Source organism: Leucoraja erinacea, chromosome 9 (assembly GCF_028641065.1).
Source record: "Leucoraja erinacea ecotype New England chromosome 9, Leri_hhj_1, whole genome shotgun sequence".
In the NCBI taxonomy this organism is placed as follows: Eukaryota; Metazoa; Chordata; class Chondrichthyes; order Rajiformes; family Rajidae; genus Leucoraja; species Leucoraja erinaceus.
In genome coordinates this window covers 35,427,740-35,480,507 of record NC_073385.1, presented here as the reverse complement: position 1 = coordinate 35,480,507, position 52,768 = coordinate 35,427,740, and the positions used below count along the sequence as shown (strand labels likewise).

Sequence of the window (52,768 nt, the reverse complement as noted above, 5' to 3'; positions counted from 1 at the left end):
CAAAGGCAAATAATTAAATAATGGGTCTTTGTCCCAAACATTATGGAGGGCACTGTATGTGCTCTTGGATAGATAGGGACTGATCAGGGATATTCAGCATGGTTTTGTACATGGGAGATAGTGTCATATAAATCTGACGAAGTAAGTAACCAAGAAAGATGACAATCGCAAAGCTGTAGACCTTGTCGATATGCACCTCAAAGCATTTGATACGGTTCCGCATGGTTGAGCTGTTGTTGGGCTCGAGGTAGGAGTCCCGGCGTTTGGAGCTCGAGGTCAGAACCAGGCATAGTGCATGGGTCTAGCTTAGATGGGAGCTAGGTGAGCATGGACAAGTTGGACTGAGGGACATATTTCTGTGTGGTATGACACTAACTCAAATTCTTTCCTGATCTGGAAAGGCTGCATTTGGAATATTGAGAGCAATGTTGGGCACCATATCTGAGGAAGGATGTGCTGGCTCTGGAGAGGGTCGAGAGGAGGTTTACAAGAATTATCCAGGTATGAGTGGGTTCAGCTCTGATGAGAATTTGTTGGCACTGAGCCTTTACTTAATGGAGTTTAGAAGAATGAGGGGGGACCTCATTGAAACATACAGAATAGTGAAAGGGCTGGATAAAGTGCATGTGGAGAGGATGTTTCCACGTGGGAGAATCTAGGACTATGTCAGCCTCAGAATGAAAGGACGTTATTTTAGGAAAGAGATGGAGAAATTTCATTAGTCAGAGGGTGGTGAATCTGTGGAATTCTTTGCCACAGAAGGCTGTGGAGACCATCAGTAGATATTTTTAAGGCAGAGATAGGTAGATTTTTGATTAGTACAGGTGTCAGAGGTTATGGGGAGAAGGCAGAAGAATGGGGTTAGGAGGGATATAGATCAGTCATGATTGAATGGCAGAGTAGATTAGATGGGCTGAATGACCTAATTCTGTTCTTATTCCTTATGACATTATAACCTTCCTTGACCATTTTAACTCGAGGGACGTTAGCGGCCAGCATCCGTTAAAACCCACAAGCATATAAAGAGCAAGCTTTTGTGAATCAAGGATTGGTTTGACATTTTTGCGGCAAACTTTAAAATAAAGACAAACAGTTCAACAACTTTAAAATTTACATTTATTTCTACATAAAGAAACTGTATAGTACATATTCAATGACAACCATCTTTACGCTAAGAACAATACTGGGAGGATATTTTACCCCCTGGAACTTCAAATGTACAGTGGGAGCATCAGTGGTTGAATACACCAAATTAAAAAAAAACACTGAAAAGGGGAGGAAAGACTAATTCTTCTAGTAAGATTGGTACAATATTTTCCATTAAACGCTGTCTTCAGAAATACACTTTAATTGTAATTGGAGAAACATGTGCATACAAAACATTGTAAAAGTTACAGGGACCAATGGTAATTTTGTCGCATGGTTTTCAAATAAAAGTACTATACAGCAAGCAAGACTTAAGGCGGCTTCATCACCAGCTGAAAGAAAACATCCCACCTATCAGGTACATTGTACACATAAAGCAGTACGCTGCCTTCCTAAAGTCATTTTATTCCCAGTCTGGTGAATTAGTGCTTTTTGTCTTTCCTGTCCAATTTGTGATCTCTGTCAGTCCGTGAAGACCTTTTGCCTGAACGATTTTCTGATATAGACCTCTTGCTATCTAACCTTGATCCCTTTTCCCTTGAACCTTTTAGATCTTTGCTACTAGTCTTTGATGACTTACGGTCCTTGTCTGCACTGGAAATACCCCTACGCTTTTGATCCGAGCTCCTCCTGCGCTTTCTATCTCTGCTGTGACCCCGGCTCCGACTCCTGCTCTCGCTACTGCTGCTGCTGCTGCTGCTGTCTCTGCTACTGCTGCCACTGCTGCTGCTGCTGCTGCTGGAGCTGCTCCTACTGCTGCTACTGCTTGAGCTGCTGCCACTGCTGGTGCTGCTGGAACTACTGCCCGAGCTGGAACTGCTGCTGCTACGACTCCTACTTTTACTCTTGGTTTTCTCATGACCTCTGCTTTTGCTCCTGCTTCTCTTCGGCGACACCCTGACTGGTTCTACTTGCGACTCCACCGGGTGAGCAGTGGCAAGACTTTCTTGTTCCAGCTCATGCCCAGCCGAACTTTCAAGTTCGGATTCAGGCCCTGGCTCAGATCCTGGTTTGGGCTCAAGTTCAGGTAACAGCTCAGGCTCTGGCTCTGGCTCTGGCTTAGGCTCAGGCTCAGGTTCTGGCTCCGGTTCCGGCTCCCTACAAACCTCTTCTACTCTCTCCTCCATGCACTCTTCTACTTCCTCCACCATATCCTGATCATTCTCCACGCTCTGGCTAGCTTCCTTACCGTCAACTGGCACACTCTCTGGCTGACTGTTGCTTTCCCCTTCCTCTACCTCTTCCTCAGCTTCCTCTTCCTGTTGCTTATTTTGCTGCTGCCCTGCATCACTCTTATCCGTAACTACTTCCACTTTCTCTTCTGCTGCCTCCATTTCTACATCATTGTTCTGGTTACCTAATTCCTCCATCTCCTCACGGTGAGCCACCTTACCCTCCTGTTCCTCGTTTGGTTGTTCTTCCTTCTGCATTTCTCGCTGTTCTTTTTCCTTGAATGATTGACGTCTAGGTCTAACCTCCATTCTGTTAATCTGATCTGCAAACTCCAGACGCCTGTGCTCGAAAATGCCTGCAGGATTTAAAAACAAATGAAGTTGCATGCAAAAAAACCCAAACTAAAATACTGGCTCAATAAAAGCAATAAAACTGCAACACAGCAAGGAGGCATACAAGAATGAGTTCACTTGATGGAAAAACAATAGTTTAAACCCCACATTTAGTTTATTTAGTTTAGTTTATTTATTTGTTCCGAACAAGTAAAGACATAAATAGGAATAAATAACAACAACAAAATCGAAACAGTCAAACAATTGGACATTGCAGGCAATATTTGCAAAGCAATGAAAAGCTTAAAGCAAAATTTAAATGTCCAACACTTTTTCTTTACAAGCTCGAAAAGGAGTGAGAAGAAGAAGAACTTATTTAATCTCACCCCTTCTCCCTAAACCCTTCTTCCATGTTTAATAATTAATTAATTAATAATAATTATACCCCAGACAATTTTAGAGATGCATACAGATATATATATATATACATACAACTGATATACCCATACAAGTAATGTGTATGAAGTAGCCAAAAAACACAAATAAATAATAAATAAACATTAACCCCTGTTTGTCAACCATCCCCTTCATCCCTGTACCTTGTGAAAAAAGTTTGTTGTATGTCATTTTGAACTGGTTCATATTTGGACATTGCTTTAACTCCACATTCAAACTGTTCCACAATCCTACTCCACAGACCGAAATACAAAAAGTTTTTCTGGTCGTGCGGACTCTTTGTACCTTAAAATTAAATATTCTTCTTAAATTATAACCCCCCACTCGCTCATTGAATAATTTTTGTATATTTCCAGGGAAGTTTTTATTTTTGGCCCTAACATTATCTGTGCTGTTTTAAATGCAACCAAATCTTCTAATTTTAATCATTTTGACTGTAAGAATAATGGATTAGTGTGACCCAGATACCTGACTTTGTGAATAATACATATTGCTCTTTTTTGCAGAATAGTTAATGAATGTAGCAAACTTTTATAGTTATTGCCCCAGACTTCTGCACAGTAATTTAAATAGGGTAAGATTAGTGAACAGTAGAGAATACGGAGTGATTTGTGATCCAGAACCTGCGTAATCCAGAACTTTGTGTAATACAGAAATGCTTTTTGACAGTTTGGATTGTACATGTTTAATGTGTGATTTCCAGCTGATTCTATCATCCATTATAACCCCAAGAAATTTATTTTCATGAACTCGTTCAATTTCAACCCCATTTATCTTTATATTTGCTTGTGTAATTGTTCTGCAATTACCAAATAACATTATTTTGGTTTTGCTCAAGTTTAATGATATTTTGTTCCTGTCAAACCATGTTTTCAGTTTGCCCATTTCTTTTGTTATTTTGTCCAGTAGTTGTTTTAAATTCTCCCCAGAACAAAAAATATTTGTGTCGTCTGCAAACAAGACCAGCCTCAAGGCATTGGACACATTACAAATGTCGTTTATATACATGATGAATAGTTTTGGACCCAACACTGACCCCTGGGGGACACCACAAGCAATGTCCAAACATGTAGAACTGTAGCTACCCAACTTCACAAACTGTTGCCCGTTACTTAAATAGCTTTTTATCCAATCCAGTACTAGACCTCTGATGCCATACCTTTCTAATTTTTTTAATAAAATATCATGATTGATCGTATCAAATGCTTTCTTTATATCAATAAATATCCCAGCTGCATATAGTTTATTGTCAATAGCGTTTGTGATATCTTCAATTGATTCTATTATTGCAAGTGATGTTGATCTGTTTGATCTGAATCCATATTGACTTTCAGTGATTAATTTATGCTTTTCTACAAATATGTCTAGTCTATTGTTGAACATTTTTTCTAGTATTTTGGAGAATTGAGGGAGTAAAGAAACAGGTCTATAGTTTGTGAAATGATGCTTGTTCCCAGTTTTGTATATTGGTATGACTTTTGCTATTTTCATTTTGATTGGAAAAGTACCGGTTTGGAAAGATAAATTACAGATGAATGTTAGAGGTTTGGAAATCCCCTCAATAACCATCTTAACTAACGACATGTCAATGTCGTTGAAATCAGTAGACATTTTGTTTTTATATGTTTTAACAATGTCCAACAGTTCTTTTTCATCTACTGCCATAAGAAACATAGAGCAGGGATTTCTCTCCAATAAATTCTCAGGAGATTCTCCAGATGTCCCTGGATCAGGGATTTGTTTAGCCAGGTCTGGTCCAACATTTACAAAAAAATTATTAAAGCTATTTGCTACATCCTCCATATTATAATTTTCATTGTCCTTATCATTGAAAATATTCAGAGTTTTAAATCGCAATATCTGCTCTCTATACAAACGAACCACCAACTTTTCTACCACTATTGTAATCCTTCAGCAATGGGATCTTCTTGAGTTACTCATTAGCCTGAAAAATGCAAACACTCACAGGGACAAATTAGAAATATCACACAAGATATCCAGGAGCCAGAGCAAAATTTCAAAAGAAAACATCCAATCTTTCACTTTGCAATTGGCCCATGCTAGTGGGTGGCTAACAAATGTTACTAAATCTAAAGCAAATTAGTTGTAGTGGTTTATTAGGTTGGTGAAGATTATCTCGACTCCAACCTGTTGTAACTATTCATGCAAGATGGTTGAATTAACACTTTTGTCGTTTTAAGTTAATATACAATTTGGAAGTAATTTTGAACCAAGACAGTCAGATCCTTCGATCACATCAGGTGGATGATCTCATTCAAATAGCCAACGCTTCTCAGGACCATAGTAGAATACCATGCCACCTCAAGTTAAATCCACATTACAATTGTTGCATGTTATGTACATAAATGGCTCAGAGTAATGCAAATTAACAAGGCTACACATAGAACAAAGCACTTACCCAAACAAGTAATTTTCCAATTTTAAGGTAACACCCTACCCAATTATTTTTCTTCTCCCCCCCAGCCCACCTCTTTCTTGACCCATTCTCCAACTACCGCACCCCTACCTCTACCCCCATTGTAATTGTAATTAATTTATTAGTCAAGTATGTAAAAACATACAAGGACATCTGTCCCCTACCACCCAAATATCTCCCTCTGGCTGTTTCACCTCTTCAACTCTTTATCAACACCATATACTTGCTTGTGCCCTTTGGTCTCCTCTTTATCTCTTGGGTTTGTTCACCCATTTGCCAATCACCCCCCCCCCTGTACGTAATCAGCATTTGCCAGACTTTGTCCCGCTCCCACCTTTTTTCCAGATTTCTCTCCCCCAGTACAATCAGTACAATACTGAGTTATTCCAGCACTGTGTTCCAGCATCTGTATTTTCCTGTGTCTCTGAACCATGCATTGGTGTCGAGATGACCAAGGTGATTCAAGTTGTTGCACAAAAGTAAAAGATCCAGTCTTTAAAGATTTATCCAGAAATTAGATTATGTTAATTAGAATGAGCAGATTAGGTGAGATCTAGAACTTGCTTTCAGAAAGACACCAGCACTTTGGTGGTACCACACACAAGAATAAAAAAAACCCCCCACAAAAACCTGTCCCAATTAGTAAGATTGTGGTCTATCCTTAACTTCATCCATTATTCCACCCAACTATTGAATCTCTTGACCCCTTTAGTGCCCACAAATTTAGCAAATTTCGGCCCATCAAGCCTACTCCGCCATTCAATCATGGCTGATCTATCCCTCCCTCCTAACCCTATTCTCCTGCCTTCTCCCCATAACATGACACCTGTACTAATCAAGAATCTATCTAGCTCTGCCTTAAAAATATCCACTGACAACCTCCTCAGCCTTCTGTGGCAAATAATTCCAGATTCACCACCTTCTGACTAAAGACATTTCTCCTCATCGACCTTCCTAAAAAAACATCTTTTAATTCTGAGGCTATGACCTCTAGTCCTAGACTCTCCTACTAGTGGAAACATCCTCTCCACATCCACTCTATCCAAGCCTTTCACTATTCTGTGTTTCAATGAGGTCCCCCTCCTTGAATTAAATCTTCACCTCCTTGGTAAGCCACAGATAAGCCTCTTCTCCCAAAAGAATTTACATTCACCGATGATACACTGGAGAACTTGGTGGATAGAATTCTTACAGATCATCACCCAGAAACCCAATAGAAAACAAATGCCAAAATAAATTTTCAATTCAACAGCTACATTATGAAACATAACTGTGCACATGAAATGTGCCATTGACCCTCTTTAATACTATGAAAATACATACCATTCATCTTCCTCTGGGAATCATCCAAAAGCTTTTGAGTAGCCGGGCAATGTTTGCCAGGAATATAGAACAGATGCGGCTTTGTCTTGGTTCTTATGTATTTGATTATTTTTAAATTATGTTCATTCCAAACATCTTGCTGTTTGAAAAAGGAAGACATGTTAAAGTTCAAGGTACCATAAAATGTATTAACTACCGATTCAGACAAAAATATATTCTTACCAACTGGGCTAGTTCCACTTTTTGTTCAAGAAGTCTTAGTTCAGATTGTTTAGCACGACGTTCCTCAAATAATTCTCTCCTTTCATTTTCTACCTGTTTACGTTCTTCTTCAGCTTGCACTTCAAGCTTCTGTTCTATTTCCTGCCGTCTTTTTTGCTGCAGATTGGAGAAAAATTGTATCAAATCATAAAGAAAATCCCTCACTTCTTTTCAGTCACACCACGATGGGGGTAAAACAAAATTCTTAACCCACCTGCACTTTGCCATCCACAATAACACTGAAAATTCATTATTTTCTCAATTCCTACTGATGCAATAAGTGGACTAAACATTGCAGTACACAACAGTTCTTAAAGTAGAAATTATTACGATAGCTACTGAAATTAACAGAACATGATCTGTTGTCATTGCTAAAATCTCAGCAATGTGTAAGGAGTTTGCAGACTGACACATTCAAACAGAAATTAAAATACAGAATTTCTTTACTGCAGAACAATACAAAAGCTGTCCATCAATACAACTTCAGGGGAATAGTGCAAAACCTGTGACGATAGCCAGTGGAATGAAGTTCTGAATTACATAGTTGTACAAATAATTTTAAGTGAACTTACATGTCGTCTTGGATAACGAGCTGAAAACTAAGAAACAATACACTAATTGAGGCGCTTAAAGTGAACTATTATACACCGTAGGGTTACCAGTGGATAAAGGAACAATTTATTATGACATTTAGTACAGTTTCAAATATTTCATTTAATTGAATGGATGAAAATACTTAAAAGTATCCACACATTTAATGCATGTTGAAGATATTCTGCATTAATGCATTCATCAGCATGGATAGCATGTTGTCTTTTCTTCTGTAATCTTGATGTCATAACCCATTGTTAGGTATCGCAATTAAACTTTTGGTTGCAGACTCGCTGTTATAGATCAAAAAAATTGTCAACGGATCTCTACCTGCAGGAGATGACCTGGGAAAGACCAGGTTACTGCTCATGTGAGATCATTTTAAAGTCGGTCAGATGGGACAGCTTAAAACTCCCATCATCTCTACTACTTTGCATTTTTTTTTAAAGCAAGTGCTAAACAATCAATTTGACTATGTGACAGCCATTTAAACTAATACACAATGGCACTGCAAACCGGTCAGATGTCTGGTTCAGGTTAAATAAAAGACACTGTAGTCCTCAACCAGTCACAGCAAACAGAACATTTCTGAGAGCTCAAAAGCTTGTTTTCCAGTTTCCCCAAGAGAGGAGATAAATGCTGGGAATGGAAAGCAGGAGATACTTTCTGAGTGTCAGTGTTTTAAGTTGGATAGAGAATGAGCATGCATGCAATGGAAACAACATGTAGAAAATGACACACAACACAAAAGTTGAAAACAAAAATAGTGCAATAATCAGGCCTCTTAACAAAAGACATCAGATAATAAAGAAAAAAAATACCCTCTCAGTTGCAACATTAGATTCCTGCTTGAACTTTTGTAGAGTACCCATCAGCAGGCCAAACATCCGCCGATTCCTATTTAAGAAACAAATGGAACAATCAAATACTTTGTAATCAGCTGTCTTGGCAATGAACTATCAAAAAGCTTAAGCACTATCAGAAGGGTTACAGCATATACACTATTAAATGTTCTTTCAGCAACAACATATGATTATTTATAACTCGGGCATTGTTACATTAATAGAATTGGTCATTTCGGACCTCACTGGGAGGGAGTGGATCAGCCATCATGACAGTGTGAGCTCGAAGGTTGAAATTAATTCCTCCTAACGTTATTGCTTATAGATTTGATCAACACTCTATAAGCCTTAAAGAATACAGAAGCCTTAAAAACATACATGCACAAAGCGAATAGAATTGTAAATTCACAGGCAATAGAACTGGAAAGAAACCAAAAAATCCTTCAAAGTCATCAGCGATTACCATTGTTTGCTCTTGGAACAGTACAGTATCATGCAATATACTTACAAAAATTAAGTTAAGTAACAGATTCTTGTGCTAAACCAAAGTAGTACTTGTTCCTTAAACAGAATTGACACAAATTAAGAAAAAAAACCCTGACCAATCAAAAAGCAATAAAGCCATAAAGACATGCCACACAGAACATTTTTCACAAAGAACCTTTAGCTTAAAACAGCTGAGGTGTGAATTCAACTTCTCAGACCACATCTTTTATTAATCTCAACCCTGAGCAATAAACAAAATGCAACGGTAGACACAAAATGCTGGAATAACTCAGCGGGTGAAGCAGCATCTATGGAGAGAAGGAATTGGCGGCATTTTAGGTCGAGACCCTTCTTCAGTCTGAAACGTCTCCAATAACTTCTCTCCATAGATGCTGCCTCACTCGCTAAGTTACTCCAGCATTTTGTGTCTACCTTTGATTTACCAGCATCTGCAGTTCTTTCTTATACAACATGACTTCAGCCGATACTTTTGTGCAATGATATTTTTCCCTCAACAGTTGCAAATGCTACTAAGCCTTCAAAAATCAAAATGGATACTGTATTAACACGTTCAAGATTGTTTCATTTTAAATAGCAAAGTGTACCTTTCTTTGCCCTTCTCGTCCATTGTTTGATCCTGAATAAGGTCTCGGCGTGTCCTTTCTTTGGAGGTAGCAACAACTGAAGACTGCAACGCTGGCTGCAAAGAATATAGCGGGAACCTTACTTTCATTTCAGTATAAACCTATTCCCACCTTTTAACAAGATGAAAATGCACAAAATCTCAAAGTGCTGGAATCTAGTCAGTATCTTATCGAAACACTAAACAAAGTCTGCCATCAGGCTAATTACAGAGGCATTAAAAAGAATTTCCATCTATTTCTCAGTGGATATCCACGATACTTAGTCAAAGTGTGTTCATTAGCCCATGACCATCCAGCTCATGTGCCATCCCAATTCCCACCTTTCAGCAGGAAAGCGAATTTAAAGCAGACTCCTGGATCATCAGAGACATGGGTTCCATTATCAATCTAGCATTGTAATTAACAATGAAACAGAAATGATTATGTTTATTATGGTCACGTGTACAGAGGCATAGTGGAAAGCTTTGTTTTGCATACTATCCAATCAAATAACATAATACTATGCACAAATACAATCAAGCCAAACTCAAGACCAATAGGCAGGGTATGAAAGATACCAAGTGCAGAATATAGTTATCAGCAGTGATGCTAGATTCACAGGTAGAAAATACATATATACTTTTAAAAGAGTAGACCGATTGTGATGGATGATAGTATATCATCCTCTGGGACGAGCATGCTCCTGCGCCACTTTTGTTCAGTTTATACGGTTTAATTCTGTAAATTTATAATACCTTTTTTGTATCTTCATCGTCCTCTGCGTCACTGTCTTGACGTGACTCTCTTCTTGAACGACGATCTCCCAGCCTATTTACAAATTTAATCAGTGTATTGGGTCAATTCCAAGTAGAGTTTAACAAAGCATTTAACTATTGTTCCCGCACAGATAAACATTTCATTCCTCGTAAAAAAATGTTTTAAACTGCATGAATTTAACAGCAAGATTCTCTTTCAACTCACACATTTGCTGGTTTCTCTGTACACTTCAATTATGGTCAGATTCTTATATAAAGAACAGCCAAATGTTCCCAGATATCTCAGTTGGCAGTGGGGAGCAATTCTTGGTTTGCAATTTCCCAGCTGAGAGCAATTCAGTTTACTTTTTTTTTAAAGTTTAGAGATACAGCATGGTAACAGGACTTTTGGCCCACCGAATTCATGCTGACCATCTATCACTCGTACACTAGTTCTATGCTATTCAACTTTCAGATCCTACACACGAGGGGTAATTTATAGAAGCTAATTAACCTACAAACCTGCACATCTTTGGAATGTGGGAGGAAACTGGAGCACCCAGAAAAAAACCCATGCGATCATAGGGAGAATTTACAAACTGTAAATGGCTCGATTGTAATCATGTATTGTCTTTCCGCGGACTGGTTAGCACGCAATCAAAGTTTCTCACTATACCTCGGTGCACGTGACAATAAACTAAACTGAACGCCGCAAAGACTGCACCCATAGTGAGGATCAAACCTGGGACCCTGGCACTGTGAGGCAGCAGCTTTACCGCTGTGCCACTTTGCTGCCCATGGTTATGGACAGATGCGATTAACCAAAATACAATCTAACAACTCTGCTTGCAGGAGCAGGTTTGCTCTGATCAGAAGTCTGACGTTGACTTAGGCCCTTCGGCTCAACTCGTCCACGCGAACATAGATGCCCCATTTTTATCCGCATTTGGCTCATAACCCTGTAAATATTTCTTATCCATGTACTTGTGCAAGTATCTTTTAAATGCTGTTATAGTATCTGTCACAATTACCTCCTCTTGCAGCTCGTTTCATATACCCATCACCCCTTCAGTGAAAAGGTTGCCTCTCAGGTTTGTATGGTAACTTGTCCCTCTCCCTGAAACAGATGTCCTCTTATTTTAATTCCCCCTACCTTGGGTAAAAGACTGTGCATGCACCCTATCGACCTCTCATGATTTGATACATCTATAAGATCACCATACAGCCTCCTGTAATCTAAGGAATAAAGTCCTAAGCTGCCCAACCTCTTCCTATACCTCAAGGCCTGGCAACATCCTCATAAATGTTCCCTGCATTATTTCTCGCTTAATGACATCTTTCCTATAGCAGGGTGACCAAAACTGAACACAATACTCCAAAGATAGACACCAAATGTTGGAGTAACTCAGAGGGACAGGCAGCATCTCCAGAGAGAAGGAATGGGTGACTTTTCGTGTCAAGACCCTTTTTTCAGACAAATGTCAGGGGAGAGGGAAATACATAGATAAGGAAGTGTAAGGAGTGAAATCAGGAATCTGTAGAATAGATCATTGTTAGCTGGGAGAAGGTAACAAAGCAAACAGAGATAAAATGTACTCGGAGACAATCAGACGTCGGAGAACTGGGAAGGGGGAGGGATTGAGAGAGAGGGAAAGCAAGGGTTACTTGAAGTTAGAGAACTCAATGTTCATACCACTAGGGTGTAAGCTGTCCAAGCAAAATATGAGGCGCTGTTACTACAATTTACGCTGGGCTTCACTCTCACAATGGAGGAAGCCCACGAGGACAGAGAGGTCAGTGTGGGAACGGGAGGGGGAGTTAAAGTGTTTAGCAACTGGCAATACTCCAAATGCTTTACCAACGTCTTGTACAACTGGACCATAACGTCCCAACTTCTATACCATGACTGATGAAGGCCAATGTACAAAAAGCCTTCTTTACCACTCTATCTAACTGTGACGCCAATTTCATGTAACAATGTACCTGTACTCCTTAACAAAGGTTCAGACTTGAGACGTTACCTATACATGTTCTCCAAGGATGCTGCTTGTCCCTCTGAGTTACTCCAGCACGTTGTGTATTTTATTTTGTAAACCGCATCGGCAGTTCCGTCTTTCTACATTCTCATCCAAATTGTTGACATAACCATGAACAACAATGGGCCCAGCACCGATTCCCGAGACACATTACTTATCACCAGCCTCCAGTCTGAAAAGCATGCTTTCACCTCCATCCTCAACTTACTTCTATAAGCCAATTCTGTGTCCAGTGTGCTAACATTCCTTAGATCCCATGCGATCTAACCTTCCAGAGCAGTCTACCATGTGGAACCTTATCAAAAGCCTTGCTTAAGTACATATGCACAACACCAACGGCCTTGCCCCCTTATTAGTTACCTCTTCAAAAAAAATTATATATACATATATATATCGTAAGACACGAACTCCCTTGTACAAACGCAGGCGGATTATCCCTAATCAGCCCGCCTATCCAATTGCCCATATAGCTTATCCCTCAGAATCGTCTCCAGTAACTTGCCCACCACAGATATAAGGCATACAAAAAAGCTGGATAAACTCAGCGAGTGCAGCAGCATCTATGGAGCGAAGGAAATAGGCAACGTTTCGGGCCGAAACCCTTCTTCAGACGTTTTTGTATACCTTGTATACCTTCGATTCTCCAGCATCTGCAGTTCCTTCTTAAACACAGATATAAGGCACACTGGTCTATTGTTCACAGGATTTTCCTTGCAGCCATTCTTAAACAGTGGTACAACATGAGCCACCCTCCATCACCTACCACCTCACCCAAGTTTAACGATGGTTGATAAATCTTAGCCAAGGCTCCTGCAATTTCTTCCCCTGTTCCCACAGATTCCTCAGATATATCTGGTCAGACTTGGGGGATTTATCTACCTTTATGTGCCCCAGGATGTCCAGTACCTCCTTAACCGTAATACGGACTGTCCTCAACAGTCTTCCATTAACTGTCCCAATGTCTCATGCCTTCATGATTTTTTCTATGATTCATTGAGTAACTTGCCCCTGTCTTGTAGCTCCATACACCGATGACCGCTTTGGTTTGTATGGAGCCCCACCTCCCTAAACTGACCCTCTTTCTCTTAATGTACTTATAAAATCTCCTTGGATTCTCCTTAATATTATCCATCTAAGCTATCTCCTGCCCTCTTTTTGCTCTCCTGGTTTCCTTCTTTAAGTATGCTCCTCAGTCATGAACCTGGTCCCAGATGCCAATACCAGCCCCATGCCTCCTTTTACCTGGCCAGAGCCCCAATTTCTCTTGTCATCCAAGGTTCCATGCCTTGCCCTTCACTTCAACAGAAACATGCATGCCTTGAACTCTCACACTCATTTAAAAGCATCCGACTTTCTGATCGACCCTTTGCCGACAAACATCCAATTTTAAAGTTCTGTCTAATACCATTGCATTTGACTTGCCCCAATTCAGAACATTAACTTTTGGGCTCACCCTGTTCTTATCAATACCCATTATAATTTATCAATAACTATTACAAATCTAATAGAACTGTGGTCACTGGTCCCAAAAGACTCGCCCACTGACACCTGCATCACTTGCCCTCTCCCTTATTGGGGTCTCGACATATTGCCTTAGGAAACGTTTGTGAACACATTTGACATGTTCCACCCCATCTAAGCCCTTGGCACTATGGCAGTCCCATGTATATCGGTGAAGTTAAAATCCCCTATTATGACAACCCTATTGGTCTCTCAGCTGCATGCAATCTCCCGGTATATGTATTCTGCTAATTCCCGTTGACTATTTGGGGGGGGCCTACAGTACACTGCCAACAAAGCGATCATCCGCTTTTTATTTCTCAGTTCCACCCATATAAATTCACTGGTCAAACCATCAGTAATGTCATCTCGGAATACTGCCGTAACAGTGTCCTTAATCAATAAAGTATCTACCCCTCCTTTTTTTACACCCCCCCCCCCCCCCCCACCTCTGTCCCATGGTGGAAGTTGCCTGAGAAACATGGATAGTATTGAGAATGCATGACAGATACTTCCACATTATACAACTGGCCTCCGGGAACCAAAGAAGGGATTCAACAGGTTCGATTCTCAAGCTCTTAGAAAGAGAAAGGGATTGATCTACAATATGGACCATATATCAATCAATGGCAGAAAATTTCAGTTGCATGAAAAAAAAAAATCATGGAAATCAAGCTCAAATTCCTCGTGAGAGAATTCAATTTCAAGTAACAAAAAAATAAAGTATTATCAATATAAATGAGATGCAATTTGTTGTAAAAACCTGATGTACTTCAGAGATGTCTATAGGATGATTTCACGAAAGGTCACTGGATCATAGATCCTCACCCACTTGGACGCAAAATTTAACTGGGGTACAAACGTCACTTCCGGTACATGTTATTGATGCTGGAAACGCGCACTTTCACACCTATTAAATACCGCGAAAACGGTCCATTTTTGAGCTGTAAATAACTGTGCCAGTCGGGGTGACCGTGAGGCACAGTTATCTTACTTTAGAGTCCAGAAGATAAAGAAAAACGAAGGTAAAGACAAGAGAGAGCTGAAGGGGCAACAACAGCGGAAGTGGTTAGTGGACATTCGCCGTGGAGATATAAAGATAGAAAATATCGGGAATTATCGCGTTTGCTCACTGCATTTCATCAAAAGGAAGGCATTATTGATGTTTTATCTTTATTAATTTGTTATATAAAATGTTTTAAACGTGAAAAATCCATCATTAAAATTGCAAAATCTTCCATGGTTCTCAGGTGGGTTTTAACATGCAAAAAGAAAATGCTTCTGAAGCTACATTTACCATTTAAATAATCGTAAACCATAAATGTGTTTTGAAATGAATTTTACTCAGATGCAAGCTAGGGAATTGGGATAATTGTCAGCTGTTAATTGGACAAAATCAGGACATTTTATTATTATTATTATTATTATCCAATTAACAGCTGACAATTATCCCATTCCTTAGCTTGCATCCGAGTAAAATTCATTTCAAAACGCAGTTATGGTTTATGATTATTTAAATGGTAAATGTAGCTTCAGAAGCATTTTCTTTTTGCATGGTAAAACCCACCTGAGAACCATGGAAGATTTTGCAATTTTAATGATGGATTTTTCACTTTTAAAACTTTTTATATAACAAATTAATAAAGATAAAGCATCAATAATGCCTTACATTTGATGAAATGCAGTGAGCAAACGCGATAATTCCCGATATTTTCTATCTTTATATCTCCACGACGAATGTCCGCTAACCACTTCCACTGTTGTTGCCCCTTCAGCTCCCTCTTGTCTTTACCTTTGTTTTTCTTTATCTTCTGGATTCTAAAGTAAGATAACTGTGCCTCGGTCACCCCGACTGGCACAGTTATTTACAGCTCAAAAACGGGCCGTTTTCGCGGTTTTTTTTAACGGGTGTGAAAGTGCGCGTTTCCAGCATCAATAACATGTACCGGAAGTGACGTTTGTACCCCAGTTAAATTTTGCGTCCACGTGGGTGAGGATCTATGATCCAGTGACCTTTCGTGGAATCACCCTATAGGTCTTTCAGTACCAGCTAGATAAAACTCCACTCCTACACCAGGTTTGATTCAAATACCACTGGCAAACAAGGGCACAAAATATCAGCATTGCTATCAATTCTTGACGGGGTTAAAAGAGACACAATAAAAGCAAAAGATGACTAAAATAAAAGCAACCCACAGAAAAATGTATATGGATACATCCCAATGGTTCAACCAGAGTTCTGCCATACGTGAAAATGTCCAATGGTTAACAATCACTGCTGCAATTGAATTAGGAATGTCAAGTCAAGATTTTGACAACTGAACATACAGAATGTCAAACAAAATCAAGACACCCGAAAACACTTTCCAATGATCTCGTGTAACATACATGAGACGTTGTATCAGATATCTGCCTCTGGCATGGTCAAAGGATATGAACAAGATTAAGATACACTACCACAAATGAAGAAACAGACATATCTAATTGTTGCACATCAGCCACTTAATCCAAGCGGTCACATTTACTATTATTTCCTTGCTCCGGGCACGTAAATATGCCTGCCAGCTGACATTTTTATTTTCAAAACTGATTTCATTGGATTATTTTCGTCAAGTAAGACTTGCTACAGTTTGTAAATTTAAAGATGGCACACGGATTGTTGTGGGATATAGAAAATTTAAACCCAAGACTCAGAATATTTGGTTTAACTAGGACACACTGCACAAAGAGAATTACTTACATTATAGCTAATTTGGTGGCACTTGCTAGCTGAATAAAATCAATTGCACTGTCAGTGCTGTATCTTAATCTCAGGGAGGAACAAGACTTGCTCAAATCAGAACCAGGTGTCACCTCATCACTGAACCAGAATCGTTATTTTAAACTCTTTCACATATCCATCTGCAGACAGGAGAAAAACTTCCAACATTAAGCTAAAGAAACAGTTAGGCAGATGTTCTTACCTGTTGATTGCCCCATCCAAATCCCTCTGTTTAGCTGGGGGTCCCACTCCGCTATCCGAGAGTCCACGTCTAAATAAATAAAATAGTCAAGTCAGCTAAAGGGACTGATATTTTCCATTTTACTTCTTTAAAATAAATGTTTTTTTCTGCTTCACTTTAAATGTATTAAGTGACAGCCCAAATGCAGTAAAGTATATAGCCAGAGAATATATAAAATATAAATTTAAAATTCTCTCCATGATCTGCTTATATAACATTTTCCCATTTTATTTTATACACCAACTAAATACACAAATTCCAATGAATGCTGAAAGTAGCACATCACTGGTGACGTGAAGTGATAAAGAATTTCAACCTTACCTAAGCAATCCAATCCCACGCCCCCTACCTCCACCAGGTCCTGTGATGGATAAACGTCTAGCTTGGCCGGGCCTGAAGTTAAGAATAAATTTGTATTAACTGATGAATAAATATCGACATCAAGTAGAGTGCTCTGTACAATAACAATAACACAGATGGTAGTGCTGCTGCCCCACAGTACCCGACCTTGGGTGCTGTCTGCATGGAATTTGCACGCTCTCTCTGTGACCTCATGGGTTTCCTCCAGGTGTTTCATCCTGCATCCCAAAGATGTGTGGATTTGTATGTTAATTGACCTCTGTAAAACTGCCCATGTGTAGGGAGTGGATTGTAAAGTGGGTTAACATAGAACTAATATGAACGGGTCGGTGTGAACTTGGTGGGCCGAAGGACCGGTTTCCAAGTTATATCTCTAAACTAAATAAGCATATTCTCCAAAGTTTCTTGCTTGTATTTGATTCCTGATCTGAGAAATTGTATCACTATTCTTTCCATTAAGAAAATGTTATTAAATACCGATGTACTCATACGTTCATTAGCTTATACAGAATGGAAACAGGCCCTTCAGCTCAGCTCATCCATGCCAAACAACATGTCTTTTTGCTCTAATTTAATTTGCTCAATTTTTATATCTAGTAATCACAATCTTCATATTATTCTTTGGCATAAACAATGAATGACTGTGATTTCAGCAGTGTACATACAAAGCAAATTTCTGCAATGCCTTTTCCCTCTTGACCTCTTTAGCATTTACTGCTTATCATCTATTTTCAAATCCATTCACTGCATAACCACATGTCAAAAATCTGCAATGAAATAACGATTGCAGTACATTCATGTTATTTTATATTTGAGGCCTGCATTGCAATAGAAACAATTTCCTATTTATTCACATTTCACCTCTATCCCTACCTTTACTAGAGATAAAAATGTAAATAGCATTTCTACAACCCTTGCTAGATGCAATTCTCATTTCTGCGATTTAAAAAAAAACCCATTTAGATCAATGTTCACATTAACACCCAAATGATGAATTGATCATGTGATCACTATTGCACAATGTGACTATATTGCTACCAATATCCTACCCAGTTAGCTTTTGATAAAGTGGCACATAGAATCTATGGCACTTGCACCTCATAATTTCACCACTGAAACTAAGGACACTAACTTAAGTGCTGTCTTGACACACTGTGCATTCTGTAAAATAAATCAATTATTATTGATCGCACCCAATTAAATTCAAAATGTTCTAATCTTAAATAGACTTCATCTTAAAATTTGACAGAAAATCTTGAACTGATTTCTATCATTCAACACCTTGGGGCAGCAATGATACAGTTGCTGCCTAACTGCGCTAAAACCTATGTTCAATTCTGACTACAGGTGCTGTCAGTACATTCTCCCTGTGACCGTGTGAGTTTTCTCCAGTTTCCTCCCAAATTTCACAGGTTTGTAGGTTAATTGGCTGCTGTAAAATTGTTCCTCATATGTGGGATATAACTAATGTACAGGTGATTACTGGCTGACACACTCATTGGGCCGAAGGTCCTGTTGTCATGCTGCATCTCTAAACAAAACTAATCCATATTCTGCACACCAATGGAAGTGAAAACGTTGAAATCTGTCTGTATGGACCAGAATTTCAAATCGGGAAATAGGGTTGGGGAAGAAAGAGAAAGATAATTTCCAGATATGCGAGAATGAAAACACAAGATGTTGAAATCTTGAGCAAACACAAATTGCTGGTAGATACCAGCAAGTCAGGCAGCATCTGGGCAGACTACAATCCTGGTCGGGACCGTTCTTCAGACTCAGAATGGAAGCAGCTTTAGAACGTAGAGCAAGCAGTACTACGTGGATCAGGCTATTCGGCCCCACAATGTTTGTGCAACATGATGCCGACCAACTCTTGTTTGCCAACATATGATCCATATCCCCTCCATTCCCTGTATATCCAAGGATCTCACAATCATTAGAGTATTGTAATGGGAAAGAATAACAAATACTTGCTTTATTCCTCTCCAAATAAAGGAATGCACGAACTGGGACAATGTTAATAGTTACCAGGGTGGGATGCTCAGGTACTATATATACACATTTGGGGAGGAGGTAGGGATTGATGAGGGTTGCGGGGTCAATGCGCTGGAGCTCCAGCGTCAAGGCCGAGCTCACACGTGAGGCGCTGTTGGCCGCCCATGGCGGGCAGCCGCATGGGGTATAGCCTGGGGTTCCCCTCACAGTGCGATCTCGGCGCCTCCCCCTTCTCCCGTGGCCCCATGAGGAGCGGGGAGCAGCGGCGGCGGGCTCTCACCAGGCCGCGGGATGATGTGGGGCGGTGGGCGCGGGCAAGCGTGGTTCCCGCTCGCACTCTTCCCCTTGCGCCGGAGAGACCACAGCGCCGTTACCTGAGGTCATTCGGGTCCCTGCCTGTTAGCTTGCGGATGTTTTCATCCACGTTCTTCAAACTTTCCTTGGCTTTCTCTAGCTGATCTTGCAAACTTCTCACCGCCACCGCCATCTTGCCCGTCGCTGCCCTGCGCGGAGCACTCTGGGAGTCGAAGGAGTCGCGTCCCCACGGCGGCACCTAGCCCCGCCCACACCTGCGGAGACAGCCAATCATAGGCGGATACTCACGTTATCGACGGCGGAGAAAGCCAATCACAGATGGAAAACAGCGTGGTCGACGGCGGACAAAGCCAATCAAATGCAGATATGCAACGTGGTGTGCGGCAGAGCGGACCAATCAGAGGCAGAGCTCGGAGACGCCAGCAGCAGGAACCAGCAACGACCGCTAAAGGATCTTTGGAAACCAGCAAAGATACTCGAGGAGCTCTTTGGGAACCAGTGCAATCCCGGCTCAGGCAGAGAACTCGGGGAGAAGGAGCAGGCAGGATGCTCGCTGCAGTCATACAGGTGGCGAAGATGGATACAACATGCTGGAGGAACTCACAGTCACAGGTGGTGGGCGGGATAACATATTCTAGATCGGTGCGGGAACAGGCAGTAACTGACATTTATTCGGACACGAGCTTGAAGATTCACGAACCCTTGAACGGGTAACATGAGTAGCAATTGGTGCTTTCTTTAAAGCTAGGTACGAACCTCTACCAAGTATAACACCATTGAATATATAGACATTTTGAATGTATGAAGTGTGCAGGAAGGAATTTCTGAAGCTGGTTTACACTGAAGATAGACACAGAATGCTGGACTAACTCAGCGGGACAGGCTGCATCTCTGGAGAGGAGGAATGGGTGACGAGACCCGAGTCTGAAGAAGCGTCTCGATCCGAAACGTCATCCATTCTTTCTATCCAGAGAAGCTGCCTGTCCCGCTCCAGCATTTTGTGTCTATCCTGAATGTATGAAGGTTTTGTGCCATGGTTTTTGCTTTTTAGAAAGAAACGTAGAAAAATAAATGCAGATGTAGGCCATTCGGCCCTGTGAGCCAGCACCGCCATTCAATGTGATCATGGCTGATCATCTAAAATCAATACCTTTTGCCCCATAAGCAGGAAAAATAAGATTTTTAATACTCAACACGTTTATTTGTGAAATACCAGTCATGGTCAAACCAGTGTCCTATAACGAGGTGGATAAGGAGAGATGAGTGGAATGCAAAGGGATATAGGTGGAAGGAGAAAATCGTATGGGGAAGAGAGAGTGACGAGATAGTGGAAGAAATGGGAACACAATATGATGGGTGGGGACAGGAAAGAATGAGGGGAAAGGAGGAGTGTAACTTAAAATTGGAGAATTCAATGTTCATACCATTGGGCTGTAAGCTGCATAAGTGAATATGTTCCTCCAGTTGTGTGCCCTCACTCTGGCAGTGGAAGAGGCACAGGACAGAAAGGTTGGTATGAGATTGGGAAGGAACGTTAACATGGTTAGTAACCAGGAGATACAACAGACATTGTTGAACATACTGCAAGTGTTTGGCAAAACAGTCCCCTTGTGTATAGAAAGGAACTGCAGATGCTGGTATATACTGAAGATAGACACTTTGTGTCTAAGTGCTGGAGTTACTTAAGTGGAATTGAGAAAATTTTGCTTTACCCAAAGGATGCCAAGAATCACAATCTCACTGCATGCATAAAAGGTGAAACTCCTACTGCATTTATGATGTACTTGGATGTGCACTTGAAGTTGCACAAACTACAAAAGTAAGAATGCTGCATCTTGCATGTATTCATTCTTTGTCTCAGCTGACATGGACACTGTTGGATGAATTGTATTCTTTTGGGGATGAAATTTCTATGACTCCATGATGTGTTTCATTATAAATTGAAAATCTTACCATGCAGAAAATTCTACAACCATGGAAGCAGTAACAAAATAGATTTAAAAAATAATATTGTGACACAAAGGACTGCATCTGCTGGTTTACAAAAAACGACACCCAATACTGATTCAACGGGTCAGACAGCATCTCAGGAGGACATTAATGTGAGGTTTTGGGTCGGGACCCTTTCTCAGACTGAAGAATAGAAGAAGATTCAGAATATTCTTTAGTGCTGGAAGTAATCACCATACAGCACTCAGATATGATGTTTAATTCCTATATTTTGTTAAAAATATACTTAAAATTTTCAAGTGAAACAATGCAACACAATAAATTGTAGTTTGGTTGATTTTCAACACCAAGTGGCGCCACCTTGAGGCGTAGTCTTTTAGTTTATTTTTTTAAGACAATCGTGAAATTAATACGAACGAAAAATACTCACTATTCATCTTACTTAGTATTTTTAGGGAGAACATTGTAGTTCATTTTATCATTTTGTATATTTTAGCAATAAATAAATAGAATGCTTTATACATATTAACTATTTATATATTTATATAAAACGATATGTAGGCAATATTTTTTCATTCCACAAACGAATAAGTATTTTCATGTTTCAAAATTATGAGTAAATATATCTGGTTATCTGAAACGCAATATCTATGATATAGGATCATGTATCTATACAAATATGTGTAAGAGTATATTATTTACTTAATAATTGTAAATATTTAATTCTCCACTAGAATGTACCAGATTGCAAATTCAATTAATTGTTTATATATGTACATATATAATATACATTTATAAATAAAAATGAACGTATGAAATGACATTTGTATGGCATTTGTAAGAAAAATATCTAAATTCTTTAGTTATTTGTAAATGTTTAATTTAATTGATGAAAAGAAACAGGCCCTTCAGCCCACCAAATCCACACTAACCATCGATCACCTGTTCAAACAAGTTCTGTTATCCCACTTTTTTTATCCACTCTCTACACACTATTTACAGAGGCCAATTAACCTACAAACCCACATGTCTGGTATGTGGGAGGAAACCAGAGCGGCCAGCAGAAACCCATGCGGTCAAAGGGAGAACATGCAAACTCCACAGACAGCACCTGGGACTCTGGTGTTATGTCAGTGGCTCTACCAGTCACACCTCTGTGTTGCCATTGCGAGTTAAATTTTACTAAGCTTTAGTGGCTACATGGACACAGAAATAATAAATCTCATGGTGATATCTGGAGAACAATTCAACGGTAAAAATGATGACAACTTGATTATTTAATATTGTTGATATTACAACATTATTAATATTGTACCATGCTGATATTGGACCCCTTTCAGAAAAAATACAAATCATTTTGGGAATGGACCATTGATTTTCTGTCCCAACCCACTGAGCTCCTTACATTCCCTCTAACATGCTCCTTTTCATCTCCAGCCTGTGTCCGCTGATCTGCCAAATACCCCCTCACCGGTATCTCCTTATCAGATCCCAGACTTTATCACGCCCATCTTTTTTCTAGCTTTCATGCCCTACTACAATTAGTATGAAGAAGGATTGCAACCCAAAATGTCACATCCATGTCCTCCAGGGATTCTGCATGCATTACCTCAGCATTTTGTGCTTTTCTTTGTAAGGCAGTATTTGCAGTTCCTTGTGTCTACAAAAAAATTAACAGTCCTTCTCTGTAAGTGGATAAATTGTCAAGAACAGTTGTAGAGAATAATCTTAAAAATTAAGATTTTTACAGATCATACAAATTAAGATCATGCAGAAGATTTCTTATTAGTCAGCCCCATAAAGTATGACTTTCTGCCACTGCAGTATTTTGCATATGTGATTATCAATGCCGAATTTTTTCATGTTCCTGTCTGTTGGGATTATTCATGGGGGTTTTGACAATCCATGTTCTGAATTTTTTAAATAAACTGGTTTTCTCTTTTTCCAACTTCTGATGAAAGGTCATAGACTGGCAATGTAGAGAGGAAATGCTGGGGTTACTTAAAGTTAGAGATATTTCGCTTGGTCAGCTTATAACCCCTTGGTATGAGTATTGATTTCCCTAACTTCAAATAACCTTGGCATTCCTCCCCCCCCCTCTACACCCCACACCCCCCACCTCCACCCCACCCAAATCGCACCAGCTTCTTGTTTTCACCCAACAAACAGCTAACAATGGTCTGTTTCCTTTATCATCGTAACTTTCTGGCATATCCTTCATTCATTGTTCTTTATCGCTCCACGTCACCGTCTATATCTCTCGTTTCCCATAGTCTGAAGAAGGGTCTCGACCAGAAACGTTACCCATTCTTTCTCTCCAGAGATGCTGTCTGTCCCGCTGAGTTACTCCAGCTTTTTGTGTCTATGTTCGGTTTAAACCAGCATCTGCCGTTCCTTCCTACACTGCAGTTCCTTCCCCATCTCACTGAGTTCCTTGCATCTCCTCCTGCACCGTGGTCCCGTTCGGCCGGCGGACGTGACGGCGATGGTGGGCCGGGCGTTGTGATGGTAACCGGCCAGGCGGGGCCTGCAGTGCCAGGGCTGTCAGTTGCTGCCGGCGGCTCGCCGTGTGGGCTCGGGGGCCTCACTCCCTGTCTAAGATTTTTGCTCCCTGCTGCTGCTGTTCCGGCCCGGTAACACTCCCTTGGCTTGGTCAGGCCTCACTCACCGCTCGGAAGAATGAACAAGCAAGAGATGGCGGACGAGGCTCTCTTCCAGCTATTGCACACCGAGATGGTTTCCTACGTGTACAAGTGGGCGGAACAGGGAGAGATGGTGAGGAAGTGGGGAGGGGAGTAGTGTGGGGTACGGGGAGAGGGGTTGCGGGGTACGGGGAGTGGGGCTGGTATATTGGGAGGGTTTGGGGGAAGTGGGGTAGCGAGGATGGTGTGTCGACGTTGTGATGGGTTGGTGTGGGGTATGGAGAGGGGGGTTGGGAGGGGGGGGGGGGGGAGAGATGGGAGAGGTTAGGTAGATTGGGAGGGGTCAGGGGACGTGGGGTGGCGGGGATGGTGTAAAGTGTGATGGGTGGGTGTGGGCTATGGGGCAAGGGGATGGGGAGGGGGAGAGATGGGAGAGGCTGGATGCATTGGGAGGTTTCTGGGGGCAATGGGGATGGCGTGGGTGTTCTGATGGGGTGAGGGAATGGAGGTGTGGAGAGGGGGAGGTGCAGCAGCATCAAAGCTCTGCCCTCACACGAGGAGTCTTCGTATTAGGCATCAAACATATTCCAAAGCTGTACTCCTTTGCTATGGTCTAAATTGCCGTGCAGAGTCCAGCCACAGTTAGGTTTAAAACATAGTGCTGGAGGAACTCAGCAGTTCAGGGGAGGGAAGGGACAGGCGTTCTGGTTCAGACTGAAGTCAAGGTTCTTGGCTTGAAACACCCTTTGTCCATTTCCTCCTCAGATGCTGCCTGACCCATTGAATTCCTCCAGCACTTTGTGTCTTGCTCAAGATTCCAGCATACACAGGTCCTTGTTTTTCAATGCAGGTTTACTTTCTCTTCTTGCATCCAGGATTGACAACTTGCAATTTTGATAACCAAATGGTAAATAAGTGCTAGATAATATTGGGCAAGTGTAGGCACCTACAACAAAAATTGCAGAGTGACTTTAAAAAATGCAGCAGGACTGCAAGCAAGATGAATATAACTGGCTTGTTGTCAAAGCTAGTAATTACAAAGTCAGCAGACCTATTTGTTTTGAGACAATGAGACAATGTTTTTGTTTGGAAAAAACAACAGAACTTTTATAATTGTGATTTATTGTGGCCCCTGATGTTGTTGTCATTCCTTAGTTGCCAGCTATCATATTAAAAGACGATTAGAGAGGAGTGTCCCTTGGTAAAGTTGGCTTGGGGAAAGACCCACTTTTGCACCCTGACTGGAGGAGGAGCATTAAAACTGGGAGTGGTTCTACTCCTCTGATGACTGTGTCTTGCCTGTCGGGTGGACAGATTCTCTGACATTTTCTTAATTTTGCTTGCTTTCTGAATATTGCTAACCAGGGCACGCGTATGCCAATTCTTCTGTGTGAACCTCCCTTCCATTGCTGTAGTTGTCTCTGTGCTATCGCTGTCTCTCTCCTTTATGATCTGGCAAGAGGAATGGTTAAATTTAGCAGTAAGTGTGCAAAGGGATTGAGTGTTAGCACTCGCCACTAATGCCTTGTTGGAGGCTCAATAGTGTGGTATTACAATTTCTGCAAAATCACAATTTAGTTGAGGTTTTAATTACATACTGTCAGCACTTACTGTCACTGCACATGCATGTTCTTCATTGAGCTAATCCCAGTGAATACTGGTGACACGTAAAGAGCTGCCATCGTCCAAGACTTTTCCAATCTGTGGTGCATTGCTGCACCTCTATCAAAATGTCGTGCAATTACAGAGCTAAACTTTAAAACAAATGGGGAAACTGTCAGCCTATGGTAATTATATTGCAGAACCATAGTCATGAAATTCACCTTCAATGCATGAGCACAGCCATCGGTCAATTGAGGAAATTGACATTTGAAGATCGAGAGATTAGATAAGGCACAAAACTCATTATGTACAGGGCTGCCTTGATCTCTAGGTTTCAGATTCCTATGCTATATAGCAAGATCCTCGTGGCATTGGGAAGATACCACCGGTGCTACAAAATCCACAATTCACTGGAAGGATAGGGATCTATTGTTGATGCCCTCTTCCAGGCCAAAATCCCCAATCCCGAGGCCCTCTGTTGACCACCTGAGGTCAACTCTGTTGACATGCTGTGATGCCTGTACCTGACACAAGGCTTGTGAGCCAGGCACTCTGTCTAACTTCTGTCATAGAAACATAGAAACATAGAGATTAGGTGCAGGAGTAGGCCATTCGGCCCTTCGAGCCTGCACCGCCATTCAATATGATCATGGCTGACCATCCAACTCAGTATCCTGTACCTGCCTTCTCTCCATACCCTCTGATCCCCTTAGCCACAAGGGCCACATCTAACTCCCTCTTAAATATAGCCAATGAACTGGCCTCGACTACCCTCTGCGGCAGAGAGTTCCAGAGATTCACCACTCTCTGTGTGAAAAAGGTTCTTCTCATCTCGGTTTTAAAGGATTTCCCCCTTATCCTTAAGCTGTGACCCCTTGTCCTGGACTTTCCCAACATCGGGAGCAATCTTCCTGCATCTAGCCTGTCCAACCCCTTAAGAATTTTATAAGTTTCTATAAGATCCCCTCTCAATCTCCTAAATTCTAGAGAATATAAACCAAGTCTATCCAGTCTTTCTTCATAAGACAGTCCTGACATCCCAGTCATGGGAAGAGATTACCATTAGCAGAGCGCTTCAAGCTTCTTGGCATAAATATTACTAATGATCTGTCATGGACCAACCACATTAAAGCGATAGCCAACTATAAATGACCCAGTCATTCTCACAAACATGGTAGAACAGACTTTATTAAAAGACACATAGTACACTACAGCATGTTGCTTCAGCTGTGTAGCGGCAAATAGACTAACAGCACAAGGTAGGTTACGATAATATGAACCCTGTTGTAGGCGGAGCTTCTAATATTAAAGCACTACAATTAGGTATGTTACAAAACCTACCTGAATCGCCATTGGGAATCTGCCCACAGCCATGTCCGCGATTTTGGCGCTGTTTGGGAGGGGGCGGGTTTAAAACGCGATTTTTACCAGGCTCTACTAATCGCAGATGTTCAGCCTAGTAAATCATTAACGAAAAATCGCTGCAAGACCCGGTCGCAAAAGGTATTATTAGTTTTATAGGCCTCGATAATATAGTTCTAATAGTTTTTTAATTACTGTCTGATTCCGCAACCTCTCGCAGCCCCAGGGTTTTATAAAGCAAACAATTAAAGGTATGTACCTTATTTTTACATTAAATGGGGCATATATATAACCCTGAATTTCAAGTTATCTATAGCGAGTAGTTCATTTTGGGCTTTTTATATCCCGCAGTATTTTTCTCGGCATTTGAGGGCACTAATCCAGCGCGATATCAACGTTCTAAACCAGCGCGTTCCACATGAACCCACTAGAAAGCCGATTTAAATGGGCATTTATTTACAGCAATTGAACACTAAATTCCTTCCATTTGGCCTATAAATTAATGTAAATTAGATATAAAAATCATGTTATATTGTGAATTATTTGTGAATAATCTTTGGACACTTAGGCTATTTAAAAATGTTAATCTTTCCTTAAGAAATGGGCCTTTGATTATCCAAGATCACAGCTTTTTTGTAATGTCCATTGAAAATCAATAGGGAACAAGATGCTAATTTCCGAGTATGAAAATGGCCATAACTTTTTTAATACTTGAGATATGAAAGTGAATTTGGTGTCAAATTAAACTTATTGTTATGCTTTATCTAATGGGATAAATTGCAGACTTGATTTTTAAAATCTCAAAATTTTGTAACATTGCTACTACAATTGGTTAGTGTGGAGTAACCAATCTACATCTTTCCTTGTAGAAATATGTGAAGCACATCTAAATGCAGATGGTCTATAAGAATAAACACATTAATATGTAATGACTGGGTAATGCAGTACCCAAAACACTAATGACGCATACAGGGACGTATAGATGATTTAAACAAAATCCCCAACCCTAAGGGGTGGCCTACAATCCCAACCCAGCGCGTGTGCGGTATAGATCCACTTCTCCTCCCTTCAACAGGGAAGCAATCGGGAAAGTAACCGGGGACCCATGGGGGGACAGTGCCAGAGTCCCGTGGGGTGAACACAGCCAAGCCGGCGAGTGGGCCGCCGATCATTGTGGTGAAGGCGTGGGGGGCATAGCCAGCAGCTGATCTGCAGCAGCAGAACGCGAGGGAAGAGACAGTCCGATAGTAGAAGGGTACATCAGTCACGTGGGTTCTGGATACGAGACCGCAGGATGTGGTTCCTTCACAAGAAGGAGATGTTGACGGTTGAGTGTAGATGCCGCCGTCGGCGCTCACTGGGTATGAGCGCAGCTCCTTGGCAGAGCTGTGGATGTAACCCAAACGGCCATAGCACTTGTCAGTCTGAAGACGAACAACTTGCCCACTAGAGAGAGGTTTAAGTGGTTTGCTGGACTTGTCGAAAGATCGCTTCAGTTGGCGTTGCTTCTGGACAACAGGAGGTGAACGGACCTGTGGCTGCAGCAGCTGCTGGGGCGCAGGCAGAGCAACATGGGTCTGCCGAGACATCAGGCGTTGGGCTGAAGACCCCAGTATCGGGTCATGGGCGATGTTCCTTAAGTTAAGCAAGTCCAAGAATACATCAGATTTAGCAAGGTGTGAGCGCTCCATTAATTGTTTGGCGCTACGGACTGCCCGTTCTGCGAGTCTGTTGGACTGTGGAAATTCGGGACCGCTGGTAACATGGCGAAAATCCCACCATTGAGCAAAGTTTTTGAAACACTGACTAGTGAACTGCCTGTCGTTGTCAGATAGGAGACGTGCAGGGGCACTGTGCACGGAGATGTGGCGTGACAGCGTTTGGATGATTGTGTCGGATGTGATGTTTTGGAGTCGGTTAATTTTGAACCAGCCTGAATAAGAGTCAACAAGAGCCAGATAGTGTTTTCACGCTACTCGAATATGTCGGTGGCAACCGTGGACCACGGCAGAAGAGAAACAGGGTGCGAGAGGAAGGATTGTTTCTGCTGGTGTGGCAGACAGCGCATTCTTCAACTTTTTCGCGTATATATTCGATCATACCAGGCCGGTAAACCATGCTCTTAGCTCGTTGTAAGGTTGCTTCCACACTGGGGTGGCCCCTGTGGACGGCATCGAAGTACTTATCCTGAAGAAAAGCTGGGATGACTGATTTGTGACCCTTGATTATGACCCCATCCTGTAGCACCAGTTCGTCGCGAACCAGGTAGTTTGGGCGAATCGCAAGTGAGGTACTATGTTGTTTATCCGGCCAGCCATGCCGGATGACTGAGTACAGTAGTTGTAGAGTTTCATCTGCAGCCTTGTGCTCTGCCAGGCTGATTAGGCATTCGGTAGGTATGTACGACACCATCATGAATGTGAACTGGCCTTGTTCTGATGGCTGTTCGCAGGTTTTGCATGGGCCTCTTGATAGCGTGTCAGCTAGGTGCATGTCCTTGCCCTTTTGTAGACTGGAGTAAAATCGAAACATTGTAGCTGCATCATCTTCCGTAGCAGGAGAGCCGGAGCGGAATGAATGGGTTTGTTCAGAATGGTGACCAGCAGCTGGTGGTCTGTTTCCACAATCATGGACTTGCCAAAAATAAAGTCTTTGAATTTCGTGCAGGCAAAAACCACAGCAAACAATTCTTTTTCGATCTGGGCATAACATTGTTCACTCAGACAGGATGCGGGAGGCGTAAGCAACTGGTCTGCAGTCACCTTCAGTGGAAGTCTGTAGGCAAGCAGCGCCAATTCCGTATTGGGATGCATCACAGGTGAGCTTCACCGGCAACTTCAAAGTAAAGTAGGTAAGGGATGGAGCACTGGTCAGTTGCAACTTAAGGATTTCAAAAGCTCTCTGGTGTTGTGGGTACCAGGACCAGGCAGTGTCCTTGTGAGTCAGTTCCCGCAGGGGGGCAGATAGATATCGCTGAGGTTGGGAATGAATTTCCCCAAGTAGTTGACCATTCCCAGGAATCTCTGCAAACTTGTAATGCCAGTGGGAGCTGGCATCTCGTTGATGGCAGTGGTCTTGGAGGGGTCTGAGGCCATCACTGATGAAGACGTGTTGACTTCTGTGACACGAAATCTCCAATACTCAATTGTCAATAGTCAGATTTATTCTTTACATACACAATGAAGTGCAGTGAAATGAACTTGCCAGCAGCGGTACGATAAAAAAGAACACGCAATACGCAATAAAAACATTTAACACAAAAACATCCACCACAGCATTCAACACTGTGGTGGAAGGCACAAAGTATAGTCAGTGCTACTCCATTTTTTTTCCGTGGTCCGGACCATAAACCTCCGCAGTCGCCGCTGCGGGTGGCCAGATGTACAGGCAAAGTAAGTCCCGAATCGGTGCTTCCCTACCGGAGACCGCGGCTTGAAGATGATGTAGGTCGCAGGCTGGCGGTCAGAGCTCTTCTCATGGATCCCGCTCCGGATGGTAGCGGGATCCCGCCGCGCCCACGGTTAGAAGCACCGCAGTCCGCGGATTCTAGATGATGTAGGCCGGCGGTCGGAGCTCTTCTCCGGGTCCCCAACGAGGGATCCCAGGCTACGGACGCCGCGCCAGCTGGAATCTACGCAGACCGCTTTCAGGCTGCCGCGGGCCAGCAATCGAAGCACTCCCTTCCGGCTACCCCCGGCGAGGTCTGGACGGCGAAGCGAGCTGGCCATGGCAGCGATAGTGAATAGAAAGAACAAAACTCAGCAGACAAAATAAAAACCGATATACTTAAACACGGAGTCATGTTTAGAGGCGTGAGTTAGAATCCCGCCTGACACCATGTAAATGACCCAGTCATTCTCGCAAACATGGTACAACAGACTTTATTAAAAGACACTTACAGTACACTACAACATGTTGCTTCAGCTGTGTAGCGGCAATTAGACTAACAGCACAAGCTGGGTTACAATAATATGAACCCTGTAGTAGGCGGAGCTTCTAATAATAAAGCACTACAATTGGTTAGTGTGGAGTAACCAATCTACACCAACAAGTTACGCCAATGCCCCTACTTCCTCAGGAACTGATGGAATTCAGCATAACCCCAATGACTCTTACAACATCTACAGATACTCCATAGAAAGCTTGCTGTTGGGATGCATCACAGCTTGATTTGGGCTATGCTTTATACAAGGCACAAGAAATTACAGAGATATGGATGTTGCCCAGTCCATCACAAGCGAGACTCCCCACAATTGAGTACATTTTGGAGCATGCAAATGTGAAGTACATGGTGCATGCAAATTTATCATAATTTTGAGTGTGCGTTTCATCGGTTTTTGCTTATCACATACTTGTTAAGGAACTTTCAGTGCCCCCTACCTGATGATTTAAATAGTTAATGGCTGATCTGTTCTTTAATTATGAAACTGCCTTGGTTCAGTAGCCCTGAAATAGCGTGTAACAATGCTAATTATCACATGAGCCTGAAGAAGGGTCCGAACTACAAATGCCGCCTATCGCTTCCTTCCACTGATGCTCCCTGACCCTCCGAGTTGCTCCAGCACTTTGTGTTTACTCAAGATTGCAGCATAAACAGTTCCTTGTGTCTCAATGTCCGAATGGTAATTGTAAATTTTGCATTCAGCAGAAGTAGGTGTTTAAATTTACATTTGTGACTAATTTCTTCTCTCATCCCAACTACATTTTTATTTATTGTGGTACAGAAGGGCTGAAGTAACACTCAAGGTTGCAGAAACACGAGAAAGCATAAAAAAGGGATAACACTAATGGATTCTACTGAGGAAGATGCAAGATAATTTTGGTTACTAATGGCAAGAGAATAGTCATGCCATTAGTAACGTGGCGAGAATGTGTCACTCATTATCGTTTGGGTTCAGACAGAGGGTATTTAGCTGACATGGATGAATTTTGATACATTCTAACACTAATGTATTTAAAAATACAAAGAAACTTGACAAAATTTGTATGATAGAGGTGGATACTCTAATATTTAGAAGTGCTTGTGCTACCAGATGGAGCATTGATATTTTCCAATGTAGAGGTCAAGCCACAGCTGTGCAACTCATAGCTACTGGAGGAACAGTGAGTACAGGAAGGAAATTCACTATTGTGTCAGGTTGTAATACAGGAAGAACAAAAGAGAACAAACAAAATAAAAACAAAAGCTGAATGTAGTTAAAGAACTTAACAGTCGAATGCCATAATAATTTGCTATTGGTGTAGCGGCAGATTATTATATCGTTCAAGAGATTACTCCCTCTAGCCACTAAAGAGACTACATGGCTTTAGGAGAATGTTGTAATACGCATGTGAGCTCTCCGAGACTTTCAGAGCTTCTCGACAGATAAATCTTCATAACAGTCTTTTGATTAACAGTTTCTTTATTGTTGAAGAAAAACGATAAGATATATATCCGACCTTCTTCTTTGACTCGTACACTTTAATCTTCGTCAAACTCCAGCATATCGCTTTAAACGTTAGAAAACTCCTCGTGTCTCGGTTAAACTTCACATGGTCGAAGGGTATTCCTTCCCCATGTAACTCCGAGCTAAACTAAATCTAAGCTTCTGCACAAGAAACACAGCACCAAACACAGCACCACCAAGCCCTTGATTACGTAATAAATCCCACCCACATAATTACGGACAGACTAAAATTTAAAGACAAATGCCATAATTAATGACACACAAAATAAGCCAAAAGGCCACTACAATTGGGATATTGCAAATGAAAGGAGAATTTTTAATTTATTTGACAGCCTGCACAGCAGAAGATGCCAGCAACCTGCCTGAAATTCAAGAGAGTAGGGGGCAGAAGTTAGTGAAATGGCTGTTACTAAACAGAATTTGCTTGGGAAGCTGAAAGGTCTGAAGGTGGATAAGTCACCTGGAACAGATGAAAGAGGTGGCTTTAAAGATTGTGGAGGCATTAATGGTGATCTTTAATGAATCACTAGTGTCTGGAATGGTTCCAAAGGATTGGAAAATTACTCATGCAATTCAGCTGTTCAGTTTGTGTTAAATTTTATTGTGTGTTGTATGTTCTTTTTAAGGTTATCGCTGCTGGCAAATTCATTTCACTGCACCTTCGGGTGTATGTGACAAATAAAATTGACTTTGAAGGGAGCTAAGCAAAAGAGGGAAAACTGAGGCCTGTTAGCCTGACTTCAGTGGTTGGTAACATTTTAATGTAGAATACAGTGTAGGAAAGTGTGCATTCGTGCACTTTGGTAGGAATAAAGGCGTAGACTTTTCTAAATGGTAAGAGGATTCAGAAATCGGAGTTGCAAAGGGACTTGGGAGTGCTGGTACAGGGTTCCCAAAAGGATAATTTGCAAGTTGAATCGGTTGTAAGGAAGGCAAATGTAGTGTTCGCATTTATTTTGAGAGGACTTGAATATACAAACAGAGATGTAATCCTAAAGCTTTATAAAGCACTGGTCAGACTGCATTTGGAGTATTGTGAGTAGTTTTGGGCTCCATATCTGAGGAAGGATGTGCTGGCGTTGGAGAGGATCCAGAGATTTACGGGGATGATTGGGTTAATATATGGTGACAGCACTGCGCCTATACTCGCTGGAATTTAAAAGGAAACTTGCCATATAATGAAAGGCCTGGATGGAGTGGATGTGGAGAGGATGTTTCAACTAGTGGGAGAGTCTAGGACCAGAGGGCTTAGCCTCAGAATGAAAGGATGTACCATTAGAAAGGAGATAAGGAGGAAGATCTTAAGTCACAGGGTAGTGAATCTGGAATTCATTGCCACAGGTGACTGTGGAGGCCAAATCATTGGGTATTTTTAAGACGGTGATTGACAAATTCTTGATTAGTAAGTGTGTGAAGGGTTATGGGGAGAAGGCAGGAGAATGGGAATGAGAGGAGAGGGAAAGACAGATCAGCCATGAATGAATGGCCTAATTTTGCTCCTATGAAATGAAAAAAAAATGTGATCGTGTTCTTAGCTTGTGATTGTGGTTTACTAATTGAACTATATGCCATTAAACACGGAGCTAAATTAAAGCAATTAAATATTTAACGGTGTAAGTAATCGAAGACTGTCTTGGCATTGTTCAGTTTTTGGTATTTCGTGTTGGAAAAATTCAGGATGAAAATGGATGGCAATTTGATTTGTTTGATTTGAATGCTGCAGAGTTGGACTTCACTTGGGAGTGAACTTCACGTTCGTCCATGGTTTCCATTTGGGTATTGCACGTATCGGCAGTGAAGATTAGTTTATCTTGATATTATGTTCGGCACAGACATTGTGGGCTGAAGGGCCAGTTCCTTTTCTACTTTTCTGTTTTGTGTCCAGTGTACTGTACTTATACCTTCTGTATGTGATATTCTGTAGATGACAATAGACAATAGGTGCAGGAGTAGGCCATTCGGCCCTTTGAGCCAGCACCGGCATTCAATGTGATCATGGCTGATCATCCCCAATCTGTACCCCGTTCCTGCCTTCTCCCCATATCCCCTGACTCCCCAATTTTTAGGAGCCCTATCTAGCTCTCACTTGGCAGCATCCAGAGAACCTGCCTCCACCGCCCTCTGAGGCAGAGAATTCCACAGACTCACCACTCTCTGTGAGAAAAAGTGTTCCCTCTCCGTTCTAAATGGCTTACTCCTTATTCTTAAACTGTGGCCCCTGGTTCTGGACTCCCCCAACATCGGGAACATGTTTCCTGCCTCTAGCGTGTCCAAACCCTTAACAATCTTATATGTTTCACTGAGATACCCTCTCATCCTTCTAAACTCCAGAGAGTACAAGCCCAGCCGCTCCATTATCTCAGCATATGACAGTCCCGCCATCCCGGGAATTAACCTTGTAAACCTACGCTGCACTCCCTCAATAGCAAGAATGTCCTTCCTCAAATTAGGGGACCAAAACTGCACACAATACTCCAGGTGTGGTCTCACTAGGGCTCTGTATAACTGCAGAAGGACCTCTTTGCTCCTATATTTGATTCCTCTTGTTATAAAGGCCAACATGCCATTCGCTTTCTTCACTGCCTGCTATATCTGCATACTTACTTTCATAGACTGATGTACAAGGACCCCCAGTTCACGTTGTACTTCCCCTTTTCCCAACTTGACGCCATTTAGATAGTAATCTGCCTTCCTGTTTTTGCTACCAAAGTGGATAACCTCACATTTGTCCGCATTAAACTTCATCCGCCATGCATCTACCCACTCCCCCAATTTGTCCAAGTCACCCTGCATTCTCATAGCATCCTCCTCACAGTTCACATACTCTGTGTGTGTTTGTACTTGTGTCTCTGAGTTACTAGTTCAGTAAAATGAACAATTGCTTTTAGTTTTGCATTCAGAAGAATGTATAATCAGTAAGTTAGTTTCTCGATTATATTAAGTTTCAACTTTTTCTTAAGATATCTATGTTAACAATGGAAATGCCACAAGTACACACATTCTTCCAGGTGTATTGTTAGTGCTTAGCAATTACCCACTTGTTAATTTTTTTCTCCCCCTTTTTTTTAGGAAAGTGGAAGGTATGTCACTAAACTGGAAAACATGGGATTCAGAGTTGGACAAGGACTAATAGAGAGGTAATAAGCAACTGCATTTTCTAAATAAATTAGACTAAGTGGGACCCGTTGGGTCCCAGCATCACAGGGCTGGTCCCCCACCGCAATATTCCACCTCTCCACCAATTCCAATATTGGTGGCCAGTGGCCAGTGGGGGGAGGGGGGAGGGGGCTTTCTGGAGCACTTGTATGGGTGTTGTGGGCTGAAGGGAATAGTTTCCAGAGGGCTGGTATGGACATTGTGGGCCGAATGAATTCTTGGGCTGGGAGCTCAGTCACTCAAGCCTGTTGTGCTGGCAGCTCACTCACTCATGGTGGGTTGGCAGTTGACTCACGGCTATTCCTTGAAATTCCATTTCAAGCAGGGTGCAAGGCCACCAAATTCAAGTGCAGTGTCATACCATTTCAAGCAGGGTGCAAGGCCACTATACCATTTCAAGCAGGGTGCAAGGCCACTAAAGACAGCGAGTCATGACCTCTCCCTCCTCTATCTTGCAGAGACTGAGCCACGCCCACACTTCTGGGTTTATAGTCCCTACCCACCCTCCCACCAGAAGGGACGTGGCTTTCATGGCATGATTGACAGGGGAGAGAATCTCAACATTTTTTAAACACTAATAACTCTTTTATTTTTCATCAATGGGAAAAATCCTCCTATTCTGCGCAGCGGAGGGGGACTCTGAGTAAGATGGCCAAATATCACAGCCGTAAGTGGCAGCGTTTAAAAAGAAAATCAATATACAGAATATAAAATAAGGTTAGCAAATGTGGCTGCCCACAATACAAGAATCCAGAGGGCAAATTTCCATCAGTGGTCTTTGCTTGTATGTTAAAGAAAGGTTCAAAGTTGCAACTCCTTACTATGGTCACTCACAGGAGAGAAGCATGCTGTTTACTTTGCCGCATTGGGCAGAGTTTTGTTGGGAATGAAATGTCAACAGTTAAATATCTAATCGACTGAAAATTATGTGTGATAGAAAAATACAAGTTACCTTTAATTCCTTAATTATTTTTGGAAAACTCTTCCATTTCTTTTAAACATATGCCATTCTCACTGCTTGAGGAATATATACATAGTTTGTCCATGAAGCATTAATTCATTGTTTGGTACTGAAATATAACTTCCTCTGGCAGTTTATTATAACCAATTATTATCAATTTAATCTCTTGTCTAAATGAGTTGCAGATTTTTGCCTTCTGGATCATTGTGTTTTTTTCTCTCGGCTTATTTACTTGCTATAGTCCTTTAAGTAGGTTGTGGCTTTCAGTTTTGCTCATGACCGAGATCTCCATTGATATCAAGTTTTGTTTTGGAGACTAAAGTAATCCCTTGCCATAATTACAAGTGTTGACTGTCCAACTACCATGCTATAGGTGGCTCCACACTCCTTTCTTCCCCTTCCACATAATTGGAAGACTGTGAGCAGCCATGTCATGTAGGATTAATGACAAAAGCAAGATCTTTCATTTCACTTGAGCCAGAGTTATGCATGGAATCATGCTAAATCTTCATATAACTAGGACTTCATTTTTAAACTTGAAATATTTGTCAATGGAAATCCTATAAATGTACTTTCAATTAAATATTTATGGAATGATACTCCTTGCCATGCAACATATTGGTTGGACTAGTCTATTGCCAATGGCTTTTTAAAGCTGCGTTATTGATAATGTTTAACAAACAGTTAGTTATTCATATTATGGCTGGTTTGACCACAGGTTTACTAAAGATACAGCAAGATTCAAAGATGAATTGGATGTTATGAAATTCATTTGTAAAGACTTCTGGACAAGTGTATTTAAAAAACAGATTGATAATCTTCGGACCAACCATCAGGTATGTTGTTCAGATGTATTTAAAATGCAGTTTGTTTAAATTAACCTGAATTCCGCTGGCATAAATAGTTATTATTGCCCCAAGTTAAGAAATAGTAACATGTATAAGTGCACCTATTGTGGTGATATCAAACTTGCTAAAACTAAGCAAAATGTAGTTATTTTTAAAATTAGACTTTAAGAGGTATGAAAATAATCAGACAATAAATATCTGAAAAGATACTGGGAAAGATTATTGAAAAGTGGCTATTGCCACTGACTTTTTAAAGCTGGGTTATTGATAATGTTTAACAAAGACACTTTCAAAAGAGAGCTAGATAGGGCGCTTAAAGAGCCCTATAAAGAGTCAGGGGATATGGGGAGAAGGCAGGAACGGGGTACTGGTTGGGGATGATCTGCCATGATCACATTGAATGTCGGTGCTGGCTCGAAGGGCCGAATGGCCTACTCCTGCACCTATTGTCTATTGTCTAAATAGAAGACTTTTTTCAGAACCGATGCCAATAAAATAGATTACGTGGCCTCAGAGGTGCAGTAAAATTCTACAGACTGAATTTTACAGAGTGCAGCCAATTGCCGCATTCAGTGTTCACAGTGGTTCCATTGTCCTGAACACTTAGTCCAGATCTTTTATACAGTTGGCTAAGGCTGGGAATACCAATGGGTTTATGCTGCATGGTAATTGAGCAAAATTTATACAGTGAAAGTTGTATGCTTTATTGCTTTATGATCTTAATGCCAATGTGAGAAGAATGTAGATTTCCTCAATTGTTTAGAAAAGTTGATTGGATTCAGGAAGTACAAACTGAATTATTTTATGTGACCGTGAAAATGAAATGATCTATTGTCAGTAAATCCATACAAGCACAAGTCATCCATGTACAACCAATACCCAATTTAATGCAATGCGATCCTCATGTAAATGTAATAGTTCCCTTGTGTGCTTATTCCAATCCTTTCTATTTTATAAATTTCACAAAGATTTACTGTACGCTCCAAGTAATTTCCACCATGTTTTTTAAATCTCATTTTAATCCCATTTAAATTAATACTTTCAACGCCTATCTGTTTTTTTCGGGCCTCCTTTAAGGTCATGATTTTCAGTAAGGAAACAGATTATGTAGAAATTCTCTCCCACATAGTTTAAAGGCAGCAGTCCCAATGGATGAAACTCAAAGATAATTTTGTATCATATGGTTTATTAGAAATGATGTGAAAGGAAAAGACTCTTAATAGTATGCAAATTTCAATAATAATAGATGATAGATCACCTAAATGACCAGAAAGCTAACCAGTGTCAGTCAGAATGGACAGCAGGACAAATGGGGCTGTTTTATCTTTCCATACTGAACCGCTGCCATCGCAAACTGTTATAAGCATACACTGCTCTCCATAATGTTTGGGACAAAGATCCATCATTTATTTATTTGCCTCTGTACTCCACAATTTGAGATTTGTAATTGAAAAAATCACGTGTGGTTAAAGTGCACATTGTCAGATTTTAATAAAGGCTATTTTTATAAATTTTGGTTTCACCATGTCAAAATTACAGCAGTGTTTATACATAGTCCCACCATTTCAGGGCACCATGATGTTCGGGACACAGCAATGTCATGTAAATGAAAGTAGTCATGTTTAGTATTTTGTTTCATATCCTCTGCATGCAATGACTGCTTGAAGTCTGTGATTCATGAACATCACCAGTTGTTGGGTGTCTTTCTCTGGTGATGCTCTGCCAGGCCTGTATTGCAGTTATCTTTAGCCTATGCTTGTTTGAGGGGCTAGTCCCATTCAGTTTTCTTTTCAGCAAATAAAATGCATGATCAATTGGGTTCAGATGGGGTGATTGACTTGGCCAATCAAGAATTAACCAGTTTTTAGCTTTGAAAAACTCCTTTGTTGCTTTAGCAGTATGCTTGGGATCATGGTCTACTATAGAATGAACCGCCGGCCAATGAGTTTTGAGGCATTTGTTTGAACTTAACAGATAGGATGTGTCTATCTACTTCAGAATTCATTATGTTACTACCATCAGCAGTTGTATCATCAATGAAGATAAGTGAGCCAGTACCTTCAGCAGCCTTACATGCCCAGGCCATAACACCCTACCACCGTGTTTCACAGATGAGGTGGTCTGCTTTGGATCTTGGGTCGTTCCTTCTCTCCTCCATACTTTGCTCTTGCTATCACTCTGATATAAGTTAATATTTGTCTCATCTGTCCACAAGACCTTTTCCAGATCTGTGGTTGCTCTTTTAAGTACTTCTTGGCACACTGTAACCTGGCCATCCTATTTTTGCAGCTAACCAGTGGTTTGCATCTTGCAGTGTAGTTTCTGTATTTCTGTTCATGAAGTCTTCTGCAGACAGTGGTCATTGACAAATCCACACCTGACCCCTGAAGAGTGTTTCTGATCTGATGGACAGGTGTTTGGGTTTTTTTTCTTTATTATAGAGAAAATTATTCTGTCATTAGCTGTGGAAGTCCCTCATTTCAGAGTACCATAATGTTTGGGACACATAGTATAACAATGATCAAGTGTTCTTTCCCCGCTGGTGCGGCAGGTAACGTGATGTCCATATTTGGGAAGCTCTCGGCTGAGGTTAGCCTTGTTAAAACCCCCCAAACCTTTGACCATGGAGCCTGGGCAGTCACTCTCTACTCTCATTACGTGGACAGTGAGTTGTGTTTGCGCCTCACCTACGCAGGCTTGGGGGAGGGGGGGGATGTAAACTCCAGCGAGAATAAAAGAGGTAAATACCCTCGGAGAATGAAAGTTTTTGCAATTTATAAAAAAAGATTCCAGATGAGGAAAACATAAGTTAGACAGTACCGTGATGTCTCTGCACCAGCCCTAGTTAGTATAGAAGTATATTCCACCGCCTCAATTTCCCCGCTGCCACCGTTTCGCAGTCCACTCTGTGTAGTTGAAGGTGAGCCAGTTGCAGCTCATTGTCTGGGGTCGACTCACACAGCCAGGACTCGGTGAAGCACAGTGCAGTGGCTCGAGAGACGTCTTTGTTTGTTTGGCACAGGAGTTTCAGTTCTTCCACTTTGTTGTTGAGAGAACGTAGATTTGCAAGGATTACCGGTGTGCGTAATCCTCGTCGCCGGTGTCGGGCGAGTGCTCCAGAAAGCTTCCCCCGGGTCCTCCTCCATCTCAAGATCTTGAACACCAACCACAGCCCCGCCGACAAGTATGTTCAAATAATTCAGTGAGTGAGAGAAATTCGGAACAATGTATATCTGATGTTAATGAGTACCTCTCTCATGAAAGTGATCTTTGTGGGATTTTCACAGACGACACAAACGAACAAACACAGGCAAAACGGCAAGGAGCCGTACATCGTGGCCGCAATGGTCGGCGCCAGTCACATAGGTATCACATGGACTATTTTATGCCTACCAGCACCTTTTTGTCTAAAAAAACAATGGTAAATCCAAGGGACCTGCTATAAATCTAGGATTACTTGAGTGGATACCAACACAATTATTATGTTAGAGAAGCAAGAAACTGCAGGTGCTGGAATATAGTGCTGGAGGAGCTCAGCAGGTCAGGCAGCATCTATGGAAGTAATGGACAGATTACATTTTGGGTCGGATGTCATCCTCAGATTATTGTGACATTGTTCTATTGCTGGGATCCATATAGAGTTCAACAGCATAGCCATTGACAGGGATTTCCAGATTATATCAGGAATCTTTCTCTGATCCTTTGCCATTCAACCTGGGCTTTTTCACCTGAATGGCAATTTCCACCCTGGAGTTTAGGTGACGGAAAAGGTAAGTTTAAGCAGTTTGTATTTTGCTAGTGCTTGTCTACTAACATGCTTTGCTGGCCCTCTGCATCCATCCTAGGTAGATGTGAGCAACTGGGGCAAGTCTGAGCAGTGGGCTGAATCAAGCTCAGTTTAACTCACCAATTAATTTTGTTTTTGGTAATCAAAGGGAGATTGGTGGAAGGGAGAATTTCCTGCTTTTAAAATAACGCGAAGAAATTTGTACAAATTATCTGAAGAGGCAGAAGTAATCTAATTCTATATTTCCACCAAATATTGTCATCGATTATAATGCAGCGCTCTTATGGAACTGAAGAGTTACCATAGCTTAATGTTAAATCCTTAATGAAAAAATAACATTGAAATAGGTAAAACAATTGACTTTTCAGTGCTTTTAACATTTTTAACTGGTGTCATATTAACCCTACAGGGCATTTATGTGCTTCAAGACAACAAGTTCCGCCTCTTGACTCAGATGTCTGCAGGAAAGCAATACCTGGAACATGCACCTAAGGTATATATTGGTTGCACACACCTTTGTTCTTTAGGTTACATGTTTTCTTTTGGATCTTGGTCTTTGCCTGCCTTTAAAGCTATTTTCCCCATGACGTTTCAAATTCAAGAATTAACCTTGTGTTAATTAGCAACTAGATGTCTTGGTCATTATCATCAATCAACCTTGGTGTGTTCTCTAAAGTTTCCTAACGGGAGATAATTACGATGGACCTTGGGGTAGGCCAGATGCTGTGGACTCTCTGTACTCTGTTTGGGTTGACTTTGAGCTGCTGAGAAGAACTCTCTTTGCAGGTTCCTTGCGATCTTTAACATTTGAGTTTCCTTGTGGCAGCTTATTTACAGCACTTGTTTTGGGGAGAGGTCGAAGGAGAAAACAGAGCTAATTACTTTGTGGTCGTTCCAACTATTTTTGGTACCTACCATGCTCTGGATCTTTGATGGTACTTTGCTTGAAACATGATGGAATCTATGTTGAAAGGGGGTATTACCATGAAAGATTGTTGCTTGTCTCTTTGCTAAATCGGTATGTTAATTATAGCAAGACTCTGCTCTGTTATGGTTTGCTTCCTCTATTTTCTCTGAGCCATTCACGCACGTTTCTTTGGAGTGCAGCATCTGGCGTTGTCCAGGGAGGAGGGTGGAATATCAATTTGTCTGACTGGAATGTGGAACAGAGTTCTTTCTGGGGCGGATGTGAAGAAAACTAAACAATTGTTCATTTCCTCTCCCAATTAAATATGCAGTTTGTTTTTTGAGTTACTAGTGCAATCATTTTGGGTTGTATGTGGCTCGGTTGGTAGTATTCCCAAAGGTTGTGGATTCAAATCCTACTCCAAAGTTGAGAACAAAAATCTAAACTAGCCTTTTAAATAAGTGCCTAAGCAATTACTGACAATGAGATACAAGTCTGAGGTTCCTTTTGTTCTCTCAATCGGGTGATACAAGCTTAATGGCACCATTCAAAGAAGAGGAATGGAGTTATCCATGAAGTCTTGGCCAAAATGTATTGCTCGAGTTGCATTACAAAAAAACATATTAACTATTCATTTATCACAGATCTTTTTATGGGATCTTGCAGGGTATGAATTGGCTAAAGTGTTTCCTGTACTGTATCATTGACCACATTTCAAAAGCACTTCAAAAGTACTTTGAGATGCTCTAAAAGCTGCGTGAAATATTTCCAGTGTACAGAGAATAAAGAGATTGTTTTAGTTTATATTAGAGATACAATGTGGAAACATGCCCTTCAGCCCACTGAGTCCGTGCAGACCAGCGATCCGTTACACTAGCACTCTCCTACACACTAGGGACTATTTACAATCTTTAATGGCCAAATTAACCTACAAACCTGTATGTCTTTGGAGTGCGGGAGGAAACCAGAGCACCCGAGGAAAACTCACGTGGTTACGGGGTGAACGTACAAACATTGTACAGTCAAAACCTATAGTCACGATTGAACCCGGGGTCTCTGGCAACAACCTTACCGCTACGCCACCTTGCCGCCCTGAATTAAAAATAATCTTTGACAGGTGGATCGGGCTGTGCTATAAGCAGGTCTCCTTTATTAGATCCCGAGAGATCTCCCTTAATGGCCTTTGGGTCCCCACGACCAATGAAGGCTTAATTTGGTTACTCTGGAGGGGGAGTTGGGAGGTGTATTTGTTCAGCATTCTCTGACCCAGGTGAGCACAAGAAGTTAGTAATAAGAGTAGGTAGCCATTCAAGCTTGTCCCACCATTTAATGATCATGAAGAAAAGACGAAGTGCTGGAGGAGACATGGATTGGTATGTTTTGGTTCGGGACCTTTCAATGGACTGAAAGTACCTTGACCCAAAATGTCACCTTGAATCTGAAGAACGGTCTTGACCCGAAACATCACCTACTGTATCCTGGTTCTCCAGAGATGCTGTCTGATCTGCTGAGTTTCTCCAGCACTTTGTTTCTTTTTTTGTAAACCAACATCTGCAGCCCTAGTTTCTACATTTAATGATCATGGCTGTGTTGGCCTCAACTCTTCAGGTGAGCGTGCTATAAGGTAAAGCGAGCTGAGTTGAAAACCCCACAGATGTTTGACTCGATCGTCTACATTTTTAATGCTAATTTACAGCTTGTTGCTTTCATAGAAACATAGAAAACAGGGGCAGGTGTAGGTCATTTGGCCCTTCAAGCTAGCACCGCCATTCAGTACGATCATGGCTGCTGATCCAAAATCAGTACCCTGTTCCTGCTTTCTGCCCATATCCCTTGATTAAATTACCCTAAGAGCTATAATCTAACTCTCTGTTGAATACATCCAGTTAATTGGCCTCCACTGCCTTCTGTGGCAGAGAATTCCACAGATTCACAACTCTGTGGGTGAAAAGGTTTTTCCTCATCTCAGTCCTAAATGGCCTACCCCTTATTCTTAAACTGTGACTCCCCCAACATCGGGAACATTTTTCCTGCATGCAGCCTGTCAAATCCCTTAAGAAATTTATATGTTTCGCTAAGATCCCCTCTCATCCTTCTAAATTCCAGTAAATATAAACCCAGTCGATCCATTCTTTCATCATATGACAGTCCCACAATAGCATGAATGTCCTTCCTCAAAGTAGGAGACCAAAACTGCACACAAAACTCCAGATGTGATCTTACCAGGGCCCTGTACAACTGCAGTAGGACCTCCTTGCTCCTATACTCAAATCCCCTCGCTATGAAGGTCAACATGCCATTTGCTTTCTTCACTGCCTGCTGTACCAGCATGCTTACTTTCACAATCATCCTTGATTTGTGTCCTTTTGTAGAACATGGATCTGAATTTAAAGTCCGCGGTGTGCACGTCTTTGAACCATATTAATTATAGGTTTAACTTTTTATTTTAGCACAACAGAAGTTAATAAAATCCCTTTTTTAATTTTCAGTATTTGGCATTTACGTGTGGGCTGGTTAGAGGTGCCTTATCGAACTTGGGAATTAAAAGTATTGTGACAGTGGAAGTTACTACAATGCCAGCATGTAAGTTGGTATTGTTTTTTGATGTTTTGGTAGCATTAACTGAAGAATTTAAGCTTTTATTTCAGTGAATCCCATATTTGTGTTTCTGTGGCAGGCTGTTTGTAGATAGCTCTCAGATGTTAATGTTTTTTGTATGAAAGGCTAAACAGCTGAGAGTATTAACTACAGATTATAGTTACTTTGTAGTGGCATCTAGTGGTGGCTTGAGGCAATGCCAACCCTTGCTATTGGTTGGCGCTGTCACGTGATCACAGGTGTGTTTTTCACGGGTTTTTGGTTCCTCAGTTAGTTGAGCTCCACCTGTTTAGCAGGAGCTTCAAGACATTTGGCTGATCCAGCACGAGGTTGTATTATACACTTTGTTTGTCGTTTTAAATAAAGAAACTTATTTTACTCAACTGGCTCGTCTCGCCAAAGTGGTGACCCCGACGTGATCCACTTTGGCGAGACGAGCCGGTTGAGTAAAATAAGTTTCTTTATTTAAAACAACAAACAAAGTGTATAACACAACCGCGTGCTGGGTCAGCCAAATATCTTGAAGCTCCTGCTACACAGGTGGAGCTTGACTAACTGAGGAACCTAAAACCTGTGAAAAACACACCCGCGATCACGTGATGGCGGCAGCCAATAGCGAGGGTGGTTTCAAGCCACCACTAGGTGTCGCTACAACTTCCTGTATTGAAGTCAGCTGAACCAACTCTCCCATATTTAGCATTAACAACCAAAGAAAGATCCCTTTCTCTTTGCCCCTCCCCCAACCTTTGTTCCCCACCTCCCAGTTAAAATACGAATGTTGTGACTTTTGTTTGCTTATAAATTGCACTATTACCTTTGAAGCTATCAAACTGCTTGATATTTATTTTTTTGGAAACTTAATGAGTTACTTTAAAAAATATCTAAGTGACCTAGCTTTAACATTATCTTTCTTTTGCAGGCAAATTCCAAGTAATGATCCAAAAGATGTAGAAGTTATTTTCACAGGCACCGTTACTGTTGGGAAACAGGATTATTTAAACTAGGAAAGTGTTATCTCATATTCTGTAAAACAGCATTATGATGTATTTTGTTTACATGTCTTTTTAGCTATGTATATAAGTTTTGACATTTGACTTTACTAATAAATACATGTCACTATCATGCCAACTGGCAGAATAAAAAAATCTACTTCAAATTAGGGCAAAGGAATTTGACTCCTGGTCAGGTATTGTAAGTGATATTATGGATAAAGTGTAGTGCTTTTCTGTTCAACTGATTACAGGAGCATTGTAATTTAAACTCCAATTTTGATCGATATTTGCTGAAATTCTGGTTGAAATGTTGGAAACATGTAAGTGCTCTGTCTGAGTTCTAGAAGACGCATGAATATTTAAATGTAATTGCTGCTTATGTCCATAGTACTTTTTGTTTTTGTGACTACTTCAGCATCAGTTGCAGGTTTAACCGTAAAGACAGCGGGGTATTTTTCGCAAAAAAAGTGGAATGGTCTATAGGTTCATCTCATTGTAAGGTGTGTAGAAAGAAATATGTGGGTAACAAATGAATCCATGCAACTTGTGCAGAGAGACTATGTATTGAGCATAATATGATTTATTTGTAGTTTGTTAATCTAAAACATGGCCAGTTCCAGTATTATTGTATTTTTCCCATAAAGATTTATATTCAACAGGAATTAGATGTTTAACTGAACTAGGAAGGTTAGAGAAAAGATCAAAATTGACCAGAATAAATTGAGATCCAAAAACTGGGTAGTTAAAGGAAAACATTGGGGTCACCCATTATAATTACTTGTTGCTCATACCTGCATTGGAACTTGTGACCATGCCAGTAAAATCCTAGCTGATTTGCGATCTGATTCTACGACCATGTCTTTGTTCTGTCTCCATTAATAACTTTTGATGAACTAAGCTGCCGACTCAAATACCTGCCCATTATCCCTACTGCTTGCTGCCATTGAGCCAACTACTAAAACCTCACAGCTGTTGGCTGGAGACTTGTACACGACTCGCTGCTGCTGAGCCTGTGCAACCTGATTACCTTGTTATACTCTCATTTTGTAATGATTCTAACCTCAGTTTTTTTTTTCACCTTTTAATTGTTCATCTTCAATCCAAATTTATAAAATGTTCTTTGCTTGGATAAGGAACAGTTATTTAGGTCACATTCTACTCTGCCCTTCTTCCCCACTGTTATTCATTTAAAATGCTTTGCATCATAGCTTTCCCTTTCCCTTCATTTCTAAACCATTATTATTCCATGCTTCTATTGTTTGTTTTTCACATTTACATCAACTTTTACATATGACTCTGTTACCCCATTTACTAGTTTAAATTCCTTGAGTACTTTTAATTATTTTGGCACAGTGGCGCAGCTGGTAGGAGCTGCTGCCTCCCAGTGCCAGAGACCTGATTCAATTCTGCGGTCTATGTGGACTTGCACATTCTCCCTGTGACCATATGGGTTTGCCCAAAGATATGTAGATATTGATGGTTAATTGTTTTCCACCAATTGCCCCTGGTATGTATGGAGTGGATGACAATGTAGGATAAAGGTAGAACTAGTTTGAATGGGTGATCGATGGTTGGCATGGACGGTGGGCCAAAAGGCCTGTTTCCATGCTGTATCTCTGAACATTCCAGGTAAAGACTATCCCAACAATTGCATGTTGTTGCCAGTGTCCCTTCAAATTGAAGCCCCTCACAGCTATATTCCTGTCTGTTCATCTCTCTATATGTAGGTAATTATCTAGAGGTTACTCATGACGTCTTGTTTTGTTCCAACCAGGATTCCTTTCCTACGTTTTAAAAAATGTAGACCATAGCATTTGGATCATTCTCAATTTCCAGTACCCTTTCATGCTAATTCAAGATGCACTTCACCCTACTACCAGTTACACAACATACCATGTGCCATTCTGGCTCGAGATACAAACCAGACACACAAATGCTGGAACAATTCAGCAGGTCAGGCAGCATCTCTGGAGGACATGTATATGTGATATTTGGGGGTGGGAAGGTAGCATGATTTAGGGATGCTAAGTTCCTCAATTACAAAATCACATTATATTATTTATTACTCTCTTTCCCAGCCTTGTTTCATGCTCCAAATTGTCATGGTTGGCATTCCGTTTATCCTTGAGTTCGAATCTATATTTAAGTGACAGTATCTTTTTGGATCAGATCAGTATTACACATCTTTGTTATCCATCTTATTTATTAATGTGATTGCGTTGTGATCTTGCACATAAGGAGCAACATGGGCCTGGAGCAAACTGGCTACTCTTTACTCTACTTGCACTCTTGTTCTAATCATGAGATTCAAGAACGAGGTATCTGTGATGGAATCATGGCATCCTAAAAAATCTGTGTTTTAGACATACAACCTGTACTGCCATATTTTTGTCTGCGACTACTTTGCATTTTGATTGAAATGAAGCCTGGAAACTGGACAACTCAATACTGCCTTAAACTTACACAACTTACATTAAAGGCAAAATAAACACCCTTCTCTCTCTCCGGCTTTCCATTTGAAGTTTCTGTTTGCATACTGATTTGTAACAAATATAATTGCTGCCCATCAGCAGATGATAATTTTGTACTACTTTTGCGTTACAAGTGCTCGCTGCTATGCTGGCAAACATTGAATATCTGGGAAAACCTTTACTATTGCAGTTAATTGTCAACCAACTTGCAGGTTTTTTAAAATCATATTGAAAGCATTTAAGTGGTAAACAACTCCATTTTGATCTTTTAGAATTCCCCACTTTACAACATTTATCTCAACTATGTCCAGGCAAATGTATTTCATGTGTGGGATTGAATAATACTTTATAATTTTCCTTCAGTGAGTTCAACTTTATACAGAATTCCATTATACATCAGGTATTTGTTTTGCCTTTGTTCAATAAACTATGTTTTTTCCAGCAATCAAGTGTTGGATTTCAGTTCTGTTCATGTGATGCAAGAGAATGTTTTAGGAAAGATGATCAGTATTCTGTTACAAAATTGTATTTTGCCCAACCATGTCCTTAGTAGCATTTGTCCTAACAATGTATATCTAGTTCTGCACTTATTGGATGTGTGGCCAAGAGATCGTGCAAGCAGGATATGTTGTATACTAAGGTCAGGAAGCACACTGCAACAAATGTTTCAAAATAATGGTTAAAATACCGTAAACTGTTTCACGGTATAATCATACTGTAGAAAAAACAGTGAATCAAAGGTTCTAGAATGTTAGAAAGATGTTATGTGATCAGTTAAATAATATCATAATTTAAAAGTAATCATTCTTGTTTTCAAACAAATTCATGTTAACTCCAATGTTCATTCTCCCAGATACATTTGCACTGCTCTAGTTTACAAGCAGAGCTTCCAATGTAGATGTAGACAAAGGGAATGTATTAGAGATTGTGGTAGATGTGTGACTCGACTTGTTTGAGAAACAATCTCAAAGATAATATGATGTTTCAAATATTAGTGGCCTCAATTTTTAATAGTGACTAGAGCTCCTTTTACCCCACCCCCCGCCCTATCCACTCATGCATAACCCCCAACTGTGCAGGCGCGGATAGAGAGGGAGGGGGAGGGGGTAGAGAGGAAGAAGGAAGGGGGTAGAGATAGAGGGGTGGGGGCAGGGGTGCGGGATCACGGGAGGGATGGTTCTCAAATGCAATACTCCACCACTCACTCATAGGTCCCAATATTCACCACTCCCTAGAGAGGGAGGGGGCAGAGAAGAGAAGGAGGGGGGGGTGGGTGGGAGGGAGGGGCTGAGAGGGAGGGGCATGGAGGAAGGGGGCCAGAGAGATAGGGGGGGGCAGAGAGAGGGGCAGAGAGGGAGGGCCCCACTCTCCTCCCTCCACCCCCCTCTCCATCCCCCCCTTCTCTCCCCCCCTCTCTGCCCCGGGAGGGGGAGGGGGTAGAGGCAGCACCTGCCAAGGTCGTAGAGCAGAATCTTCTCCACCAGGCTCCGGGCCCGAGCTAGGCTGCAGCCAGAGCGAGGCCCGGAGCGATCTGAGGACGGTGAAAAGCAGCGGAGGACTGGCCGATGGTGGCTTCCGCGAGGTAAGCCCACCCACCAGCGTGACAGACGATCGGGCGGGGAGAAGGGGAGGAGGTCATCCCCTGTAACTCGCAGCTTGTGGAAAACAGTGGGCCTGTTTTGAAAATTGCGTTTTGAATTCTTGCATTGAAAATTCTGCGCAGCTTGCCGCGAGGAGCAGAGGCATTATGACGTCATTCAGCTCGCTTCAGCACATCAGATTAAAAAAAAAGATGTCAGATTGGTGAACAATTCTAGTAAAAACCACAGGAAATAATAATTCAAATTTTCAGATGAGGTGATTTTTGAGATCATGAGGTAAAACTCTACCAGAATATGTAAATATTTCACCGTTACCGCATCGGGTTTTCGAGGAGATGTGAATCAAATAAAAAGTTAAAGCAAGCAAACGCACGTAAACATCCAAGAATCAGAGCTTTATAATAATACTAGACCAAGTGCAGACCCGTTGGGTCTGTTCCCCCAACGAGCGCGGTTTGGGGGGGGGGGGGGGGGAGGGCGGCATGTGGCGTCACATGCACTAACCACCCCCCCCCTGCACACACGCTACCTACCCCCCTTGATATTATATTAATATTATTAATTTGATCCTTTTACCCCTGTAATATTATTAATTTGCTCCTTTTACCCCATAGTGAGAGAGAGGAGTGGGGCGGGGTGGCAGGTCACGGGGGCCCGAGCAAGGCACGGAGCGATCCGAGGACCAAAGATGCTATAGCGAGCTATAGGCTCTTTGCTGAGGACTGCCAAAAGCAGTGGAGGACCGGTCGATCGTGGCTTTCGCCAGCGTTACGGACCCATCGGGCCGCGGACACGGAGAGGAGGTCGTTCTCTGTGACGGGTGGAGAGGGGAGAGAGGGAGGGAGGAGAGGGGAGGAGGGGGAGGTGGAGGAGAGCCGGACGAGTGAGCGGGTGAGTTAGTGGGCAGTTTGGTGATAAATTTTTGATAAATATCTCGGAAATAATTGACCAAAATGATTGGGATTGTATTTTTGAAATCATAAGGAAATTTTCTACCAGAAGATGTAAAAAAATCACTGTTAGTTTACCATCAGTAGCAGGGCAGAGGTCAGATTTTATAAAAAGGTCAGATTGGTCAAGAATTTTTTTTAAATTGGGAAAATAATGTACCTAATCATAAGGAAGATTGCTACTGAAATATGTTAAAATTTCCCCGTTTCGGCTTCTGGTTTTCGAGGAGATACGTTTCAAAGACAAAATGACACTCACACACCTACACACAGAGTTTTAAAAGTATACTAGACCAAGTGCAGACCCATTGGGTCTGTCCTCAACGCGCGGTTGCGGGGGGTGGGGCATGCGGCGTCACACACACTAACCACCCTCACACACTAACTACCCCCCTTGATATTATATTAATATTATTAATTTGCTCCTTTTACCCCATAACCGCCCTATCCACTGACGCATAGCCCCCAACTCGCAGGTGCGTCTAGGGGGGGCGGGGTTGGTAGAGAGTGAGGGCAGAGAGAGAAGTGGGAGAAACAGAGAGAGAGGGGCAGCGACAGAATGGCAAAAGACAGAGGGAGGACGGAGGGCTCATGGCTCTCTGAGCTGCGAATAACACTGAACGAACGTCTACTCAACGTGAGTCCCCTCGATGTGGTTGTAAAGTGTTTGCCAAATTGTCTTGGCTTTTAAAGACATTTCATAAAATGTGTTTGTTGCTTGCAAAGTGTTTGCCAAATTGGCTTGGCTTTTAAAATGCTTGTAACAGTTTTCGGATGGAGAAAGTGTGAATAAATATTTTATTAGATCAGGACTGTGTTTAATTGCAATATTGGTGCTCATTCCGTGACTTCCGCTTAGTTGCAAGATGGCGCCGATTACATAATTTCCAGTTAGCGGCAAGATGGCGCTGAAAGCAGAAGGCACAGTGAAGACGTTGTTGAATAATTCAAGAGAGCTGACTGCTCTGTCTATGGTGAGTGTGTTTGGTGGACGTCTGAATCATTCGGTTTACACACTGTATGTTCATCACGTTCTGAAGTTACTTGGCATTTTAGTATTGTGTGTGTGTGAGTGTATGTGTGAGTGTGTGTTCAGAAAATGTGTTGTAAAGTGTTTGCCAAATTGGCTTGACTTTTAAAATGGTTGCAAGTTTTTTTATGGATAAAGCATGAATAAACATTTTATTAGATCAGGACTGTGTTTAATTGCAAAATTGGCGCTCATTCCGTGACAAGTGGCATGATGGTGGCAATGACGTAATTTCCGGTTAGCGGGAAGCTGGCGCTGAGTGCGTCATTTCCGGTTCGTGGCAAGAAGCGAGAGGGTGACGTCAAGATGGCGCCGAGTGCAGAAGACGCCGTTGAATAATTCAAGTGAGCTGACTGCTCTGTCTATGGTGAGTGTGTTTGTTGGACGTTATGTAAAGCACGTTTTTGCTTCAGCAGCAGCAGCGCTACAGAAGGCTTTAAACGCTTGAATCATTCGGTTCACACACTGTATGTTTACCACGTTCTGAAGTTACTTGGCATTTTAGTATTGGTTGTGAGTGTGTGTGTCTCTGTGAGTGAATGAGTCTGTGTGTGTGTGTGTGTGAGAGAGTGTCTGTGAGTGTGAGTCTGAGTGTGCGACTGAGTGAGTGTGTCTGTGAGTCTGTGTGAGTCTGAGTGTGTGAGTGTCTGTGTGAGGTGGAGGGTGGGTGCGATCAACAAATCGTACAAATGATATAGTATTTCGTAGTTCAGCTTACTTCTTGTATAATAGCCTGATGGCTATCAGGAAGCTGTTCCTCAATGTGAATGTTACAGTTTTCAGTTTACAAAAGTCGGACGTGACTCCAGAAGTCAGGCATAAGTCGGTCAC

General features: G+C 41.5%; 2 protein-coding genes across 3 annotated transcripts; one reads left to right on the top strand and one right to left on the bottom strand.

Moving 5' to 3' along the window:
• Positions 1-1,333: 1,333 nt before the first annotated feature.
• pnn (pinin, desmosome associated protein) lies at positions 1,334-19,859 on the bottom strand. Its single transcript, XM_055640514.1, has 9 exons — positions 19,693-19,859; positions 17,285-17,356; positions 16,925-16,993; positions 10,426-10,498; positions 9,653-9,747; positions 8,541-8,616; positions 7,090-7,245; positions 6,868-7,006; positions 1,334-2,674 (listed from the first exon to the last, which is right to left on the bottom strand). Exons 1-9 carry the CDS (start codon positions 19,803-19,805, stop codon positions 1,569-1,571), a joined length of 1,899 nt encoding a protein of 632 aa, XP_055496489.1. The 5' UTR covers positions 19,806-19,859; the 3' UTR covers positions 1,334-1,568.
• A 4,024-nt stretch (positions 19,860-23,883) lies between these two features.
• trappc6b (trafficking protein particle complex subunit 6B) lies at positions 23,884-48,801 on the top strand. Of its 2 annotated transcripts, XM_055640513.1 has the most exons (7): positions 23,884-24,358; positions 24,991-25,132; positions 35,706-35,773; positions 37,472-37,589; positions 41,798-41,881; positions 44,785-44,878; positions 45,813-48,801. In XM_055640513.1, exons 2-7 carry the CDS (start codon positions 25,070-25,072, stop codon positions 45,842-45,844), a joined length of 459 nt encoding a protein of 152 aa, XP_055496488.1. In that variant the 5' UTR covers positions 23,884-24,358; positions 24,991-25,069; the 3' UTR covers positions 45,845-48,801. The 2 variants fall into 2 exon arrangements, with proteins under 2 accessions (XP_055496488.1, XP_055496487.1); XM_055640512.1 differs by lacking the exon at positions 24,991-25,132 and having other exon boundaries at positions 23,894-24,358.
• The last annotated feature ends 3,967 nt before the right edge of the window (positions 48,802-52,768 follow it).

Coding starts and splice junctions, on each gene's coding strand:
- pnn (XM_055640514.1), bottom strand. CDS start 19,805: ATGGCGGTGGCGGTGAGAAGTTTGCAAGATCAGCTAGAGAAAGCCAAG. Junction 17,357..19,692: donor AGGGACCCGAATGACCTCAG/GTAACGGCGCTG, acceptor TCTTAACTTCAG/GCCCGGCCAAGCTAGACGTT. Junction 7,007..7,089: donor AAGTGGAACTAGCCCAGTTG/GTAAGAATATAT, acceptor TTTTTCAAACAG/CAAGATGTTTGGAATGAACA.
- trappc6b (XM_055640512.1), top strand. CDS start 24,263: ATGAACAAGCAAGAGATGGCGGACGAGGCTCTCTTCCAGCTATTGCAC. Junction 24,359..35,705: donor GGGCGGAACAGGGAGAGATG/GTGAGGAAGTGG, acceptor CCTTTTTTTTAG/GAAAGTGGAAGGTATGTCAC. Junction 41,882..44,784: donor ACCTGGAACATGCACCTAAG/GTATATATTGGT, acceptor TTTAATTTTCAG/TATTTGGCATTTACGTGTGG.